The sequence below is a fragment of the Onychomys torridus genome, chromosome 11 (genome assembly GCF_903995425.1).
Source record: "Onychomys torridus chromosome 11, mOncTor1.1, whole genome shotgun sequence".
Classification (NCBI taxonomy): Eukaryota; Metazoa; Chordata; class Mammalia; order Rodentia; family Cricetidae; genus Onychomys; species Onychomys torridus.
In genome coordinates this window covers 90,504,452-90,576,540 of record NC_050453.1, presented here as the reverse complement: position 1 = coordinate 90,576,540, position 72,089 = coordinate 90,504,452, and positions in this window count along the sequence as shown.

Sequence of the window (72,089 nt, the reverse complement as noted above, 5' to 3'; positions counted from 1 at the left end):
GGGCTGGAGGGAAGGTGGTGTTGGGGGCAGGAGGGGGGTGGACGGGGAACCCATGGCTGATGTATAAAATTAAAACACATAATAATAATAATAATAATAATAATAATAATAATAATAATAATAAAGGTTTTTTTGAGCTGTTTACCGAACCTAGGGCCTTCAGCTTGCTACGCAAGTACTCTACCACTGAGCTAAATCCCCAACCCATTTTATAATTTTTTTTAAATTTTGAAGCCTTTCCTGGATCTCGCTCTGTAGACCAGGCTGGCCTTGAACTCACAGATATCTGCCTGGCTCTGCCTCCCGAGTGCTGGGATTAAAGGCGTGCACCACCAATGCCCAGCAATTGAATAGCTTGATCTGTTTGGGAGACACCCAGTCTGTGGGACCAGGACCTGTCCTTAGTGCATGAGCTGGCTGTTTGGAACCTTGGGCTTACACAGGGACACATGCTCAGCCTGAAAGGAGGGGACAGGTCTTACCTGTACTGAATCCACCAGGTTTAAATGAATCCCCAGGGGTGTCTTGGTCCTGGAGGACATGGGAATGGAGGGGAGGGGCTGGGGGGAAGGTGGGGGTGGGAGGGGGTAGGGGGGAGGACAGGGGAACCCATGGCTGATGTATAAAATTAAAACACATAATAAATAAAAAAGAAAAAAAAAGATTGTGTTGGGTAAACCTACAGAAACAACTAAACTAAGTAAGTGGGAACTAACGAACTTTTTAGACCAATAATAGCTAGGGAGCCTTCATGGGACTGGATAGGCCCTCTGTATAACTGAGACAGTTGTGTAGCTTGATCTGCTTAAGGGGACCTCTGGCAGTAGGATCAGGATCCATCCCTGGTGCATGAGCTGGCTTTTTTGAGCCTATTATCTATGGTGGGATACTTTGCACAGCCTTGATATAGGAGGGGCTTGGACCTATCTCAACTGAATGTACCATACTCTGCTGACTCCCAATGGGAGGCCTTACCATTTTTTAGGAGGGGATGTGGGGTGGTTTGAGCATGGAAGGCTTGGGGGGCAGGAAAAGGGAAGAGAGGGGGATCTGTGATTGGTATGTAAAATGAATAAAAATATCTTAAGAAAAAAAAAGAAAGAAAGCATTGGAATTAAATTTTAAAAAAAAGAAAGAAAGAAACCAGTAATAAGAAACTTTCACCCATTTTCATCTAATATAACATAATATACCCTTGGAAACATGTGTTCCTTGCCTCCTGTGGCAAGACTCAGGTTTGTTATATGGTTTGTGATCTTTTGTTTCTACTTCAAAGCCTGCCAACTTAATTGAATCAATGAATAAGAGCAGAGGGTGGGGGTGGGGAAGAAGTTCTGTATTTTCATCATCTTTGTCTCATGTCAATATTAGAGACCTTCAATATATAACTCATAACAATAGTTTGTGTAGAAAACTAGGCATCAAGAATTGGCATCTTGAAGTAAATCAAAGAGCATCATCACAAAAAATGGGATTATAAATAATAATCAAAAAAGCAATAATAAGATATGTAGAAAAATATACCTTCATTTTAAAATATACTTCCAAGAATAAATCATGTTATAATTGCATAATATTGAAAGTATGATAGTTTTACAGAGAGATTTAACTTTAGTTTGTGAAAATCAATGTAATAGAATACCTGTACAGGATGAATTACCAACTTGAATTAGGCACAATAACTTTTAATAGAGGCTGATCAAGGAGCAGAAAGAGCTAACAACCTGTGACTACAGGAGCAGTGTTTGAAGCTGAGGAGATAGCTCATCCATAAATTGCTTGCCATACAAGTAAATGATCACTGTTCAATCCCCAGCACCCATGTGCAAAGCCCGGCATGGTATTAAGTATTTGTAAACCTAGATCTGGGGAGCCAAAGACAGGAAGTTCTCTGGGGGGTCTTTAGTCAGGCAGTCTCACCTAATCACCTAATTTGTGAGTCCCAGGTCCTAGTGGGAGACCCTATATCAAGAAAGAAGATGGACAGCTCCTGAAAACAACACTCGATGTTGGCCTCTGAAGACGTACATGCTTGTGTACCCACATGCATAAACATCCAAACACATATGCATGCACATACACACTCCACACCTAGACTAAAAAAAAATATACATATCCAAAAACAATTTGATAAAGTGTTAACAAATCCTTAACCTGGGTTCCAGCTCATGTGTGCTTTAAACATAGTCTTGGTATCATGACATATGAGTAAATGTTTGTATGATTAAAATAGAAACTTAAAATTGTGCATGGTGACGAACATGTAAAATCCCATCACTGAGAGCCTAAGCAGAACTCCAAACTGCATGCCAGCCTAGGCCACTAACAAACTAAACCAACAAAAACTGACTGAAGAAACTTGCACATTTAGCCTTCAAGTACTTAATACTCAGAGTCCTGATGGACTGTTTTGGACTAGGCGAGTCATAAAGATGGAGGTAAGAACAGCTAAACTTGTAAGTAGTTAAATTCTTGTGCCAAATCAGATCATTAGGTTTACAGTGGAAGCAAAGAAATGATGGCTGTTTGAGTGATCCGATAATAAGGGTCTCTCGTGCAACTCAGTGATTGCCTTCTCCACTGTTACTGATATCAGATAAGTTCTTGAAGGTGTGTTTTGACAGGGAAATGAATGACATATGAGGCATTGTTTCCAGATGAAGAGAAGCTATGCGACAGAAACAACACAGAAGCCCAGATGCTAACCGGCCTGGGACGGAGCATCTACTCAGGCCACCTTTCTTACTTATCTTCTTGACCACTGAGGTCACCCTCTGGCATTGGCTGAGAAGAGCTGAGGTGTGAGTGAAAAGTAAGGTCTAGATGTGAAACCCGACGTGTCAACTGTGCTACACATCATAGAATCACTTAATTGCCAGATGAAAATCAAGGCCATGGACACATGCAAGACTCAGGTAGATTCTGCCCCATATTTCTACTCAAAGGTGAGGAATATATCTGCACCTTTGAGTGCAGACACCGTACACTTTTCTTAGATCATGTGCATGTGGCCTTAGCCCATTGATTTCATTCTATTGTCATAAAACTTATAGTTGTTATTACAAAAGATTATTTATAGAAATGTTGTATAATGAATAAGAGCATGTGTTTTGGGCATTGTGCTGACTTTCTAATATAAACATGTGAAATTTGCCCAGCAGATAAGTAGAGAATGGAGTCCATAGAGGAATCAACCGTGTTCTGCCTTCTGACTAAAAGTCTCAGTCAATGGATTATCTGCTCGCAATTGCTTTGGGCATATTAGATCCAATATACTCTTTTAGAAATATCTTTCTCCTGCAGCAGGCTTTCTTGGACTGCCATCCCCTAAATCATGACACAAGACTTATTAATTATGAATGCTTGGTGTCTGCTTAGGCTTGTTTCTAGCTAGCTTTTATTTTTTAATTTAAGATAACCAATTTCTATTCTTCTATGTGCTGACCCAGGCTTATTTACTTCATCTACATACTGTCTATCATGCTTTTCTGTGTCCTCCATGTCTGTCTGTCTGGCCCCTTGCTGGCTGATACTGGCTGGCTAGCTGGTTCCCCTTTCCTCTCTTCCACCAATCCTGCCTATGCCTCCTCTGCCCTCTGCCTAGCTATTTGGGATTCACCCTTTTATTATTGTAATTAGATGTCTTAGGCAGGCAAGGTAAAACAGCAACATATCTTTACATAGTTAAACAAATGCAGCAAAAACCAATGCAGCATTTTTACATGGTTAAACAAATATTCTATTCCACAATATTTTCCTGTGTGTGTGTGTGTGTGTGTGTGTGTGTGTAGGGGGACGACCAAACTCCACTCCTCTATAAGAGCAGCACATTCCCTTAATGTAGGAGCCATCTCTCCAGCTCCATACTAGACTCTACGACAATGCTTCTTAACCTGTGGATTGTAATCACCCATTGGGGATCAAAGGACCCTTTGACAGCCATCACATACCAGATATATACATTGTAATTTATAACTTTAGCAAAATTACAGTTATGAAGTAGCAACAAGAATAATCTTATGGCTGGAGGTCACAACATGAGGAACTGCATAAAAGAGTCACAGCATTAGGAAGGTTGAGAACCACTGCTCTAATGAGTTCTTGGTTACAGAAGAGGCCTAGAAGGAGATGGTAAAAAACAAAACAAAACAAAAAAAAACATTATTTCAATAATGAAGAGGAAACATTTTTGGGAATGTTTTTATTTACCTTCTTTCTAGAATACTGAAGAGCATCACTACCTACCTGTGCATTTTGCATTGCAAGAAGGCATGCATACACACAGCTTGCCTGATTAGGCTCACTGAATTTCTGAAGCTGCTCATTTTCCTTTGTACAGACATCAGTTCCCTTGGTAGGTGCAGACTTTTCATGCCTGGATAATTACTAAAAATGCATTTATGGGAATGAACAAAAATGAGTGCATTCAGCAGCCCACAGGCACACAGGACACCCCAGGCTGCACTAGGTCATAGCAGAACCATTAGGAACTGACACAGGAGAAGAACGGAGAAGCAGGAATTAGGAAATTGTCATTTATATATAAAAATCAGGAAAGAGAAGAACCCAAGCCTGGGGCCCCAAATAAATTAGAGTGGGCCTAATGAAAGGCAGGCAGTTGAACGCAAGGGAAATGTATCTCACTTCCCTGCCTGCTCCTGTTTGTGTGCTTCTCTGGTAACTGACCATTTAGGAGCTGATTTGAGTTTTACAGCTGTCATAATGGCCAAGTGCAAGGCAATCCATCACCCTCTTTCCATTGAACTTCGACAGAGCCCCTTTGGATGCTTGTGACTTGGTGCCCATTCTGAACCTCCTGTACAGTTCCTCCTGATGGCATTGCTTTCTTTTTAAGGTGTTCTTTCACAGAAAAAAACAAAACAAAACAAAACAAAAAAAACACTAGAGTCCAAAAAGCAGAGAGAAAGGACTCCAGAAAAGTTTGGGACTGGCAGTGTGGGTCTGGGAGATGAATCAGTAATACAAGGTCTTACTGTTCTCCTAGAAGACTAGAGGCCAGTTCCATGTGACGTAGTTCAAATCCCCTTGTAATTCCACTTCCAGGATATCTGGTGCCTTCTTTTGGCCTTCGTGGACACCTTTACTTATATGCACATATCTATCCTCACACAATGCACACACACACACACAAACAAGACATATGAATAAAAATTAAATAAGCAACTCTTTTGAAGACTATCAGCATTTTGTCATGCTAGAGATAGGAGGCACACTCTCCACTGCCACCTTCCCCAGTATGAGTTTTAGCCTTTGATGGCTCTCAAATTAGACTAATCCGAGATTTGTGGCTTTATTGCAGAGAATCATTCATAATCAGGATGTTTATGAAACACAGTTGGGCTTTACTAAAGAAACAATAATGTGGGAAAGAGGGAAGGAGAGGCTCATCAGAAGCAATGACACCAAAGACCACTGGTGTGTGCTTCTCAGAGGCACTGTGCATTGAGTTTCACATTTCTACAAGGCATGCATATGGGCTTGCTAGAATTTGAGGTTACCATCTTCAGGAGGTTGCTAAGAAATCTGAAGAGGATCACTAGATGTTTCCTGCAGGGTACTTGACAAGAGCAGAACAGATAAGGAAAACTAAATCACAGCAACACTGGGAAGGAAAATAGCTTTGCTGTAAACAACTATGATGCCTGCAATTCCCAGGGGTGTATGGAGAAAGGAGTGAGAGCCTCCTGGGGTTCCCGTGCATTCAGGAATACACCTGGGTCACTGTGGTTTAATACAAAAGATCTGTGCTTATGAAAGGAAGGTAAATTGTTAGTCAGTGATCTTTACAGCAAATGTTCTCACCTGATGAGAGGTTTCAGTCAGATTCTGGTCTGAGGGGATCTTTTCCCTTCCATGCCCATGTAACGTTTCTTTCTCTCTATCATCAAGAGTCATCCGTAACCAGAATCTGAGGGCATTCGTGTCCTTGTGGTACAGAGAAACCATTTTACCCCATGTTGCATTATCATAATGTCCATTTCAATGCCTTTTTTCCTTTCCTTTTGTTATTTTCTTGAGGTAGTCTCTCACTATGCAGATCACACTATTCTCAAACTCGTGATCCTCCTGACTGAACTTTCTGAGTAGAGCTGTGTGTGTGTGTGTGTGTGTGTGTGTGTGTGTGTGTGTGTGTGTGGTGGTGGTGGTCTGTTCATTGGGTGTATGTTTGTGTAGGTGAACATGCATGTAAGGGGTGCATATGTGCCTATCTGTATGAGGATACCAAAGGTCTTAAGTGTCTTTCTTCAGGAGACTTCTAATCAGGGATTTGAGACAGGACCTCTCCATCACCTGGACTGATCAAGTCACCAAGGCTGCTGGCCAGTAACCCAGGATTTATCTGTCTCCATCTTCCGGCTTGTATAAACCTCACAAAGGAAGAGTTTTTCAAATTTGTTTTCAGGCACTTCTAGAATTAGCAAACTATATAACAGATTTCAATGTGCTTTAATTTCTGGAGTTCCTATATAGTACTTTCTCTTATTCTTTCTTGCCTGACAAGCCCTATGCTACAGTTCTAACACCTTTGTTTGGATATATATGTGCATGTGTCCATATGCAGTACATACATACATACCTGTGCCTGAATTTTGTCTGCATGGGGGTCAGAAGAAAGCATCAGGTGCTGTTCAAATGAACACCCTTCACCTTATTTTGAGAAAAGTTCCATCACTGGCCTGCAGTTCACCAGATGGGTTAAATTGGCTGGCCAGTGAGCCCCAAGGAGCTACCTGGCTTTGCCCACTAAGAGCTTGTCTGCCAGTATACACATGGTGTAATGGTTTCTGGGAAATGAGCTCAGGTATTTAGGGTTTCAAAGCAAATATTTTACCAACTGTTATATCTGTCCACACTCTCTCTATTCCTATACTTTGGAAAACTTTGCCTAAAATACACACTTCCATTTCTTTTCTGACCTAATAACCCCTTCCCCATGCTAGGTCTCAGTTTAAAGGTCACAGTTAGAAGTTATCCAGGATGCCTGCACTGATTACTACAAATACAGATTTGGATAAGTTTGCCTCCGCCTTGAACCCAGCACTTTTTTCCTTCCTGTGAGAGGGCCAGTTGTTTTGTATCATCAACTGCTGTAAACAGGAGGAAAAACAGACATACCAGGGTCTAAGGCAGTGGATATGGCTGTCACCATATTCATTCCCAAGTGTCTACAATATATTATGTCTATTATACCAAAGTCTTTAGTTAGGAGAGTTAGGAAATACCCAGGATCAATCCAGTACTCATTAAGGGGCCAAGCCAGTATTTAAATATTTAAATTGATCTCTCTACTCTCTCTCTCTCTCTCTCTCTCTCTCTCTCTCTCTCTCTCTCTCTCTCTGTGTGTGTGTGTGTGTGTGTGTGTGTGTGTGTGTGGTCAAGTATTGAATCCAGGGACATATGCTACATCCTGCCTGCTAAAATACCAGTATGGTACTAGGTACTAGTTCAGCCTTGGCTCTTGAATTCTACAATTCTAAAGGCAAACTGCATCTTGGATACTCTAATAAACACTTTTTCTAATTCATCAGTTGGTGTTTAGTAAATGATGTGTAGATCATGCAGGATGACAGCATCTCGGATCTGTTTATATTTCAGCCCTGGAACTTGTGAATGCTCACTTACATGAGAGTGAATTTGCTCATGTGATCATTTGTTTGTTTGTTTGTTTGTTTTTCGAGACAGGGTTTCTCTTTGTAGCTTTGCACCTTTTTCCTGTAAATCACTTAGTAGCCCAGGCTGGCTTCGAACTCACAGAGATCCACCTGCCTCTACCTCCTGAGTGCTGGGATTAAATGCGTGTGCTACCACCGCCCAGCTCGTGTGATCATTTTAAGGATGTTTGGAACATAGGGATAATCCTGGGTTGTCTGATTGAACTCTAAATTAGACATCTTTGTCATTATAAGGAAAAGTCAAAATCATCCTTCCTGTGACTTGACAGGAAGCTGTGTGTGTGTGTGTGTGTGTGTGTGTGTGTGTGTGTGTGTGTTGCAGATGTGTATACACAGGTGCAAAGCTCTAATTCTCATCACAGTAACTAAGTCTTCCATTCCAATGTTTAAAAATAACTTTTAAAAGGAAACATTCTTATTTTTATCCTGATATTAGTGATTGAGTCTCTAACTACCCACCACTAAACTGATCTTAGCTGTAGACTTTTATAATCTTATTGATGTTTATTATTTAAAATTTTCACATAGTATATTTTGATCATATTCTTTCCTCACCAACCCTTTCCAGGTCCTTGCTACCTTTCTACTCATGCAAGTTCATGTTCTTTCTCCCTTCCAAAAAGAAAAAAATGAAGAAAACAAAATAAAACAAAAAAGAAAAACACCAAACCATAACAAAATAACCACAACAAAACCCCACACACAAAATCAACCATGGAGTTCATTTTGTTTTAACCAACTATTCCTAACCTGAACATGAGGTCTGTCCTGGAGGATGGTTGACAAACTCCATGCCAATCAATTCAAGAAAAGTGATTTGCCTTTTTCAAACTGGTATAAATTGCAAATGTTTTTTGTTTGTTTGTTTGTTTGTGGTGATGGGCGAAAATGTATGCTCACTTATTCTCCAGGCTGAGATTTCTGTCTGCTTGAACTTACGCAGATATTGTGCAGGCTGTAACAGTCTCTGTGAGTTCATATGTGCATTGATACTACTGTAACTGGAAGATGCTATTTCCTTGGAATCATCCACCACCTCTAGTTCTGACATACTTTCCTCCTCTTTTTCCACATACATCTCTGAGACTTGAAGAGGCAGAATTTGATAAAAGCGTCCCATTTAGGGATGAATGCTTCAAAGTATTACACTGTCTTCACAATGACCAGTTATATCTCTGTGTTAATTATCATATCCTACAAGAAGAAGTTTTTCTACATGGAGCTGCACAGAATTCCATTCATACATTCAAAGACAAACTAACACAAAAACTCTTCAAATTATTCTACTAAAATATAAACTAAAGGATCATTTCCAAATTCTTTACAAAATCATGCAAAAGCTCCACAAAAAAGAAAATTGTATCCTGCATCTCTTATAAAAACAGATACAAAAATCATCAATAAAATACTTGCAAACCAAATTCAAGAACACACACACACACACACACACACACACACACACACACACACAATACACTATCATTTGAGAAAAGCCACAACCTGAGGAACAGGAATGAAATCTTTACCAATTATATATCTGACAGAAGGTGAGTACCTCAAATATATAAACAATTAAACAATATGAACATCATGAAGACAAAAAAACCCAATTTGAAAAATGGGGTATATAACTGAATAGAGAGTTATCAGAAGGTAAAAAACAAATGACTGAGAAACACTTAAATGTTCAGCATCCTTAGACATCAGGGAAATGCAAATTAAAACTGCTATCAGGTTTTGTCTTACCCCAATCAGAATGGCCAAATCAATAAAACAAAACAAATGTCAGCACATACTGACAAGGATGTAGGGAAAGAGAAACACTTATTCATTGCTGAGTACAAAGTGCTTAATATTCTTACAAAGCATTGGAGTTTGGTTCTCAGCACCAACATCAGGTGACTCAAAACCACCTGTAACTCCAGTTCCAGAGAATCAGATCTGGCCCTTGTGGGTGACTGCACACTCATACACATATGCATGCACATATGCACATATACTCACACACAAAAATAAAAGTAAAACAATTTTGTAAAATGTAAAGGAAACAAATCATAGAGTTCCTAAAAGTAAACAGATACTATTTCACTAATTGATTTTTTCAAATATTTATAACCAGATATTGAGCTTGTCTTAAAGGTAGACTTACATAATAACCAAATATCTGAATTAAAAAAAATCTCACTGCGTAGTAAGAATGCCAGATTGATATGAATTGAGCCTCCGGTGTGTTATTGCTGACACTATGTCTCAAAACAAACACGTCTCCCATAGACGGTGGTAGATGTGAAAGAGTCTCATGCTCTACTATTCATGAGGTGCTCTGCGTGACTCCTCTGTGGAAAGCAAACCACAACATAAAACCCTAGAATTTCATTTCAACCCTGAGCATCACTGAAATATCAACATTGGCTCTTCATGCTGCTCAGTCAAATGAGAATGCTGGGGAGCCAGAGGGTCCCCAGTGTCCCCAGTCACCAGGATCTCCTCACGTGCTCTGTGTGGCAGCCCATATGTCACATCAATCTACTTTTCTCATAACAGTTAAGACGTTTTGCTTTTGTTAAGGAATATAAGGAACTATAGAGCATGAGTATTTCTTGAACCACAGTCTCAATCTGAAAATCTATAATAATGCTGTGCCCACACACATATACAGTGGGTTTCAGAGCAGATTAAAGAAATTGGGTGCTTACCAGGAGCCATGGTGGAGCATTTGCTCCTGGAAGATAAAGGAACTTTGTCATGGGGGTGTGGAAACATGGGAACATAAATAACTTCAGGAGCTTGTGTAGGATGAACTGGTAGCAACTGTAGCCGGCTTAAAATCCTATCATTCCCTCTTCTGATGTTTGTGATCACAAGCAGTTGCCCTATTGTGTAATGAGTGTACAGGACACACACATACACACACACACACACACACACACACACACACACACACACACACATACACACACACCACATACCTTTATGCAGGTAGTGACTTTTGAGAAGGTTCTGCCACATCATAAACACTTGGCATAAATTTCTAATTTAATATTGCTTTCTGCTGTTTTCATAACAATCAATACTAAAACATATAACTTAAAATGTTATAAATTATGCTGTTTGTTGGTTTCTAAATATAAAATATATACATTTTTCTAATATTAGAGATATATATGCCTATGTATGTGTGTGTTTTTAAGAGAAGTTCTTCTGTTTCTTTTTTTCTTTTTTTATTATTATTATATTTGTGTTTTAATTTTACACATCAGCCATGGGTTCCCATGTCCTCCCCCCTCCCGCCTCCACCCTCACCTTTCCCCCAGCCCCTCCCTTCCATTCCCATCTCCTCCAGGGCCAAGACTCCCCTGGGGATTCATTTAAACCTGGTGGATTCAGTACAGGCAGGTCCAGTCCCCTCCTTCCAGGCTGAGCATGTGTACCAAGCCCAAGGTTCCAAACAGCCAGCTCATGCACTAAGGACAGGTCCTGGTCTCACTGCCTGGATGCCTCCCAAACAGTTCAAGCTATTCAATTATCTCACTTATCCAGAGGGCCTGCTCCAGCTGGGGGCTCCACAGCCATTGACAGCCGTTGGTTCATAATTCATGTGCTTCCATTCGTTTGGCTATCTCTCCCTGTGCTTTTTGCAATCTTGCAGAGATCCTCAGCCAGGCCCCAGGTAGAGCTCCAGGTGTTCAACTGTCGAGAAAGAGGAGGGACTGTAAGAGCGTGAATTGTTGAGACCAAGATTCTTCTGTTTCTTTATGCAACTCTGTCTATTCAAGTGCATCCTTCACATTTAGTTATTGGAATGCCCAATTTCACTTTGAAGAGGTGATGACGGGCTAAGGAGATGGCTGTTGGCAATGTACTGGCTGAACAGGCCTGAAGATCTAAGTTCAAGTGCCAGAAATAGTGTAAAAAGATGGACACGGTAGTACACACACCTGACATACCAATGCAGGGGTATGGTGGTTCGAGGCAAGAGGTATCCCCCAGTGTTTCAGCTCAGTGAATTGACAAGCTCCAGGTTCATTGAAAGACCTGTCACAGAGAATAAGGTGAAAAGCTAGTGAGGAGGCAATTGATACTGACCTCTGGCCTTTACATGTACACCCACATGCCTGCGTGTCTGTACACTCATTTACATGCACAAAAGTGGAAAATTGCTAGTATTCATGACCAACGATGAAAAGACACACTCCTCTAACAGAGGAAGAGATGAGCTGGTCAGAATCCTTCAGATCAAGCACTGGGGATCCCTATAGAGACTTTAGCTCAAAGATGCTAAAGCTCACGTTCTTCACTAGAAGGCTCTCACCTGCCAGAGCTCCTCTTCCAAGCATCCTTCACATGTCTTCACACTGTGGTAGAGAAATGCTGAGCATTTCTCATAAGCAAATTGCATTCTTAAATATTTGACAGAGTGTTGGAATGTAGACGATGGTGAGTTTTTATTACATTGTATTGAAAAACTATTTCAATCACCACCATTTTCTAGGTTTTATAACTTGCTCTGAAGAATCAAGAGGACTAACTGAGAGTGAGCACGTCAGGATTCTTTTTCCAAAAGGAATTCTTGTCTCAGGAGCATGGCTTGTGGGACCGTAGATTGTGTAAGCATATGTTATAGTGAATGCTACGGACTCAACATCAGGTATCATCACATACTGTCATTATTGAGCCCCTCACTGTACTCAGTCCAAGTCTTAAAATAACTTTCAGGAAGTTAGGAAGATGCCTCAGTGGGAGTGCTTACCCGACACACATGTGGGCCTGATTTCTGACAAACTGAAAAGTTTGGTGTGGCAGCACAAGCCTGCAATTCCCAGTGGTGGTGACATTGGGGGCAGACACAGCTGGATTCCTGGAGCCTACTTGGTGAAATTCCAGGCCCTCAAGACACCTTGTGTCAAGCAAACGTGGGACTGTGCTGAAGTTGTGCTCTGACCTCCACATGTGTGTGGGCACATGTAAACACACATTCATGTTCACACACATAAATGAAATAACAGCTTCCAAACATGTTGACTCCTTATGAAAATCCTCACAGGGTTCATATATGAGAGATGTAATACTACCTAGTGAGTGGGTGAGTCCAGATTTCATGACATGTGTCATTCTCTCTTATGATTTAGGATAATACAAAAATCCTTTACTAAGACTATTTTAATCCAGAACACTAGGATTAAGATTAAAAGCAAGCAATAATAATAAAACAAAACAGACAAAAATGGGAAGCCAGAGGCTAAGGAGTCAGCCCAGTTGGTAAGGCACTTGCTGTGAGACTTGAGTTTGAGCCTCAGAATCCACATTTACAAAACCCAGAGTGGTGTTGCCCATTTCTGGTCCCAGAGCTGGGGTGCAGGGACAGGTTGATTCCTGTAGCTTGTTCCAAGAGTGACAGTCTGCCGGCGGTGGTGGCAAATGCCTTTAATCCCAGCACTCAGGAGGCAGAGCCAGGGGGATCTCTGTGAGTTCGAGGCCAGCCTGGTCTACAGAGTGAGTTCCATGAAAGGCACAAAGCTACACAGAGAAACCCTGTCTCGAAAAACAAAACAAGCAAACAAACAAACAAAAAAGTGACAGTATGTGAGGCTGAGGGTGGTACTTAATCTTCCAGATTTGTAGAACCTTGGGACAAGCACTGGGTTTGCCTTCTCTCTGGGAGCGCCTGAGTCCCCCACCTTGATGCTGGTCTTGTAACATCCCAGGAAGCACACTGTGAGGGTTTTCTTCACTGAGGATGGCCCTCTGCTTTGCTTGCCTGCTCAACTTCCTGGTGGGCACTGGATGCCTTAGTGGTGTCCCCCATAGTCTCTGAGTTATTATTATAATTCAAATCCCCCTGAAACTGTCCACCAAGCGGTCTTGCCTAGGTCTCAGTGTCTGGCTCTACCCAGCTGCCAGCAGAGAGATCTTTGTTGTTTCTTCTTCCCTCTCTTAGGTGGAGTGCCTTAGGTGTAAGGGGAGTAATAGGGAATAGTCTATTCATAAGTGGATGTGATAGTTCTTTTTACTGACTAATCTACCGGTATGCTAGATGGCAGTCAGTTAGGCACTCACAACAGACAGGTTAGAGTTCTTTGGAGTATACTGCTGGGACACTTTTCACTGTGATAGAACACAAGGTTCAGTTCCTGACTCGCCTACACATTACTTCTTACATTCTTTCCCCCTATCCCATCCTGGACACTAGCCATCCTGATGAGATGACATGCCCAGGCAGCTTTGACACTGTCCACTAAAGCACTGGAAAATTCAGGCTGCACATCATAGAGCTAGGCTACATTAGTTATTACAGCAGCTCTGCTTCCTAGCCCAGATCTATTTACCTTCTCTGTAGAGTACAGATGTTCAGGGTCACTACAGTAGAAGCATCTAAGAATCCTCAGAGCTAGAATAAGCCCAAATACCAAACTTTCCCAGAGTCAAGGGTAACTGAGAAGTTTGGACTATAGGGAATACCATATGGGATACTTAGTCAGGAATCTGATTTCCAAGTATGCAAAAATCATGCCTAACTTTCTAGAGAAAGAGTCAGACAGAGGTGGGGGAGGAGCTGAATGGCAAAACCTAGTATATCCACCGCTCTGTACAGACTGAAAGCAATAAGCAAAGACAGGCAGTTGTGACATCACTTGCTTTGTTAAGCTGAGTCAATCATCAGACACTGCTGGGCATGGTGGCTCATGCCTGTAGTCCCAGACTTCAGGAAGCAGTGGCAGGAAAGTTGCTGTGAGTTCCAGCCTGATCTATATAGGAAGTTCCAGGCCAGCCAGGGCTCTAAACAGATCTTATGGTGAGTGAGTGGTTAGCTGGGAGACAAAGGAAGGAAAAAGAAACAATTAGATACAATTTTAATAAATTTTCTTTAAGTGTAAAGCGAATTCATACCCATACTATCACTTGGGCATTGACAGTGTTGCACCCGAGCTGGTCAATCCTTCATCCCTCTAAAATAATTATCATTTAAAGTATGTGTGTGTGTGGGGGGGGTCATGTAGCTGGAAGATGGAGGGAGATTTCAAGGGTTAAGAGAGTTTGCTGCTCTTGCAGAGGAGTGGAGCTCAGTTCCCAGACCCCATATTGAATGGATCACAACCTCCTACAATAGCAACTCTAGGAGATCCAACACCAAAGTCTTCCACAGACACTCATACTCACATCTACACACACACACACACACACACACACACACTCACATCTACACACACATACACACACACTCATACTCACATCTACACACACATACACATCTACACACACACACACTCACATCTACACACACATACACACACACTCACACTCACATCTACACACACATACACACACACACACACACACACACACACACACACACCACACACACTTTAAAACTTTAAATCTTCAAGAAAATTAAAAATAGGGCTGAAGAGATAGCTCAGTGTTTAAGAGTACTTTGTGCTCTTGCAGAGGACTTAGATCCAGTCCATAACTCCTACATGATGGTTCAAAACCATTCCATAAGCTCAGTTGCAGGGGATCCAATTCCCTCCTCTGGCCTCCCTGGGAACCAAGCATATATATGATGTACATGTAAGCAAACACTCCTAAGCATAAAATAAGTAAATATTAATAAGTTAAAACAAGATAATCATAAAATGTGAATTAATTAACAGAGGCTTTTAGGTCAATATTACTTTGATAATAACATTTTTTTAGGCAGACTAAAGTCAAGAATTAAGAACAACAGAAACATATATATATATATTTATTTGCAAGACAGATGACTGCTCTATCTTCCCTGGCTCAGGAGTTTCAGTCATAGAAGAGCACAGGTAAGCTCTCACTGAGGCTTTGAGCAAAAGGCAGGGATAATGGCATAATGAAATTGCTCTCCTTGTGAGGAGCTATAATGGTACCTTCAGAAGGCTGTACTGAGCAGATAGCTCAGTAGAGGCAAAGCAGAGTAAATCCCAGGTCCGAGATGCCCCTGCTGATACCAGAGTCAGTGAGGAACAAGGGAGTGAGAATGGAGTGGGTGTGTCCCTCTACCAGGAACAACAGAACAGAAACATCTCATGGTTCCCTCAACCCAGGGCGTAAGCTGCTGTTCTGAGAGCAAGCAGCAAGAGACAAATGGATAATTACGGCTTGACTCACTCCCCTACTTTTCCATTTTCATGAGATGCCACCATTCATTATTTGCATTGGTATGTACAGAAGGATGGGGATGCCTTGTTGGTATTCATTTATTCAGCCCTCTGTAATCTGTATTTAATGGAGTACCAGACTGTGGCATAATAAACCGTTTAGAAAGATAGTGGCTGCATACACAGGGGTTACTGCTTGCATAACCTGTACTTATTTTTCATTACAAATCTAAAAGAACCAAGCATAATTCAAACAAGCAAATGAAGTTTACAGTTAACCCCTTGAAAAATGATAGTATGAGTTTGCACTGTGCTAGGTCCTGAGTGGCTGTAAAACAAAGAAAAGGAGTCCACCCAACACTCCCCAATTGCTAAATAAAGTTCTTTTAAGTGCACTGTGAAATATGGATGCCAAAGCAAACTATGATATTCTGCTTTGCTGAGTCTAACTAGTTCTTTAATTGTATTGACTTGCCTGCCGTGAAAGGAATTCTTGCCCCAGGGCAGTCTCTCTGCTCAGGAGTCTGGAAAATAATCTTCTCTGTGCTGCTGAATGTGCACCAGTGTCCTGTGAGTGTGCAAAGACAGGAGCAGAAGTTAATGTGACAAAAAGTCACCTTGCCCCACAGCATCATGTGACACATGGTTCTCCAGTAGTGCCCTGAGCGCAACACAGCACTGCCAAAACTTATACAGGGAAACCAAAGATGAGGGCAGCATTGTAAGGTCTGCAAGTGAATACATTTATTCAATTCAAAACTCTGTCCTTTTTCCTGAAACTGTTTTTTCTAAATTCATTGTGTCATCATTCTTACTGTGAGATACTGATGATAATGCCTGAGAGACTTGGGGCTGGGGACATGGCTAGGAGGATCAGAGCAGTTGCTGCATGAGAATGAGGACTTGAGTTTACATCTTCAGAATCAAACACAAAGCCACTTGCAGGTCCACACCATACCTATAACCTCAGCCATTCAGAGACAAGATTGCTGCATCAAAGCAAGAATGCAGAAGGTGGTACAGCAGGACATTTGATGGCCTCCTCCAGTCTCTGTCTGCATGCATAGGAACATGCCCACATAACACACTCACATGTTCACAATCTCTTCCCCATCCTCAAATAAAAACAAAAGCAAACAGATTAGAGATTCAGGGTGTTCCTTGTATTACAGAGGTGGTGCAGTGCTGTGTACTGTGATCTCTGTACTCCAGCAGCAGAAGCAGGATCAGGGGTTCTGGGTCACGTCGGCTCATAAAGTGAGTTTAGCAGCCAACCTGGACTACATGAGAGCATGTTTCAGAAGATAAAAGATAAGTAACTCCAAGAAAATGATTATCATCTGTTCAAATAAAATAATATTCATGTCAATTTTCAAGGAATCCAAAATTCTTTGAAAAGCCTGCCCTGGAAATTCTCATTCTCAAGAATGATATGAAATAAAATCACAAAAGTGATGTTGTATCATAGCATTAATGACATTTATACTTTTTGACCTTTATGTCCAACTTTGTCTATAAGGTTCCTGCCATTTTTATGTCACCGCTGTCATTGATTGGTTTTCCATTTCCAAGAATTTAGTAGGTAGTGGAACATTTTCCTGGAGCCATTCTCTGACCTCCCATTTCCTCTGTGCAACACCAGTGTCTTTCGACATGACCTGTAAATAATGCATATTATTGTCTCACATACAATAGCCTTTATTTGGGTAGCAACAACACTAGCAATAAATTATGGATTTGATTTCTATGACAGTGAATTTTTTCATCTTATAATCTGAGGAATAAGATACAAATGATTAATAAGCAAATTTATTAGCAGATGCTGGGGATTTCCACTCAGATATTGGCAATGAAAGAACTGTCCACAGTTATATATGACTGAAGATAACTCATAATAGTCAAAATAAAGTCTACAGATGACTCTAAGTCAATGATAATTTTTAACCAACATTTTTAGTTTCTTTTGTATATAACTTACATATCATTTAGTTTTATTACATATTATTTATTACATATCATTTATTTTTATGTTATATTTATATACAATTTTATATAACATATAACAATATATAATATACCAAATATAAAATATAAATATATGTTTATATTACTTAATATTTGCATATTACTTTTACATATAACCTCAATGTGCTATGCCATTCTTTGAAAATAGGAATATAATACTTTCTGGTGACCCCACAGGTAACAGGCAGAGATAGGATAGGCAAAGCCTGACTTTTCCAGCAGAAGACAAAAGGTTCAGTATGAAGACACTTGATTGCAGAAAGAAAAATGACAAAATCTAGTCTGGAACAGACCTGGGGAAAGAATGAACAAATGAATGCCTTCCTGTTAAGCACAGGGGCCATAGGGACAACTGGTCATGCAACTGAATGTGTGTCCGTTACCAGGACATTTGAGGTTCCCCTTGGTCAGTGCTTAGTCTCAATGACAGCAAATAAAAATGGACTCAGAAGGAAGCTCAGGGACCATTTTGTTGGAGTTTGAGTGACAAACAGCAGAGCTGGCAAGCTGTAATCTTGGCAGCTGCTTGGAGGAGAAAGGTAGAAAAGGCAAGAAAATCATACCTTCTGTGCTAGGATCGGGCAAAGCAGGCGGGTTTAGCAGTGGGGGTTAGCAAGCAACCACAAGGCAGAGGGAGCTTCAAAAAAAGATTAAAAACACCTAGGAAGTCATGGAAAGGGAGCTTATTAAGATGGAGAAAAGCCCTCTCAATGATAGGAGTGATCCAGTGAGCTGTGGGGAAAAATTCAGAAAGTGCTGGGCCGTGAGGGTGTGGTCATTAAAAGACATTTAAATGAGCACTCTACCCACCTCCCTCCTTGCACATGCTGTTTCTTAGGTGAAGCCAAAATGAGGAGGGGCTTGCAGTCTTTCTCTGCAAACTGCCTTCTTTCATGGTGATCTTGATGCTGTAGCCTCCACCACACTCTCCTGTCACACTTGGTTGTGTTTGTACACAGAAGCTTTACATCTGTCATGAGCACAATCTTCACAAGCCTTTCTCGGTCAGTACTGAGGTGAGATAACAACACAAGTGCTTATGTTGATCCTAAAATAAGGAGCTTCTGGAGTAATTTCTTCTTCTTCTTCTCTTCTCCTTCTTCCTTTCCTTCTTTCTCTCCTCTTCCTCCTCCTTACTCCCTCTTCCTCCTTTTAGTGGGTGTGTTAAAGGACTTTATGTAGTGTGGGTGTGTGGAGAACAGAAGTTGACATTAACCTTTCTTCCTCATTTGCTTCTCTATCTTATTTCTAGTTAACTAGTTCTCTTACTGAGACCAGACCTCACCATGTGATTAGCAGTGATTCCTTAAGATCTACCTGTCTCCACCCCAATCCAAGATTTATATGTGGGTTCTGGGGACCTGAACTCTGGTCCTCATACTTGCATAGCAAAAACTTTATCCAATGAGCCGTTATCCTAGTTCAGTGAAATGTTTATTTGTACTACAAACAGAGAAGTAGTTATTCATTTAATCCTTACAAAAATATGTGTGAGCCATTTTCTGTTATTTATTCCTATTTTACAGAAAATAAAGCCAAGATAATGAGAGACTATGTGACTAGCACAAGTTCTGTTTGTGGTCCAAATGTGCTTGACATTTGAAGGCAAGCAAGTCACTATCTAATCTATTCCTGCAGCCACTGGAATTTTCTGCAGTTTTGAGAGATGGCCTGTTATGAATGATGATAGTTAAGCTTAATTTTACACTTTTATTACTGGAAATATTAGTAACATATGTGATATTATAACCTTTAATATATTTTTAGTTCCCTGTTGTCAAGGTGTTTGTGGTCTCTGAATGCATTGCTTTGAGACTATTGTTCCTTCATGTTCAATAAGAACTAATAAACCTAACACAGATTCAGTTCTTTATTGTTTATATAAAAAAGTCTTTTGTAATATTTTCCTATCAATAACACTTTCAAATTAAAAAATATTGGATTAGTTTATAAATCTTTGGGCTTAAAGTCCCCTGTAAATTACTTTAATTTTTACAGAAAATGGAGTGTTGAGTAATGTGCTTTACCTCATACACTGGTTGACAGTTAAACACACAGTAATATCTGAGACATCTCAGCCTCTGCCTTTGGTGCCACTAGCAAATGGAAATACATTGTCCACTGGCAGACTTCACCATGGCTTTCTGCACAAGGAAGATTGGCTTGGGTTGCATCTGATACCAAGTAATCTGAGGCATTGATTGACACATCATGCATGGTGAGAAAGGGAAACAACTAAAGCCTTCTTCCACACAGACTTAAACAATGCTTTACTACTAACATGAAAGGCAAGATGGGCCCCTGAAGAAGTAGAGCTATGACTGTCCTGGTGGTAACCAACCATTTTCTGATTCTGTTGAAGGTCCCCACCTTCACAAAACAGAATTCACATCTGGTACAATAAGCCTGGTCAAAGGACTGTGTCTGCAAGTTGGAAGGGAAGTTAATCAACACAAAACAGAAAGTGATACTGAGTGTTAGACTTCTCCACAGAAAGCCAACAGACACCATCTCTCTGCATGAATTCCCAGGGTGCTCTCTAATGTTATTCTGAATTTACCTTCCATGAGCTCTAAACACAGCCAGCATCACAGTCCTTCACTGGGACCATTAGCTCTGTAGCAATTTCTTGTTTTGAAGATGGAGAGGGCAAAGTGTGTAGCACATTCTCCACCCACACTGTTAGCAAATAGGTGATCAAATGTCAGGCGCAAACTGGACCAACTAAAGATTTTCTTTGTGCAGAAACAATGTAATCAGTGGGAAATAGAAACAATGTTCTTTTTTTCTACTCCCTGTCTAGCAGAGAGTACAGGGTTGACTGAGGACACTTTATAATTCAGCAGCACAATTATCACAAATGCTGGGCAAGGCAAATCTTCAAAGCCAGAAAATGAGAAACTCAGACAGTAATGACTAAATCAATAGTACCTGTAAGCTGGGTTGGGGAAACGCCTTATTGGTGGTATTGATAGCTCACTGTGACACATGGAGTCTTACTCAGTGCTTAGGCACAGATAGGCACACACACCTTACCCAGCTAAACTGATTTAGAAATATGACAGGATGGGAAGAAAAACCACTCTTAATTCTGTACTTGGGAGAAGGCCTACAGTTATAGATGTTCTTGATTTGAGAAGGCTGTATAGACAAGATTTGTGTAGCCATATCTAACCTCTTGAGAATACTGTGCTGATGATGTAGAGAAGACGTTCCTTTTCATTCCTTGTTGGCCCAGAGACTGGGCAGGGTGAGTGAGACTACAGATAGAATTTACCATGGCTGTAAGTGTGAACAGAAAGATGAGGACTGAAAAATGGCTGAATAATATGTCTTATGTAGTAAGTTCGGCCAAGAAATAGTTTGCAATGCAAGTATGGAGACCTGAGTTTGATTCCCAGAGCCCACATGAAGTTCCAGAGTGGCATGTGCTGAATAATCCCAGTGCTGCAGAGTTCTAGACCAGTGAGAGAGAGTATTCAAGAAACAAGGTAGACAACATCCTGAGGGAAGATACACCAGATTTTCCTCTGGTCTCCACACATGTGCATTTGCACGTGCCTGAGACTTGCATACACATAAACACACACACAAAGATGGGTGCTGAAAACAGGGGAGATAACTTAAAAACTCTATACATGGTAACAAGGCAAAAAATGGGACCCTTTGCTAAATTGTTGACACTTAATTTTGTTTGGTTAACACATGTTAAATTGTGGTGTGATGCCTCGTTCTAAGGGAATTTTAATCCTTTTGTTTTTATTCATGCATATGTGTATATTTATGGAAATGTGCATTGGGGGTGTCTATAAAGGCCAAAAGAGGGTCATGTCCCTAGAAGCTGGAGTTTTGAGTGCTCTGGGCTGGACTTCCAACCTCTGCAATAACAGCAAGTATTTTTAACCTAACTGCTGAGCCATCTTTCCAGTCCTCTCCTTTTTTTTGTATTTTTGTAGAAAAAAATAAAGAAAACCATCATAATGTATAAATAAATGACACACTAGGTTTATGACTAAAATGTGAAAATTGTCTGTGCCAAACCTCAAATGAACCTAGACAGGTGTAGATTTTGTGATCCTTCCCACTCGGTTTGGCATTTAGCTTACTGAAGCGGAGGGCACCCAGCTAAGCACCTCTGTGAAGGAAAACAGAAGCAAACACAGGAAGGGATGGCGCTTTCCCTAATTAGCATGTTCACAGGTATAATGCCTCTCCACATTGTGCACAACCAAGCCGGGCTGCTTTGAGGTGTTGGAATGTGGGAAGACCTGGGTCTCTCTCAGTAGGAGTGGGTTAAGGGTGCATGGTATTGAATGACAAATGAAGGGCCACAGCAGCAGACTTTTAGCATTTAAGGCAACTGTACCTCTGGCAACAATGAGTTTCCAGGCAGAGCAAGATGGTTGCAAATGTTTCTGAGGAAATATGAACAAAATGTGTGTTCATCCCTGATAGGGCACCACCAGCAGGACAAAGAAGAGATTCCACTCAAGTCAGCTTGTAACAATTTCAATTAGAGTCCTTACAGGTGGTTGGTGAGAGGTCACTTATGGTTGGTGAGAGGTCACTTATGGTTGGTGAGAGGTCACTCATGGTTGGTGAGGGGTCACTTATAGGAACATGGTTTCTTTATGCCTAGCTTCATCATGAAAGAACATAAAATCTCCAATTAACTGTTAACTGATTATAATTCTTACAAAGAGGCAGGCTCTGGAGAGCCAGTCCCAATAGTAACTATGCACTGTCTAAATCCATGGGGAGGGGGAGGCCTCATGAGATGGGCCTCCTGCATGACACTTTATAGGCCAAATCAAACTAAGCTCCTGACAGGTGAAGTGGTCAACAGCCATGTCACCCCTGGAAGACACCATTTTATAAGAGAGACACTGATTTAAAAAAAAAAAAAAAAAAGTGGATAACAGGCATAACATGAGAGAGCAGAGAACTGACTGACCAGAAATTACAGGGAAAATAAATATATGTTTATATCAAAGGAGAGATGCCATATGAGGAAGCAAGAGCATTCCTAAACAGGCTACTGTCAGATTCTCCAATCACCAATACTCTCTTGCAAACTCACCCTTCTCACATGATACACTAACTTCCAGGACACATCTTCCATTTCCCTGAGTCTGTCAACAGCTATGAAGGGTGTCTTGGGCTAGGAATACTCCAGCAGAGTCAAAGTAATTTCTGACTTTCAAGGAACTCCAGAGGACAGCAATGGATTCCCAGAGTGTATTTTGGAAATGGGATGTGCTTTTCTGTGTATAGTCTCTTCCCATCTTCCCCAGTCCTGATTTGAATGAAACTGTCTTCCACCAATTACTGTTCCCTACTCTGTTTCAGTAGAAGACATCGGTAGTAGGTCCTCCAGGCACTGGTAGCAATGGAATCAGCCTGGCCAGGCCCTAAGAAGCAGGTGGCTGGCCGCTGAGGCTGACTGATGAATTCACCGTCCTGAGCTCACTGCTGTAGTAGGTGTGGAGGGCTGCCTAGAAAAAGCTTTCATGTGGAGGACAAGGGTGCCTCTGTTCGGGAGGTTCACATGGCAGTGAGTACCATGTGAGTACTGGGTACCATGTGACTGTAGACAGGTGCTGTTCTGGAACTGGACAAATTTAATCCACAATGTTCATCTTGAATGTTGTGAATCAGTAAGTAAGCATTTCTATACTGATGGTTGTCAAGTGATTCAGTGCTTTAAATTTTAATGTGATCTCCTTCTCCACCCCCTTTTCAATTAATCCTAGTCGGAGGTAATGTATAGTACAAACTTCTAGAGTTAGTGCTGTCAATCAAACAAATACCCAAACTGGGATAGTGATTATAAATCCAGAGGGCAGTGGCTCCTAGTTTAGAGAGTGACAGCTGAGGAACAAGAAGCAGAGAAGTTGAGCAGATGGAGACAGCAGAGCCAAGGACCTCCAAACCCTGGGGTCCTAACTACAGTGAGGAGATAAAACATGACAACACTCAGTTTGGGTTATTTTCCAGTAGAGTTTAGTATAAAATAATATAGTAGACTTTAAAATGGCCTTGAAACTTGAGATTCAGTAAATAAGTACCCAGGATATCTGCAGTGGAAATTTGGAGATTCCAACAATTATTGAGTGACCCACAGTTCTTACCTGGTCCCAAAGCTGAAACACAGGCCCTTCTGGTTTCTCTTTCTCCTGGGCTGCCTGGCCCCAATCGATGTATGAAGAAATTATGTCCTTTTTCCTCTCAGACACATTATGTCCTATTTGTGAACACACTATCTTCTTTGCCTTCTCATAACTGTGAAAGCAATAACAAAACTAAAGGCCAGCTGAGCAGTGAGGGAAAGTGTATTCTTTGGTCAGATCATCCAGAGAAGCTTAGAAAATAACACAGATCAGCATACTCCATCTGTGAAGTCTGAGAAACATTTGAAAAATAAAGTGAAAGGGGCCAGTGAGATGGCTAATTAGTTGAAGGTATGTGCTTCTAAGTCTGAACAAGTGAATTCCATCCCCAGGACCCACCTGCTGGAAGGAGAAAGCCTTCTCACAAGTTATCCTTTGACCTTTATACATATGCCTTAGCACACATGCAAACACACACACACACACACACACACACACACACACACGCACACACACACATGCACACACACACACACACACACACACACACAGAGATGATGATGATGATGATAAAAAATCTCTAGACAAAGAATACACAGAGAAAATGAAGGTATTCAGTGAACATAAAGAGATTATTAATGATTTTTTTAAAAGGCAGAAGTTGGATATACCATGGATATGAAAAGCACCTTCCTTTAATCTTTATATATAACAAGGGATCAGTCTGGGCCAGAACTAGGCACTAACACCAGCGTGTAAGAATTTTTCTGAAGAAATTTTAGTTTTCAGTCTCAAGGTCGAAATCCTAATAGTCTACAATGAAGGTTTCCTCCTTCCTAACTTCAATAGACCATTAACCCAAAAAGTAAGAGTGAGAGCAGAAGAAGGAGGTTTATTTAATGTTGCTGTTTTCAGAAGAGAAACAAAGAGAGTTAGTATCCAGATTATGTTTAAATTAAAAGTCAAAGGCATGCATAGCTAAGCAGTCTTGGTCAGGGTGTGGCCCTGCCCATTGCCATTGTCTCAGCTCCAGGCTCTCCTGTAACGTGTTCTGACAAGTTCTAAAAGAGGTGACATCTTTCTGGGAAACACGTTCCTCCTCTGGTTAGATGCAAGCCATGAGATTTTTCATTGTCTCAGCATGAGAATCCTAGGAAAGTTCTGATTTTTTGAGCTCCCGTGTTCAATAGAATGATTGTTAGAGTAAATAAATACTCTTGGTCATTTGGGCCAGGGCATTCAATGGGCCAAGGGGCCATCTTTAGGAAGGCAGGCTCTCTTAAGACGTACTAAAGCAATGGATGGGATAATCAGTCTTCTGATGATTTTTGATTAGTTTTTTGATTCTTTTCCTCTCCAGAATTCTGACCCTAATGTGAAGCTCAGGAGCCCAGTGAAGTACTTTGTGAATCTGATTGCTTTCTGAATCACTGAGCAAATCCTCAGTTCCCCTTGTCTTCTGCCCTTTCTAGCATGCTTTCTTTCACATTGTTTCTCTAGACATTTCAAGCTTCCTCACTCTCTCTCTAAGGCCTCCCTTTCCACCATGTGGCTGCTTGTCACCACCACGTGTCTGACCCACATGGCAGCTTAATGAATTTTCACTTCTCTCCCAAACTCCTCTTTTTTCAACAATTGATGAAATTTTTGGCTCTCCCAGCATGTTTGTTTTTCTTTTAAACTCTAATAGAATTGTCCTTGAACTTTGGATTACATTCATTCTTAAATTATTATAATGACTAAGAAATCCAAGAGGAGACCCCGGTTAACTCTGTATCCTGATTGCCAAAGGGAGGGCACAAATATCTCTTTAGAATATCCATATTCCTCTCAAGATTGTTATAAAATTGATTTTAGAGGATTGAAATAAGCTGAAGTGAGTAGCTAGTCAATGTGTTATGTTTATTGCTCAAATAAGTGTCCCCAATTCCACCATGTATGTGTTTTGCAACAGTAGATTCTATCTAGGGTGCCTGTGCACCTGGATAGGAAGATGTATTTATGAAACTGTACACTGGGTAGCGAAACAAACTGTTCCTCGGGTGTAGAGAGGGTGTTTGCCTCTGTGTGCAAACTCTGTTGGTTCTGCCTGTGAAACATGCTGAGAGTAGACATTCATCCCTCAATCTCATCTCACATCAACAGAGAGGAGTGAGTTAACTGTATCTGAAACATAAATGGACATATCTGAGTATTTCACAATGTCAAGATTTATTGAATATCAATAAATTCATAAACTAAGTTAATTTTTTGGCTTCAGTTCATCAATACTTCCTGATTATGGAGTCTTAGCCAATGAACATTCTATTTCAATCTTAATCACTAATATTGATTCTTGGAAGCTCTCCAATACAGGGTGTAAGCAGGACATCAGCATGGACTGTTGGGAATAAAAAGTTAATTTAGAAAAGTAATTAATGTGGTGGACATTCAGACAGACAGACAAACAGCACGGCAGACATTCAGAGGAGAGTCAGCCCACAGAAAGATGGCATGCTGTGCGCTCTGAAAAGGAATCAAAGCAGAGTCCAGATCCCAGCTTATAGGTTTCTGAGGACTGGAGAACATTTCAATAGGACCTGAAGCCCAGCTGTCTGATTCCCCAACAGGTATCAGGGAAGGGGATCAATGCCTACCAATAGCCAAGGGAGATCCTTGGATTCATCTGGGTTGCAAATTCACTTTGATAAGTGGGAAATTGAGGCACCTGAAAGTCTGTTAGATAGAGATTCTCCAATAGTGCTCTCTTAGCTTACCAATCAGTATCTATAGTGATGATGAAAGGGAACTGCAAGTATTATGACCTGAGCAATAATCTTGTGTGGAGTATAACAGCTATTAGCTCACTCATTACACTTCATGCAGTAATGTAGGTAAGCTATAGGTAGTTATGAAAGTGTTCAAGGTGCCAAACTGAGAGTCAGAGCAGAGAGGTAATATAGCTGCAAGAGAGTCTCTGCAGATGGCTAGGTAACGCATTAGCATGAGGAACCGCTCACAGCACTGATAGGAAATTTGGGAAGATCATTTCATGGTTGCTAAATAATATAGGCTAAATTGGTTCCCCTCTTAGGATTCTTAGACCTGAGATAAAATAATTTCAGAATGGATTCAAAAAGAAGTTCAAGAACATTTTTATTAGAGTTTAAGAGACAAACCCCAGGGCAGGCAAGTTGTATATCATGGGAGCTTCCTGAAGGAGGAGAATGGAGGAGGAAAGGGTGTGGGGTTGGGGAAGCCACACCATTTAACTTAAGTAGGCATCGGGTCTAGTAACTTGATGCCAAATAGCCACATGGTGGGTATGGGGCCTTCAACACAGGGTAAGGTATTGGAAAAAGTAGGTTTAGAGCAGAGATAGGAAGAAGCAAAGGGTAAGATTTGCTTAACAATTCAGAAGCAGAAGATTTATAGAGATGCATTATTGTGTCCCTGTAACCCATTCTAGGTGGCAGGAAGTCTGGGAATGAAAATTATATTATTTCATTGAAAGGATAATTAGTTTACTCACTCTTTTACGTGGCTTGAGATGACTCCACCTTCCTAGGAGGGGTCCCTAGAATGTTAAGTCTCTACCTAGGCCAAAAAAATCATCCCACTGACTAGAAGGTAATCAGAGAATCATTCACTAACAGTCCTTTAATGTTTCTGATCATCAAAACTCTCTAGATTCAGGGCTGCCAATGCAGTGAGCTGGTGGAAGATGCAGGGTTGGTCCAGGCTAACTGTGCCAAATCGAACAGGAATAGTGTTAAGATAAAGTCTGAGGACACAGGCACGTGTTGCTTCTCACCTGCTGTGCTGATTAGGGTTTTTTGTTTGTTTGCTTTTGTCAATTTGGCATAAACTTGAGTCATTTGGGAAGAGGAAACCTTAATTGAGGAGATGCTTCCATCAAACTGACACGTGGGCAAGTTCATTGGGCATTTTCTTGATAAATGATTGATTTGGGTGAGTCCAACCCTCTGTGGGAGGTGCCACCATTGGGTAGATGGTCCTGGGTTTTGTAAAAGATAGGCTGGGTGCAGCATTCCTCAATGATCTCTGTTTCAGTCCCTGCCTCCAGGTTTTTATCCTGACATACCGCAATGACAGACTGTGACTAGGAGGCATAAGCCAAGTGAACTCTTTCCTCTTAAGCTGCATATGTCACGATGTTTATCACAGCAACAGAAAGCAGACTAGTACAGCTGTCAATCCCATGGCACATGAATAGAGTGGTGTGATGATTGCTGGCAGGTACCACTATTCACTGGTGTGAGGGGCCTTTTTTTCTTATTCAAAATTTTTGGATTTTTGAGAAATGGTCTCATCTAGCCTGGGTGTCCTCCATCTCTCTATGAAGCAAAGGATAACCTCTGACTTTCGAGCCTTTACTTTCTCAAGTGCTGGAATTGGAAGTATGCATGACCACATCCAGCTTAAGTGGTACTTGAGTTCAAATCCAGGGCCTCTTACATACTAGGCAGGCAGCCACCAACTGCTCTGGCTGGAGTCAGTGTGCCTTTTTACACTATTTGTTGTTCTGATATATCTGATATGCTCATAGGCCTGGTTGTGGTGCAGGCATGTGCCCAAGTGTTCCTGACCACACCCAATGAGTCCATAGGTCATTATGAGCAAGCTCATGCTGGATAGGGAACAGTAGTTCACTTGCTCAGATACATTCTGCCTTAGCATTTGCCGGAAAAAAGAGTGCCAGCTGTCTTAAGGAGGCAAGGCCCACAATGTGAGGGTCAGACCAGTTCCCACAGAGTTCATAGCAGCTACCTCATTCTCATGCCGCCCTGTCTGTGGTGCTTGACTCTTCCATCTTCCCAGCACAGGAAGTGCAATAGTCAGGTGTGTGTCAGCAATTAAATCAGAGGTCCACATTTCAAACAGAGCCATATTAATGAGTTAGTGCTAATGTTGAGGATAAAATTGAACTACAATTTCACACACATGAGGCTTGGAAACCGGCCCTGGCTTCATAACCTGTGACTCTGTAATGTGGGAAATGTCAATAAATTTTGAGGGCTTCTTGGATTTCTCTAGCAGTTGTATGATAGAGGCCATGTCTTCTAAGTGGCTGCAGTGGCTGTCACCTGGATGTTACATGTCTGCTTCTGATTCTGCCTTCTCTAATTGAGTGGTTATAGAATGTACCATTCAAGTACTTTGGAGATTGTCTGTCAATTGGTTGTTTGCGGACCCATGATTATGTGAAAACAAGGCAGTGTGGTGATATGTACTGGAAAGCTTAGGGCTGAGGAGGTGGAGGTATGTGCAGCCCTTAAGTCCCTTCCCAGCCAGGCTCACCTACATGGTGAGTCCCACTTCCCTGTTAATCACACCTGAGAAAGGGCAGTGAATATTGTCCTCTAGGCTTGATGAGCACATGCACACAGATGCAAGAGCATGTACCCCCAAGCATGTAAACACAAACATACATGCACATCAATTTAAAAAAATGGACTATTCAAATCTTCACATGAGTGAAGTGCTGCATCAGTAACTTCACAACCATACACATAAATGTGCCATCTCTGCTATAAAGCAGGATAGATGGACACCTTGCTAAAGATGACCTCATCACTCTCCTGATTGAGGCATCTGTAACATCTCAAAGCACACTGGATTCTACAAGACTTTTCTGTTCTCATAATTCCTTCCATCTTCAACTCCAGAAATGTGAAGACCTACTGTGCCCTGAGGCCCCTACACATACTGACACCTGCTTGTGGCCTTTTTCCCTCCCTCTCTGCACAGAGGACATGTCAATTTTCACATTAATGTTTGACCATGAATAATTTCCTCTAAGAAGCCTTTCTTGGACTTGGCTCAGTTGGCAAAGAACTTTCCTCACAAGAAATGGCTCACTTGGTAAAGTGCTTGTCATGCAGGCATGAATCCCTGAGTCTGATCCCCTAAGGCCTACATTTGAAACAAAACCAGGGTTAAGTGGCATACTTTTAAAATGTCAGCACTGGAGAGACAGACAAGCAGATCTCTGCAGCTCATTAGGCAGCTAACCCAGCCTACACAGTGAGGTACAAGCCAAGGAAAGACCTTGTCCCACAAAGCAAGGTAGACATCACAGGAGAAATGACAGCTGAAGCTGTCCTCTGGCCTACTCATGGATCTGCACAGTTGTGCATGCACACACACATACACACACACACACACACACACACACACACACACACACACACACACCCCTACATGCACATGAACAAGCAAAACCTGCTATCATGTCACTTCACGTCATCCTAGAACCAAGCCCACCGGTATTCCTAACCAGTCCTTTCCTTACTGCCTCTTGTCTATAAATTAAACTCTAAGGAGCCTCCTTTTACCCTCAGCACTTGAGTCAGTCCTGATATAGACACTGTGCTTTACTCGAGAATGAATAAAGAAAAAATAAACCACAATCAATGACACAATCTTTATAATGAGCAAATACTACAAAATGTTCTAACCCTCCTATAAATAGAGCTATTTCCCTCTATTCATGTGAATGGATGGATGGATGAATAGATAGGTAGATGTAGAGAGATTGTTAGGTACAGATAGATAGATAGATAGATAGATAGATAGATAGATACATACATACATACATACATACATACATACATACATACATACATAGGTGATAGATATTTGATAGACAGATAGATGGAAAGAGATAACGTCTTTTAAAAAGAAGGCCTACATTTAATGTCAGCGTGCTACCCTCTGTGATTATCCAATTAACAAAGCATAGTAATAAAGAAATTGAATCTGCTGAGTTCATTAGAAAATTGGAAAGCTGCTGGGGAGATAGCTTAGATGACAAAGTACTAGCTTCACCAGCACGAGGACCTGAGATCAATGCTTCAGAATCCACATAAACAGCTGGGTGCTGTTGCACATTCATATAATTTCTGCACTGTGGAGGCAAAGATGGGGATTCCTGTGGCATGTTGGCCAGCCTAATCTAATCAGTGAGCTCCAAGCTTGTATCAAGCAATAAAGTGGGTGGCTTCTCAGTAACAACAGGTAAGAGTGACCTCTGGCCATTGGATGTGCTTGTACGTACCTGCATACACACCGTATGTATACTACCACAGGAACACACAGATGTGTATACAAATCAGTGTGTACACAAGCACACACATCTGTACCACCCACAAGAACACACAGACATGTGTACCCACCTGCATTCATAGCAGCACACACACACTCCCACAAGGACACACACATACACAAACAGTAGTTAAAGCTAGAAAGCAACAGAACGCTATATAAAATCAGTCACCTAGTCTCTGGGCAGCCTGGGTGTCCACTGAGATGAGAGACAAGATACAGATAATTGTATTCTATGTGTCGCTGCACCTAGAGACAGCACTGCTTTCTCTCCAGAACTCGTAGGCTGCATACATAGCCCACAGACACTGAGTAGGCCTGAGTGGGAAGACGTGAATCACTCCCGTTTGACAGTCCAGTTCTGCGGTGACGGCCAGACCAAAATGTAGCCTTCAGGCCTCTTTTTCATTAGAGGGAAACTGCCTGGTTTTAAAATACTTGATCCATTGAATTAATCTCCTGCCTGTCTCTCACACAGGGCAGACACGGCTCTCTGCATCCAGCTTCTCTTTCTGAAACACTCTGATTTTTATTTGTATGCATTCTGTTTAATGAATAATGATCTTCTGCGCTTTGAGAATGGCATTCTCCCAAGCAGCTCCTAGCATTTTGTAAATGTTAACTCATTAGACCACAGAGCATCCAGGGTCATCTCACTCTGAGTTAGGTCAAAAGCAGCATATTTCACATTTCACACATGGAGAAATTTTAGGGACTTCAACCCAAGGTCACTCCTACTCAACAGCCAAACAAGAGAGGACAAGGAGCAGAACTATCACCGCAGAGGCAGGCAAGCCTGACTTTGCCCTCTGACTGAGGCGTGCTGGGCCCTGGGACAGACAAAGACAGTGATGCCTGAGAAATGCTCTCCATTAAGATCCAGATGGGGCTGAAGGATTTGAGGGCAGTCACTGACTTTCTCCCCAGGAAAATGTGATTAAACTGCTTTGTTCCTTCCATTATGTCAAAAGCAGCTCGATTCAGTCCCATTTAAACTGAATGTCTGGGCACTTTGTGAGGCTCCTGGTGATTCTCATGTTTACCAAATCTGGACATGCTTCAGATGCAGTTGACCTGATCTGTCCACTCAGAATAGTGAACTGCTTTGTGTGAACCCTAGTCCCCTTTTGATTATCTAATGACATCAAGGGCGCATCACGCATCTGTTAGCTCTCTGGTTTTCTTGTCCCCATCCCTTCCTGATATACTCTTCTGGTTGGAATATGAAACTCTCCCTTAGGCTCACATGTCTGAACATGTGGTACCCAGGTGATGGTGTTGTTGGAAGGCTGTGGAAATTTCAGGAGGTAGTGTCTGAGTGGAGGAAGTTCTTCACTGGAGGCTGGCTTCTGGGCTTATGGCCTGGCCCATTCACCCTCAGCCTCCAAACTGCCGATGCAATGGGATGAGCTGCTGCTCCTGCTGCCATGCCCTTCCCACCATAATAGACAGTACCCCTCTTGAACCATGAGGCAAATCAACCCCTCTCCCCCTAAGTCGATATGCTCAGGATCTTATTGCACAGCAACAGAAAAGAAACTAGGACCTAAAAATTCACAATCCCAGGTGTGCACCTTGCAAAGTCCACACTTTAACCTCTCCTTTCAGAGGATCCACATTAACTGATGGGAATGTCTAAGATCCGTGAAAGGTGTCTCCATACCTTCTCTGGGCCCAGTATCTTCTGTTGGGTGCACAGCTGCATGCAGCAGGACTTAGGGTTCAAATCCAGTGATGCACAAATGGCACATAACCAGGAACTCCCCCTTGTATACATTAAATCATTGTTAGACCAATTAAAATACTAATAAAGGGACCAGGTGGCGGTGGCACATGCCTTTACTCCTAGCACTCTAGAGGCAGAGGTAAGTGGATCTCTGTGACTTCAAGGCTAGCCTGGTCTACAGAGTGAGGTCCAAGACAGGCACCAAAACTACACAGAAAAATTCTGTCTCAAACAACAACTCCCTCCTTCCTTCATCTGTCTTTTCCTCCTCATTCCATTCTCCCTCCCTTTCTCGTTCAATCTCTCTCTCCTCTTTCTTTCACAAGTCATGTGTTCCCTAAAGTATCATTTGTTAAATGCACGTGTTCTAAGTTCCCTTTGCCAGCCATGTCAAAGGAATTTTTATTCTATTGAAATAATCAGGGGATCTTTACATTATTATTACATTGAAATGCCTGCTTTTATTCATTTCATAATAAAGTCATTCACTTGGACATTTTCAAGTTGTCTGCCTATTCACAAAAGACAAAGTCATAGTTTGAATTTAAGCACCTCACAATAGTTGCCATTTCTGTTATAGACAAAAAAGTTTGTTGTTTTGTGTTTTCAAGTCTCATTAGTAGACCTCAACCCATTAGTGCAAACTTTGTTCTGGGGAGCTTGCTGCCAACCTCTCCCTGTCTTACCAAACAGTATCTATAATGATCACATGATACTTTTAAGATTTTCAAGGAGCCAATAGTTTTCTTAAGAGTTTTAAAAGTTTTGCTTCCTTATTCAAACATCATCTAGAGAGTCCAAATAATGTACTAGGCACAGTTGTTTCTCAGAGATAATAGAAGAAGTTGATAAGGACGTCAAAGTGATGCGAATCACAAGTGTTGCTATCATCATTTCAGACTAGGAACCAAATGTGCAGGGTAGTTTTGTAAGGTAATGGAGAGCCCATGGGGAAAAGGAAAGTGGATCTGAGGTGGGAAAAGTTCTGGGAACCAAGTAGGGAAGGCTTGAAATCCAGGTTTTGCTGTCCTTGCTAATGAAATAAAAAAGTTCCCCCAGATACTATGATGTAGCTAAAATTGTTTACAGAGAACAAATACAGTTTCACAAAATCGCCTTGTCAAGAACAGTAAGCAAATACCTTCATAGGGCCAAAGTAACTTATACCTCAACTGCCTCACATTTCTCCTCTTAGATAACTCTAACCAGTGCCCCTTTCAACCCTCCTTATATATTTCCTTAAGAAGGGTACACTTTGGTGTTGGGGATTTAGCTCAGTGGTAGAGTGCTCGCCTAGCAAGCATAAGGCCCTGGGTTCAATCCTCAGCTCAAATAAAATAATGTCCTCAAAGAAGGCTTTGAGGGAAGTTATAGGAAAGACACACAAAATACCTGAGTCCATGATAATCTTGAAGACACACTGAAGCGATTTTGGTTCTCAACAGATGATTCTAGAAAGTAAGTTGTGGCTTGACTAAGCTTATTTGTGAAGTTTTCTACCAGTTTTGTTTTGTTTTGTTTTGTTTTTTCATATAGTCTTAGTTGGGGTTTAATTTTGATCCTGTTTAGTTTGTTCCTTTAATGTCAACAATTCAGTACTTTCAGGACATTCACAAATTTCTGTAGCTATCACACCGGGACTCACTGTGATGTGGTCTCCTGCACAGGATCCAGGAAGAAATAAAGGAGGTTAGGATGTCCAAGTGTGAGATACAATAATAAAACATTGGTATTTGTGCTGGTTAACTCTGTCAACTTGACCCAGCCTAGAATCACCTGGGAAGAGTGTCTTAATGAGGAATTCTCTATGATTAGATTGGCTTATGGGCATCTCTGTGGGGGATTGTCTCAGGTCTTAATTGATGGCAGAAGACACAGCCCATTGTAGACAGATGGGCAGCACTATCCCCTAGACAGGAATCCTGGCTAGTAAAAGAGAAGATAAAGCTAGCTAAAGCAAGCAAATAAGCAAGGATCCATTCATTAATTCTCTTTCTGCTCTTTACTATGGATGTGATACCTGAAGCTCTTGCTTTAACTTACCCACAATAGCACACCAGATTGTTTTCTTCACTATGTTGCTTTCTGTCAGGGTATGTTACTACTAGTGTTATTATTGTTATTCGTTTCAATCCTGTGCAGCAGACATGAAAGGAACACAGCATTGCCACATTTACTGTGTCAAGTGCACCATGCTGACATCTGATCTCATCAGTGGGGAGGGGCTAAAAGTGGGATGCGATACAGAAACCTGTACCGTTGTATAACTTTCATGTAAATTTGAAATTCCTCTAACATTTTAATGCTTTAAAAGTTCCAACAACCCTAAGTGCTTGTTTGTGATGAATTGGAATTCTCAATTTTGATATGACTAAGTTCATGACTAATTTCTCTGATCACTAACATTTTTCTTTCTCCTTTTTAATACACTTGTAAGCTTGCTGCTTTTGATACCATAAAGATACCTGCATGTCTCCAAAACCTTTATTCTTTAGACTGTTGTGTTGAGATTGATTTCAACTAGAATTAATCTTAGTGCACCACATAAAATATGGAGTAATCTTAGATTATTTTTTATATTCAACACTTATTGGACTTTGCCAATTCTCACTTCATACAGTGTCAGAAAACTCTTCCAGATGACATTGATTTGGATATCTAAAGAAGTAAGGGAATGACTCTCACATGGCCATCTTATCACCCTCCCCAGTCACAAAGCTGACCAGATTAACATTGTGAAGAACTCCATTCTTTCTATTTATGTATTTATATATGTATATATGTCTCTGTGTGTGTGTGTGTGTGTGTGTGTATGTGTGTGTGTGTGTGTGTGTGTGTGTGTGTGTGCTTGTGTCTTAACAGTAAACACACTGACAAAGGAAACAAAGTTTGGGGTGTTATTCTGCTCACTTTAAGGTTCCAATACTCTGACAACCATGTTCTGATGCTAGGAAAGCAGGAGACTTTTGAGAAGCCTGGAAGGTGAGATTTCAGGGACACACAGTGCAGGGATAAAATGCACTCTGATCACCTTGGGATAAGGCCTCTGGACAGGAAGCCTTAGGCAGACACAGGAATACACACAGACTGGCACACAGGCCTCCACATAAACACAAGGAGGATGTCAAATGCAGATGCAAAAGCTCATGCTTCTGACCTGGAGGCCATATTTAAACAGAATAACACAAAAGTGGTATTATGCCAAATTCCTTAATTGTGATTATTTATTTATCTACTTGTTAACTTATTGGATATACATATACAACAGAGTGTATGCATATGCACTACTAGCATTCAGGAGCGTAAGATGATTGAAGAGAGAATCAGATCCCCGGGAACTGTTGTTATTGGTTGTTATTGGTTTTTATCTACTCTGTGGATATTGAGAACCAAACCTGTGGCTTCTGAAAGAACATTAAATGCTCTTTACTAATGGGCAAATAATTCTCCAACCCACGGTTATAAATTGTGTTGACAATTAGCACTAATGACCATAGTGAAAGGGCATGATCATGTGTTCAAGTGAATATTAGGGCTGCCAGAAGTCTTCCTCAATTACTCTCCATTTTATTTTTGGAGTCTGTGGCTCTTGCTGAACCTTGAGCTTGCCCACTTTCCCTGAGGGAACTTGTTTCTTCCTACTGAGTGTTGGGATTATAGGAAGCTGGCTGCAATATGAATTCCAGTCCTTAAACTTGTGCACTTAGTATTTTACCCACTGAGGCCTCATCCCTTTGAGTCCACTGACAGAGTGCCTACCTAGTCTGCCCCTGATTTTGGAAAGGTGTTTGAGCCAATACAATTGTCCAGGCCCCTATTTAATACTCTCTTTTCTCTTAAAAAACAAACCAAAAATATCTAAAGCTTAAAAGGTAACATCCACATATAAGAAAGAATATGGAATACTTCTCTTTTGGGTGTCTGGGATTTCCCATTCAGGATGATTTTTCTCTAGGTCCATTCATTTACCAGCACATTTCACAATTTCATTTTTCTTAACAGATGAATAACATTTCATTGTATTAAATGTACCACATTTTAATTATCCCTCCAGTTGATGGACATCAAGGCTCTTTCTAGATTTTAAGCTATGAAAAATATGGTTGAGCAAGTATCTCTGTAATAAAATACAGAGTCCTTTGGGTATATGCCCAAGAGTGACATAGCTAAATCTTGATGTAGATTGATATAGATGGCTCCCAAATTCCTGAGGAACCATCACTCTGATATCCATAGTGGTTGTACTTGTTTGTGTTCCCAGCAGCAACTAATAAGCGTTCCCTTTTTCTTACATCCTTACATGTACATGCTGTCATTTGTTTTGTTTTGTTTTTTGTTTTTTGTTTTATTTTGGCCTTCTGACTGGGTAAGGTGAAATTTCAAAATAGTTTTAATTTAGATTTTGAAGATGGTTAAGAATTTCACCCTTATCTAGATAAGGAACACAAATATTGCAATAAATATCACAGCCTTATATTTCTGACTTGTTGAAGATAGACATGAATGAAGCATCACTTTAGATAAAAAATAATAGCTAATGTTAAAATTTTCAGCTAAAACATAAATTTATGCACAAATGTTAAATATTTCCAAATCAACATAAAATTCGGTGGTGTGTGGTATTTCTGGAAGAGCTGCAAGTCTTTGAACTATTTGTTTGATAGTCTTCATGTTCTTGTGATATAACTCTATCAAAATGAATACTTTTTTATTTCTGGTAGTGGATATGAGAATTGTGTTCATCACTGCTGGTCAGGGAAATCATTCTGTGCTTCAAGACTCCAGGACTGCCTGGGGTAACTTGCAGAGAGACAACAGCACAAGTAGCTCAGATGTACTTCAGAAATCTAATGATACAACTGAACCGACCTTTCCCAGAATATTCTTGGACAAGAAGGCTGGTAAACTGCATGTCCAGTGAATCCAAGATTAACTAACCTAGAATCCTAGCACAGATGATGAATGTTTAGCAAATTGTGATGGTAGACTTAAAAGCATTTCTCTAATTGTTCGCCAGTTTCCTGTCACCTTGTAATGGACATATACATGATGATGAAGAAACTGTTTCTTTTATTCAAGTGTTGTAAATAAACCAAAGGATGTGTTCTTCATAGCCAGGCTTCATTGGGAATGTTTATGACTGTTTGATTATAAACTGTGAACTGATTACTCATGCTTCACTAGGAAATGAGAGGATTCCTTTGTTTGTGGTGATATTGTGTTCCCCCAAAATACTGTGCACCCTAATAAATTTATCTGGGGTCAGAGAACAGAAAGCCACTAGATACAGAACCAAAAATGGTGGCTAGAAAATGGGTCAGAGGAAGCTATAGCAGAAGCTAGGTGGTGGTGGTATATGCCTTTAATCTCAGCACTTGGGAGGCAGAGCCAGGTGGATCTCTGTGTGTTCAAGGATACAGCCAGCATGGTGACTCACACCTTTAATCTCAGAAAGTGAGCCTTTAATCCCAGGGAGTGGGGGCAGAAAGAGAAAGATTATATAAGGCATGAAGACCAGAAACTAGAAGTATTTGGCTGGTTAAGCTTTAAGGCTTCTAGCAGTAGTTCAGCTGAGACCCATTCTGGATGAGAACTCAGAAGCTTGCAGTCTGAGGAAACAAGACCAGCTGAGGAACTGGTGAGGTGAGGAAACTGTGGCTTGTTCTGTGTCTCTGATCTTCCAGCATTCACCCCAATAAAAAAAAAAAGAATTTCACCCTTACTGTCTAGCATTCATAATGCTGGAAGGTACTCTGAATGCTACTGGAGGAGAAAAGTCATAATTAATATCACCCAAGTATAAGTCCTGTGACCTACAACAGTGGTCTGAGTGTTATATATGCTTGTATAATAGGGAAACAAATGCTATGGGAATAACCATCCACTTTTTACTGTATTTAAGACCTGCACCCTGAGCCAGAATCCACGCCTGACACTACTACAGCTTCCAGGAACTAGAGACTAGGTGGGTCATGGAGCCTAAGCAGAACCTGTTACTATTATTCCGCTAAAGGAACACAGTCATAAATTCTTGCCATGGCAGACTGATACAGCTATAGATCAGGTATCATGTAACCCTCACCTGAAAAGCTTCTTGTTGTAGATGGCAATTAACACAGAAACCCAAACTTAACAATGTATAGTGAGAGAATTCAGATGAAATAGATGTCTTTATCAAATTCCTCCCCTCAAAGCTCAGAGGAAACCAAAAAGATTGTAAGAGCCAGGAGTAGGAGACTACTTCTAGAAAACTCTGTCTTCCAGACACAAGAACTCTCAGATATATGAACTCCCAGATACTGTGAGAGTGTACACAAGACTGGAAAGGTTCAAATCATGCCAGAGGCCAGCCCCAGCAGTTGACAGGTCCCAAGGGGATGTAAGGAGTAACCATGAGGAAGTATGAGCCAGAAATGATGGTTGGAAAGATCTTGCAGCCTGACAGACTGGCAGCCAGGGTGTTTCATTATTTATACAGAATGCAGTAACCAGGGATAGATTCATGTTGTTCCCAAACATAGATAATATCGTTTTTGGTTTTGGACATGTGTTTCATTTTCTCTTGCATATCTTTTAGTCATCATTGATAAACCATGACAGAACAGAGTTATCTTTTCTAATAAGTTTCCCTTAAATTTAATCATCATGGATAACCAGTTATCTTTTATAACCATTTTTACTAATTAACCCCATAACCCAATTTTCAAGATTCTAGAGACATATGACAGCCTGTTCTCAGAATAGGAGGTTTTGTGACCACAAGAACACTAGACCAAAACAAAATCTCCAAGCCAGTCTGGGAAGACTGTCATATCCCAAGCAGTGTGTTATTAACACTTAGTGGTTAGAATGGCCAAGAAAAAAATCTCAGGTCAAAGCTGCTGCAGTTATTATTCAGAGTATCTCATAATACAATATTTACATTTTATATAGTTATAGAATTTGCTTATATATCTAATCCTGGTGTTCTTTTGTTTTTTGGTCATATGCCATCACAGTGACTCTGGATGTGCTCTGCATTTTCTAAGAAGAGGAAGTCCTTCTGCATAGGCAAGACAGTTGTGTAGCTTGACCTGCTTAAGGGACCCCTGGCAGTGGGATCAGGATCAGTCCCTGGTGCATGTTCAGGCTTTTTGAAGCCCAGTGCCTATGGTGGGACATCTTACACAGCTTTGTCACAGGGGGTGGGGCTTGGACCTTCCTCAACTTAATGTACTAGGCTCTACTGACTCGCCATGGGAGGCTTTGCCTTGGAGAAGATGGGAACAGGGGTGGATTGTGGGAAAGGCTGGGGGTGGGAGGAAGGAGGAGAGGGAGATCTGTGGTTGGTATAAAAAATTAATAGAAAATTTCTTAATTAAAAAAAGAAAAAAGATTCAGAACAGGGAAAAAAGAATTCATTCATTATCAAACACATGAACATTCAAGGATTTACTATTCTATAACATTCACAGTTCACACTGTGCATGTCATCATGCTGTGTGGTACCAATGAACCTGCCTGAAATACCCAGTCTCAGAATAAAGACAGTTTTGCATTATCAAGAAGAAAGAAAAAAAGAGGGATGGGGAGAGAGAGGGAGAGAAAAGGAGAGAGAGAGAGAGAGAGAGAGAGAGAGAGAGAGAGAGAGAACAAGCAAGAGAGGCACTGACATCTCATTCTTGTATCATCTTTCTACATCATTCTTCATTCATCAATATACGTCTCTGTTTAGGGCAAAAGTAACTTCAGCTAATCTAACTTTGTTGCTGTATATACCACATAATTGCTTAACTGTCTAGTAGGAAGAGGCTTATAATCTAATCAGTGGGCAACTCCTCTAGCCCACCAAATCTTGTTGACCTATTTTAGTTTACTTTGTTTTGATTATATTGTTCCTGAGTGAATACAGGGCAAATGTTTCAAGAATATCTCATAGCCTCAAAAGAAGCCTCTGGCTTGGAGGTGTCACAACCTCCAAGGCATAAGGAAGACCTTCAAATAGATAAGGATATCTCCCTAAAAGCAGGAGGGGTCATATGCTCAGGACTTCTCTGGAGAAGCTTAGAAGCAGTACTTGTGGGAGAAGGCATACATGATTCATAAGAAATTTTCCATTAACCCAATATCCCCAAACTGTACAAATATTAAAAATTCTCCAAGTATATAACAGGCAGAAATCAAAACTGCCATGGCGACTATCATGTTCCTTATCTTTGCTAGATCTTTCTCAAGAATCTGGGCTGGCTTTATGACTTTTGCCATTCCCATCAGATATGGCTGTGCCCAAACCAGACAAAATCCCATCACTGAGAAAGAAAGTGGACAAAAAGCCCCAGCACTAACCAAGAAGCTATTTGCAATTCGTAACATTCTTGGAATGAGAAAAGCAGTTTTCTTCAAAGGATTGTCACTGGGTGTGTCAACCATACTCCAGGACAGGCTTCATACCCCGAAGTAATTGACCAACACAAAATGGACTCCATGTTTTCTTTTATTTTGTCATGTTTTGGTTTTTAGTTTTTGTATAGATTTTTATTTTATTTCTTGTGGCATTCCATTTATAGTGTTTTTATTTGAAGGAGATAGAGGAAGAACATGAAGTTGGATGGGTTGGGTAGTGGGAGGATCTGGGGACAGTTGGGGGAGGGGAAAGAATGTCATCATAATACATTGTATGAAAAAATAATTTAAAATAGAAAAAGAATTTCAACTCCACACCTTGTTAAACCTCTGTGTAAACCCCCCAGGCCCATAACATTTCCTTCCCTAGTTCTTAGTGCCCACTCAACTGGCCTCTACCTGGTCCTCACAGGTAGCACTTTAGTAACTTCAAATGTAGCATTGCTTCTAGTAGGAAATCACACATTTCTGTGCACTACCCTTTCCAGGATATTTCCCATCCGATACTACCCTAGATAACTTACTCATATTCCGAATGCCACACGAAGAGTTCTTACATAGGAAAGACTCCCCCGGTCCATTGCAGTAAGTATACGTACCTATGGTAATTGTCACTGGTCCCATTGATCAGTGGCCGTTTCCTCCATATTAGAACAATTCCTCCTGGAAGGAGAAGGGGACTCCTGAGACTCAGGAGTGAATGGACCTCCCGAGGGCAGAAGGGCTAAGAGCAACACGACTCCCAAGAGCACTTCCCGAGCTAACAGACTCTTAGATTGCTGCAGGGGCAGAAGGACAACTGCTGCTGCTGCTGGGCCCTCTGCAACCTGAGGAGCAGTCTAGGAAGAGACCCCCAACTTGCCTGGCTGCCTGACCATCATGCGGAGTACTTCAGGACTGTATCTTCTGTGAGCCATCAGCCAGACTTTTGGGTAGCACAGCTGCCTTTGAGACATCCTTGTTCCTGTAAGGACCCCACACATATAGTCCTGGTACGGCACCACGCTGGCTCAGCACACTGCACTTTGGTAGAGTCATTCCTTCTGCCATCATCTATTCCCCACCGGGGTTAGAAGAAATCTGTGTCGAGTTTCCCGAGGAAAAATCTCATACTACACTCTCTTACAACAATCTCTCCTATTTGCCATCTTGGATTAACCACTTGAAGTTTTTCTCTGGTTAGTCTACGTTCCTCCATAAACAGATAGTTTTATGAAATGTCAATGTCAATGTCAATGTTTCCAGACTCTTCCACAGGATAAGATGCAGTGTAGATTCTTTGAAAATGTTTGATTAGTGAAAAAGGGAAAAGGAAATGAATCTACCAGTCTGGTCCTGGGCCATTGGAGTTACTTCATCCACACAGAAGGAACCAAAGACAGCATGCTTGTGTTCTCCAGCCTCTCTGTTTCTCCTTTCTCCTCTTGGTCTGTTCCACTTTCTAAAACACAAATACAGATTTTCTAAAGAGATGACTACCACCCTTTAATCATTGTTCCTTGAACAACCAGCCTTGCATGGGATGGTGGAGTACATGTGTAGAGGTTTTACCCACTGGGAATCTCAGTACTCTTCTTTTTGTTTTGAAAAATGAATTGAGAAAGACACAGAACAGTTGCAGCAGCAGTGTGCTTGCTGCCCTTGTTGGTTTCCAAAACTCATATTGGGAGGACTCACGTTCACAGCCGCTGAAACTCCACCCTGAGGAGATCCAACACTCTCTGACCTCTACAGCTGCCTGGAAGCACGTGTGTGCACACACACAAATGAATTTTTTAAAAATAAATAAATCTCATTGTGGATATCTGGGAACCTCTCCAGCACTCTGCCTATTCCTGTTCTCATGTGGTCTTCATTTATCATGGTCTGTTATTCCTCATTCTCCCTTTCTGTTCTTGATCCAGCTGGGATCTCCTGCTCCCCTAAGCTTTCTTTCCCTCAAATCTTGCCCTTCATTACTCCCACTGTTGTCCAGGTTGTTCATGTAGATTTCATCCATTTCTCTGTCATTGGGTGATCCTTGGGTCTTTCCTAGGGTCCTGTTTTCTCGGTAGCCTCCCTGGAGTTGTGTAGCAGTCTAGTCATCTTTGTTTTACATCTAGCATCCTCATATGAGTGAGTACATACCGTGTTTGTCCTTCTGAGTCTGGGTTACCTCACTCATGATGATTTTTTCTAGATCCTTCCATTTGCCTGCAAACCTCATGATGTCATTGTTTTTCTCTGCTGAGTAGTACTCCATTGTGTATATGTACCATATTTTCTTTATCCATTCTTCAGTTGAAGGGCATCTAGGTTATTTCCAGGTTCTGGCTATTACAAACAAAGCTAATACGAACATAGCTGAGCAAATGCCCTTGTGGTATGACTGAGAATTCCTTCGGTATATGCCCAAGAGTGCTATAGCTGGGTCTTGTGGGAGATGGATTCCCAGTTTTCTAAGGAAGCGCCATATTGATTTCCAAAGTAGCTGTACAAGCTGTAGACTGCTGGCAATGGTCGAGAGAAAGCCTGATCTGACCTCATCTGGTGATCAAATGACTAAACACCCTAAAAGTCGTCTTGGACCTCTCATCCAATAACTGATGGAAGTGGATGCAGAGATCCTCAGCCAGGACCCAGGTGGAGCTCCAGGTGTCCAAATGTCAAGAAAGAAGAGGGTCTGCAAGAGCATGAATTGTTGAATCAAAGATTGCAAAGAGCACAGGGACAAATAGCCAAACGAATGGAAGCACATGAATTATGAACCAAAGGCTGTGGAGCCCCCAGCTGGATCAGGCCCTCTGGATAAGTGAGACAATTGAATATCTTGAACTGTTTGGGAGGCATCCAGTCTGTGGGACCAGGGTCTGTCCTTAGTGCATGAGCTGGCTGTTTGAAACCTTGGGCTTATACAGGGACACTTTGCTCAGTCTGGAAGGAGGTGACAGGACCTGCCTATACTGAATCCACCAGGTTTAAATGAATCCCCAGGGGTGTCTTGGTCCTGGAGGACATGGGAATGGAGTGGAGGGGCTGGGGGGGAAGGTGGGAGGGGGGTGGGGGGGGGGGAGGACAGGGGAACCCATGGCTAATGTTTAAAATTTGAAACACATAATAATAAAGAAAAATAAATAAATAAATAAATAAATAAATAAATAAATAAATCTTAAAAGTGAAAGCAAAAGCCAAAAACATATATTTTGCAGGATGAGAGCAGGGAGGAAAAAGAACAAGAGTCCCCTTGAGTCAGGGTTCAGGGACTTTTAATCACAAAAGGAAAGGAATTTATTTTCTAGAGAGGTAGCCATTTCTTTGACTCGTATGGATGATTGGCATCCCTAGGTTATATAAAGTTTACTCACAATTCACATGCTATACTATGATTCTCTTTGTTAGAATCATGTGTATGAGATGTCAGCCCTTAAGTGGCTTCTCACTTCCTTGAAGTAACCTTGGAGATTCCCCTACTGTGTTCATTTTCCAAGTATGTTTGTAATGCTTTTCTCTTTGTTGTAGAGTATTTGTACATCGAAGAAGAGGGTCAAGAAGAGTCCAAAAGGTATTTGTTGGTTGCTAGGTCCTAGCATTAATGTTCTATGATTCATAGTCACATGTATCTAACATATTGTGTGTGTACATGTGTGCCCATATTTTTGTACAGCTGTGTGAGTGTATAATATAGCAGTCAAACTGTTTATAAGAAGGTTTTTGCATATCACTGGAGTCTACTCTAGTTCTCCATGGAAATCCCCATGGCTTGTAAGCAGTGCTGCATGTATGGGTCTCACAGGCTGAAGAGCTGCTGATGAAATTCAATTTATCAGTGCTCATATAGTACTATGTGGGTGGAAGCACTAGAGGAATGATGTTCTTTTAGAGTTGGAAAATGTTTCATCAGAAAGATTTCCTACAGATGTCACTGTCCTGGTGGCATTAACAACTCCTCTGTCAGCCATAAATATGTATGAATGAGCTTTGAAGACGGTAAAAGAAAAATTATGCTTATTTTTTTGCAACATTTTTAAAAGAACATTGCCTTTCAGTTGTGATATTGTATAAAAGGCTTTACTCTTTTATTTACAGTACTGTTAAAAACTTTAATTAAGGAAAACTTTAATTAAGACAGGAAAATGGTGTTAAAATGTTTTGATAGAGCTGTGATGTTTTATAAACAACAAAATATGTATGTCAATAAAAACATTACATTAAGCTTACTTCTCAGTTTTTTATTTTTAATTTAAAAACTATGAAGGAGAAATGAGAGAAAAAATGGAGTTTGTCAATATTTTAAGCATTTCAACTTGTTACATTATACTTCCATTTAACATTATAACTCAAAGAAAGTGTTTTTAAATGTATAATATTTTAATGTAATAGTTATCGTGTTGTATTATTCTAAATACTATATTACTTTAATATCAATGAACATCTGATTTAAAAATAACATCCAGGAGAGGGAGAGATGGCTCAGTAATAAAGAGCACCAGTCTTATAGAGGACTTGGTTCAATCCCAGAATCCATGTGGTGGCTTACAGGCACCTATAACTCCAGTTCCAAATACTCTGATGTTGTCTTCTGGTCTCTGCAGCTACCAGCCACAGACATACATAAGTAAAAAATAAAACAATATAAAAATTAAAATTTAAAAAGGTAACTTCAGGAGCTGGAGAAATGGCTTAGTGATTAAGAGCATGTACTGCTCTTGCCAATGACTGGAATTCAGTTCCCAGGAGCCATCTCAGCAGGCAAATCTGCCTGAAACTCAAGCACCAGGGTGTCTGATTCTTCTGGTCTCTGCAGGCACTGGCTTATATGTACACAAACCAATACCCACAGCTACAAACACAATACACACACATATAATTAAAAATAATGAAATATATTTTTTAAAAGATGGCTTAAGGAGTTTTTTATTCTATTACAATAATATATAATATCCATTCATTTTTATGAAACAAAAAATGTGGGTCTGAAGGACACTGTGAATGAAAATTCCTGAAAAGAAGCTGTGTCTGTGTCTGGCTGTGAACACAAAACTCCTTGAAGGAGCCTGTGTCTGCAGAGAATACGTGACCTACAGGAACTTTAGCAATGTAGAGAAATTGAAAGTTTGTAAGTTCAGATGCTAATTACTTTATACTGGGATAATTTTAGCCTTCTGGGACAGCCATTACTTGTCAAACTCTGTATCATAACTAAGATAATAATAAAACAAAACAAAACAAACAAACAAACAAAATAAAACCTTGGAAATCTCTCTGCTCCTCCAGAGACCATTCCAGGTCCCAGAACCTCAGGTAAGTGTCCTGACCACAGAAGATCACCACTCCCTCAGTGCCCACCCAGCCTACCTCCAAATCATTCTCCTCTTCACTATATCCCAGTCCACAACTCCCAAGACAACAACAACAAAAAGCATTGATTCTTTGAGAAAATCAACAAGTAAGGTAAACACTTATCTGAACCAACTAAAAGACAGAGAGACTATAAAAATTAACAAAATTAGAAATGAAAGGAGGGGATATAACAACAGACATGGAGGAAATCCAAAGAATAATTAGGTCATACTTTAAAAACCTGTACTGTATAAAATTTGAGAATCTAAAATAAATGGATAATTTTCTCAATAGATATCACTTACCAACATTAAATCAATATCAGATAAACAGTTTAAATAGACCCATAGCCCCTGAGGAAATAGACGCAGTCATTAAAAACCTCCCAACCAGTAAATAAATAAATAAGCCAAGAACCAGAAAGTTTTAGTGCAAAGTTCTACTGGACTTTCAATGAAGAGCTTATACCAATACTTCTCAAAATATTCCAAAAAATAGAAACAGAGGAACATTATCAAATTCATTCTTAGAGATTACTGTGATGCTGATGCCCAAACCACATAACGTTTCAACCAAGAAAGAAAATTACAGGCCAATTCTCATGAACATAGATAAAAAATACTTAATAAGATACAAACAGAATCCAAAACCATATAAAAAAGATCAAAGTAGGCTTCATCCCGGAGATACAGGGATGATTCAGAATATGAAAATTAGTCAATATAATCCATCACATAAACAAACTGAAAGAAAAAACCTATATGATCATCTCATTAGATGCTGAAAAAGCTTCTAAAAAAATCCAATAACCTCTCATAACAAAAGTCTTGTAGAGATTAGAGATAAAATGAATGTACCTAAACATTATAGATGCAATTTACAGCATGCCTATAGCCAATATCAAATTAAATGGAGAAAAACTCAAAGCAATTTCACTAAAATCAGAAATAAGACAAAATAATCCAATCTCTATATATGTATTCAATATAGTACTTGAAGATATAGCTAGAGCAATAAGACAACTAAAGCAGATATAATTTGGAAAGGAAGAATTCCAAGTATCTTTATTTGCAGGTGATATGATAGTATACCTAAGGGACCCCAAAAATTCAGGCAGGAAACTCCTACAGCTGATAAACACCTTTAATGGAGTAGGTGGATATAAGAAAGAGAGAGAGAGAGAGAGAGAGAGAGAGAGAGAGAGAGAGAGAGAGAAAGAAAGAAAGAAAGAAAGAAAGAAAGAAAGAAAGAAAGAAAGAAAGAAAGAAAGAAAGAAAGAAAGAAAGAAAGAAAGAATCAGTACCTTTCCATACATAAATGACAAATGGTCTGAGAAAGAAATCAGGGAAATAACACCCTTCAAAATAGCCTGGGATAATATATAATGCCTTGAGGTAACTCTAAGAAAATATGTGAAAGACTTGTATAAAACAAACAAACAAACAAACCAAAAAAACCTTCCCACAGCCAAACACTATGTGGAGCCAGGGAAATCCCACAGAAGAAGGGAAGGAAGAACAGTAGGAGCCAGAGGGGTCGAGGAGACCAGGAAAATATGGCCCACAGAATGAACTAAGCAGGGCTCCTAGGAGCTAACAGAGACTGAAGCAACAATCATGGACCATGTATGGTTCTGAGCTCCTTTGCATATACCTTATGATTGTGTAGCTTGCTGTTCTTGTGGGATTCCTAACAGTGGACGCAAGAGTCTGTGACTCTTTTGCCTTATCATGAGATTTTTCCTCGTTTTTGGTTGCTTCCTTTAGCCTTGATGTGAGAATTTGTGCCTAGTCTTATTGGTTGATAACCCTGGGACGACTGCTCTTTGAAGGAAAACATAGAAGGAATGAATTGGGGGGGTAGGGGAGGTGGAAGGAGGAACTTGGGGAGTAAAGTGAGAAGAAACTATGGTCAGGATATAATAAATAATAGGATAACAATAAATAAATATATAAATGAGGCCTCTTAGAAGCTGTTAACTGTGTAGAACACTAGTTTCCATCAATCCAAGAGCAAAGAATGTCACAATATAGAACTTTAGAAGCTCTTTCCCAATCCTATCTCAATGTATCTGCCTTTCTGGTATAAACATTAGTGTATTCTAAACTTGTTCTGATTTATCATTTTCTTTGTTCTGTAAAGTTTAAAAAAATAAAACTTCTCAAAACTGCTTACATGTTGGAACATGGAAATTTAGACAAGCTAAATTTGTGTTCCCAGGCCATGGTCATTCAAGATGAAAGTTGTGATTTTTATGTTGACAATATAAATCAATGAAAAAATGTGTCACAGAGGCTACCAAACTTCTCAAACTTCTACACAGAGAAGGAAAACTAGTAAGAAAAAATAAAAGATTAAAATAAACAGTTCAGGACATATGACAAACTAAATTTGTGAAAAAATCTTACTAAATATAGAATACTCAAGGAAAACTGTTCAGAACGTTAGGCAGTAACCTACAGTATGGAAGCTAGCACACATGGCTAGCTTTCCACTAGGATGAGAGAGAAGCACTCTGGGCTTCATCAACCACATTCATACCCAGTCTCTGCAGCAACTGTTTTCTCTGCTATCCAAGCAACCCATGAGTAAAGAATCCACTTGTTCTGATTAAGTTTGCTTGATAACAATGAAACTTGAATTTATTACCATTTTCTATGTGTTCATTTGTACACATGTGAGTATGTGATGTGTGGCCATACACATGTGTTACTATGTGCACATGAATACTTGTAATCCTAAGGATGGTGGGAATTTTCTCTCTGCCTTCATTTGATTTTTACAGAAACTATCATTGAAATCCTTACCATGGCTTACCTGAGCTGTAGTGTTTAGTTTGAAATGCTTTTCTGACATAACTACTTTGACTTCTTTTACTGGAATGTTGATGTCCCTTTGGCATCTTTTTAAATTTTGAATCTACATAAAGTAAACGTAAAACAAAGCCAATGCATACCAACTTCTATTTTATAGGGTACAAAACAAGATACTGGTGAAATGGACACTTGATCTCTGGAGACTACAAGGGTGGAAGAAATTGCATGTGTCCAAGGCTCATAAAGAGAGGAAAGACATTGAGAAGACAAGAGCAGGCAGAAGCTGGATTAGAACCAGTTGATTAAGGAAGGCAGTCACACTCACTTTTGGCTACAGGGCTCTCTCTGCTCTGGACTCTTTTGAATGCCTCTGGCTGTTCTATCTCTCATGTACAATTAAAAAAATAACTTGCCCTAAACGATGCTATGAAACAGTTAAATCATTAGTTTGTACAGAGGTGTTGCATTAACTTGCACATGGAAGAGGCAAAAAAAAAAAAAAAAAAATCCTATTCACCTAAAATTGGCACCAACAATAGACCCAAGTATGATTTCACCCAAATTCCCCTTGGTGAGACCATTGAGTTGATTGGGCTTACAAGAACAAGAACATTCCCAAAGCAGCAACTTTATCTCCACAAAGTTCTTCCTCATCATGGATGGTGAAATCATGGAAGTTGAATCATGGATTCAATTCAACTTCCTCATGTTTTCTCTCTCTCTCCTCTCTCCTCTCTCCTCTCTTCTCTCTTCTCTCTCTCTCTCTCTCTCTCTCTCTCTCTCTCTCTCTCTCTCTCTCTCTGTGTGTGTGTGTGTGTGTGTGTGTGTGTGTTGTGCAAGCTGTGCATATTGGGTCGTTCCTCTATCACTCTCTACTTACTTTTATTTTTTTAAAACAGTGTGTCTCTAAACTTAACATTCAGTGATTGGCCAGGCTGGATGGTCAATAAATCCTGGGGATCCTCCTGACTCTGCCTCATGGCACTGGGATCCTCAGTGTCTGCTCAGCCTTTTCCTAGGCTAGGCATCCAAACTCGAGTTGCTAGGCTTTTGCAGCAAGCACTCAGTAGGTGGAGTCATCTACCCAACCTTCTCTAGTCATCTTATATCCTGAATTTTCAAATGCATATTAATGAGAAGGAATGAGCTAGAGCTTGTATGTCTCCTGAGCATATAGATAGGAAGGACAAGTGAGCTTGCACAACAAGTGCTCAGCATGTTGGAGAAGTTCCGATTAGAAAAGGAAACCCATGAATGACAACAGTGTCTAAATGACAGTAACAGAAATCAAGCCTTTAAGAAGGAAAACAGATTCATTCCCATCCTCAAGTTAAGGGCCCAGGTACTCATTGTCTGAGCTCTATGCCTCGTTCCCCCGGGAAACAGTCTGCAAATATATCCAGCCCAGAGTTTGGAACAGAATCTAAACTGGAACAACAAACAATTCCAGGAGCAGAGTGAAAATTTAAGTTTTTTTGTTTGTTTGTTTGTTTGTCTGTTTTATCAATCATTGAACTAATTCCAACTGGTCATTCAGCCAACAAGGCTTTGTTCTTTTAACAACAAAGCAGGAACTGGGGAAAGCTTTTTTTTCTTTTTTTTTAATTCTCACAGCAATGAACAATTCAAGGCTTGATATGGAGTCCTGGCCCCGTCATCTGTTCACTATGGAAATGAACAGTCCCTGGTTTTCTGAAGTACTATTTCTGCAGCAGCCTTCCTGCCACTGTCTGGCTTTTTGAAAATCAACAACTGGCAGTCCTATGTCAAAAGAAAGTAGCATCCTATGGGAGTTGGATAAGAATGCCCAAAGGGAAGCATCTTACTGGGGCTACTTTTTCTTCTAAAGCCACGTGCTTGCATTTACAAAGTAGGAGAGGTTGGGCGTTTATCTCAGGTTTTGTGGAGTTTCCCTGTGGTCAAGTGCTTAGAGAAAGCTCCACTCAGCACCTCTACATTTTTACTGTTTGTTTCTAGTTTGGTTCCTCCCTGGTACTTAGACTGTCCCCAACTTGTCCTCACATTTTCCCCACTTGGACCCCAGAGAATGAACACACAATCAACCACCATTAGTTTACAGCAAAGCACATGTGTCATTCTGTACTCTTTTGTGGACCTTAAAGAGACAGCCCTAACTGCTAACTCCAATAAGATCTTCCAAGAAAAAGGAACAGTCAAAAGAGAAAAGTTCCAGCTTATCTACGTTCACAAACTCTGCTGACCCAAATGCCCACATGTGCAAATTCTCACCTTTTAAAATGGAGAAGAGATGCAAACTTCCTCATATTAGAAAAGCTCTATTTCTATTTGTAGACTTTGATGTTTGTGAAAGATCACTTACTATATACACAGCCTATTGATTTTTTGTTTTGTTTTGTTTGTTTTATTTTTTGTTTTTTCAGGAAAGAATGGAGAATATAAGATGCCATTGCATTAGAAAGTGGTTGATTAATTTGATGCCTATTATTTTCATGAAGTTGGGGTTGTTTTATTCATAGTGCTTTCCTTGAAGCTTTGATAGACAGATACCTACTCTACAGCTAGATGCTCATGAAGGTATATAGGGTAGCTCAAGAAGCCTGAAACTGGCCCTGCAACACCAGCTGTAAATGAAACTTGGTGGAATTCAGATTCTGGGTCCCCTCCATATGTGCTGACTGAAAAGTGCTGCTGACCTGACAGCCAGGGGTCTACAGTGTGTGTGTGTGTGTGTGTGTGTGTGTGTGTGTGTGTGTGTGTGTGTGTGTATAAAAAGATGGATGTCAGATGTCTTGTTCCTCAAGTGCACTGTGTCTTATGTTTTGAGACAGGAACTCTCACTGAGGCTGGAGCTCATTGATTTGGATATACTAGCCGGACAATGAGTTTCCAGGATCCTCTTGTCTCTGACTTCCCAACACCAGGGTTATAGGCATGCACTCCACATCTGCCTTCCTAATACAGGTCCTGAGAATGGAACTTGGGTCTTCACGCTTGTCAAACAATCACTTTACTGACTGAGACATCTCCCATACCCTAGACATCTGTATTTGAACAAACATTCCAATTGAGATTGACTATTTCTCTGATACCAGAGATACTAGGCTGCTCAGAAGAAAAGGTAACAAGATTGAAAGGGTGTGTCAAAGAGCTAAGCTGAATTTTGAGATGCATTCATCCATACTTCTCTGTGGTAACAGCACTTCTGGAATATTCTTCCTAGTTCTAGTGCCTGAGTCTAGTCTGGCTTAGCTGTACAGTGATTGGGCTCCCATAACCCTTATTATGTTAACTATTCTAGATCTTAACCCTAAATATATGGACTCTTTGTATGCATGTCTGTCTTCCATAAAATGAAATCCTGACAATGCCATTAGTGTTGATAGTCTCATCACTAGTACAACCGACAGAGAAGAGTTGATTTAAAGAATGAAAGGGAACTGGATGAAAATGAGTTAGCAATTTCTCCCCTTTTCAATATCAATGACCTAAATTGCATTTCTTAGTTTAAGTTTTAGCAGTATGAATACAAATGAGGGAAAAAAGAGGCTTGCCTTTTGTGGGGGTCTCCCATGGAAAATACAAAAATTTGACAAAAATATAATCTTAAATTGAGACTTTTTTATAGAGACAAAAAAGCCATTGACAAACTCAGTAGGTGCAACACTTGCCATGCAAGTGTAAGGGTCTGAGTTCAGTGTCCAGCAGCCAGGTGAGAAACCAACTGGCCAGAGTTTCAGCCACACTTACATGTAGCTACCAGGCAGCAGTTGAAAGGCAGAGGGATGCAGATCTTTGTGAATTTGAGTCCAACACTAATTTATACAGCAAGGTCCAGGAGAGCCAGGGCTGTATACAGATACCCTATCTCAAAAAACAGGAAGAAAGAAAGAGGGGAGAAAGAAAGGTAGAGGAGAGAGAGAAAAAAGGAGGGAGAGAGAAAGGAAGGAAGGAAGGAGGGAGGAAGGAAAGAAGACAGGCAGGTAAGCAGGAAAGGAGGAAGGAGGGAAGGAAGGAAAGGAGGAAGGAAGGAAGGAAGGAAGGAAGGAAGGAAGGAAGGAAGGAAGGAAGGAAGGAAGGAAGAAAGGAAGGAAGGAAGGAAAAAGAGGAAGGGAAAAGAAAAGTCAAACTCCCTTCTGATTCCTACCAAGAAGGAACCAGGGACACTTTCAACTCCTAACCAACTGCTGCTCACATGAGCAGTTTCCACTCTTGGCTGCCTGATCCTTATCTCTTTAGTGCAGTCATGTCTCTTTGAGCCTGTGCCCTCTGTTACAAGCAGCCTCTGGTTCCTTGGAAAATTCACATCTGAGTCTTGATCCACAAAATGAACAATCCACTTCCCTCACTGTCTTTACTGTATCAGTCTCTAACTCTGTCCAGGGAACAACAGCCACTGCTTAAGAGATGCTTTCATTGACAGCTGCTTTACCCTTGCCATGTGCCTCTTCTGATCAGTGTTTCCTTTGTTTGCAGTAATACAATGGCAACCTTTAAAACCAACTTATAGGTACATAATAAGTATTCTTTGCCTATCGCTTTATGGTTTTAAAGATGTCCTAAAACACTGACTGGTAACCTGAGGAAGCCTAATGAACCTAACATGCATCTAATTCAGTCAGTCTCTGTAGAGTGTGTATGGAGATGAATAAGGGTTAGCCAAAGACAGCATGTTGCATTTATTGAGTTATTCAATGGTGATGAAACCTATCATGTAGACTGTCATTTGCCATCCCTAGTATCCATGGCATGCATCACTAATTGATCAGGGAGCTTTCAGTGCTGGCCAGATGCAGGCTTCTGTACAATATAGCACACAGACAGTGACCACCCCTCTATTAATAGTGTTATGCATAGTGAAATCCATCTGACATCCCTGTCTCACCCTGAGGTTTTAAAAATGAAGAGTGCATAGAAATTAGCAGGGGCCTCTGGACAGAGGAGGAAGGCCAAAGAGAATGGTGGCAAAGGGGTCCCCCATGTGGCCATAGTATAAATGATCTCTTACTTCAGCTACTATAATATCAGCCCTGGTTTTGATTATCACACCAATGCAAGAGAAGGTGGGGATTTATTGTGACATTTTCCCAGGGCTCTTAGTCTGTGGTGCTCTGACCTTTAGGTGTTTCATCATCTGATGGGTTTAACAGATGTCTCTGCTTAGCCTCTACCCAGACCCCTTAGTTTGCTCAGTTTAATAGAAATCCCATAGGAACTGAGTTATTGTCTTTCTCTGCAAAGTTTCCAGGTTACTTAAAGGGTGGTTAGGGAGTTAAGCAAGTATCAGTGTATTGTGTTGCTCAAAAATGTCACTGCTAAGGAACAGCCCCATCCAGCTTCTTCTAGTACTCTTACGGAGAAGATATGGACACACATAAATACTTAGGAAGCTTTCACAAAGATGAATAGCCTAAAATGAAAGATGGATAAATAGTAGATAGATAAATAGACATAGATGATAGATAGATAGATAGATAGATAGATAGATAGATAGATAGATAGATAGATATAGACAGCAGGCAGACACACAGATAGATAGATGTAGTGATATTTGTGTTCTAATAAATAAAACTTATCTGGGGATCACAGAATAGAGCCAGTCACTGGATTAGACATAGAGGCCAGGCAGATACACCCTTAATCCTATTACTCAGGAGATGGATCTCTGTGAGTTCAAGGACACACTAGGAACAGAGCCAGGCAGTAGTGGCACACACCTTTAATCCCAACACTTAAGATCACAGGCAGGACACACATCTTTAATGCCAGAAAGTGATGGCAGGAAGGCAAAAGGTATGTAAGGTGTGAGGACCAGGAACTAGAGGCTTTTTAGCAGGGGTTCAGTGGAGACACTTTCAGGTGAGGACTCAGCAGCTTTCCGTCCGAGGAAACAAGATCAGGAAAAGAGTTGGCAAGGTGAGGTAGCTGTGACTTGTTCTGTTTCTCTGATCTTTCAGCATTCACCCCAATATCTGGATCCAGGTATTTTATTAATAAGACCATCTAACAATTTGTGTTACAAATAGGTAGATAGATAGATAGATAGATAGATAGATAGATGATAGATAAATAGATAGATACATACACATACATATGTAGATTCATAGATAGATATATACATACATACATATGTAGATTCATAGATACATACATACACACATACATACATATATACATACATACATACATACACACACACACATACATACATACATACATACATACATACATACACACATACATAGGTAAGTAGATGATATTGAAGGTTGATATCACCAAGTCCCATATTCCTCCCTGGGCTAAGCACAGGAGAGACTAGCCTGTGGTGATCATGCTGATTTCATACCATACCTGTCACATGCAAACTTGTGCTCTTGTGACCTACCCCATACTTGGTGGGTCTTTGTTTGACATAGCTGTCTTTGAATCATTTCTGCTTCTGGACGTAACCTCCCACCATAACCCAATAGATCTCCTTGGTTGACCATGGGGGTGGTATCTGTACTTTGGTCAATTGCTGGTCAACTATATTGAGCAAGAAGAATTAAAAAAAAAAATGCCTCACCAGGAACAGGGTCATACAATGGGCACACTGGAAGCCACAGGGCCCTGAGTCCCTCGGGTCTCTATGACTACTTATGGGTTCTGTGATTTGCAGGCTCTTGGCCTGCTTGCTCTTTCCTTCCAGCATGTGTAAGGGGCTTTACAGGAGGAAAGCCTTCTCAGGCCCAGGGGATCGTGTCTAGCAGCCTGTACCACTCCTAAGTCACTTTGCCTGGCCGAAATGCTCAGGGCCTGTGAGAGGACTCAGATGTCTAAACCAGCACACACATGTTCTGAATGGCCTGGGAGGAAAAGGGCAGGTACTCCACAGGAGGAGCACAGCTTACCCTGAGCACTGAGAATGGCCTTTTAGAGAAGGAGAATACCTATAGTCTCACAGGAGCAGGAAAGTGGGCAGTGTCATCTGAGAAACCCACACTTCCCACACAGAGACCCAAAGACAGTTTTGCTTTAGTATGAGAGATGGATGCCAGAGGAGAGTTGCTGCGTTAGACTCTCAACAGGATAGTGCAGTTCTTTGTCTCAACATGTGAAAGTAGGAAGAATTTAATACTTTATAGAAAATGCCCCCAGAAGTCAGGTCAGCTCCAATGCTTACAGTGACAATGAGCAGGAAAAGGCATTTTTTAACATAATGTCATTTGATAATTGCCTCTGCTCATGTATGTATATATATATATATATATATATATATATATATATATATATATATATATATATATATATATATATAAAAGGGTTCATGGACCACAGAGCTCAGCTGTGTTCTGCAGTTATATTTACTGAAGCTGGCATTGCTGGCTACAAGATCTGAGCATATGGGGAATTTTAAGCGTTATAGAATGTTTCTTGTAGATGGTAAAGGTCTAGTATTAGTTACTTTTCCTGCTGCTGTGATGAACTACACTAAAAAATAAAATAACATAAAATCTTAAGGAAGGAAGGAAATGTTTATTCTGGCTCATAGCTTGAGGCCCTGTCCATAATGGTGGAGAATTCATGGCTTCAGGAGAGAGAGGGACCTCTTCATGTGGTCATATTGTTTCTGCAGTCAGGAGTCAGAGAGAGATGACAGCTGGTCTTCAATGCCTTTCTCTTTTCATGTTATCAAGGACACCAGCCCAGGGAATGGTACCACCCACAGAGTACATATCATTCAATTTCAGTTATTATCAACATAGCTCCCAGAGACATGCCCACAGGCCCATCTCCCAGGTGAGTCTAGATCTCATCAAGTTGGGAATTAAGGATCAACCATCATAACTGTATTCTAGTTCAAGCCATTGTGGCTTAAGCACAGAGAAAAGTAGGCATTAAACCCACTTGAGGCAAGGTAGCCTGTGATGTGTTAACCTTCCACTAAAGCATAACCTCAACCTAACCAAGTCACAAAGACCATGCTGGTTCTCTTCCCACCACACCATTTCTCTTTCTGTCACATACTCTCTCTCAATCTATGTCTGTCTCTATCTCTCTATGTTTGTTTGTTTAAGTGTGTGTTTGTGTGTGCGAATGTGTGCATATGTATGCATGTTGCACATGTAAAAGCCAGAAGTTGGCACTGGGTGTTTTTCTCAGTTGTTCCTCACATTATTTTTGTTAGTATTTAATTCATTTGACATCCCAACTGCAGCCTCCCCTCCCTCATCTTCTCCCACTCTCTCCACCACCTCCCCTCTGCCTTCCAATCCCTCCTCCTCCATATTTGCATAGAAAGGGGCAGACCTTCCATGGGCATTAGCAAAGTATAACTTATCAAACTGCCCTAAAATCAAGCCTCTTCCACTGTGTTCAGGCTATGCAAGGCAATCCAGAGTGTGGAATAGGTTTCCAAGAGCCATCCAAAGCATCAGGGACAGACCCTGCTCCCATTTCCAGGAGGCCCACAAATAGACCAAGCTACACAACCATCTCATATGTGCAGAGGGCCTAGGTTGGTCCCATGCAGGCCCCATGGTTGTTGGTTCAGACTTTGTGAGTTCCTATGAGCCCAGCTATCAATTTCTATGGGATTTACTGTGATGTCACTGATCCCCCATGCCCCTGCAATTTCTCCTCCCTCTCCTTAGCAGGACTCCCTGAGCTGTGCTCTGAGCTTTGGTTTTACCTTGGGTCTCTGAATCTGCCTCCATCAGTCACTGGACGAAGCTCTCAGGTGAAAACAGGGGTAGTCACCAATCACAGGGGATGTCAGTTCAGCCTATGTATCCACTGCTACCAGAAGTGTTAGCAGAGGCCATCCTTGTAGGCTCATGGGAGAACATCATCTTTCTCTGAACCTGCAGCCCAACAAAGTGACTAGAATGGCTAGTCAGTGAGCACATAGGATACTTCTGTCACCCGACACCCATCCTCCAACCCAGTTCTGGGATCACAGGCACATGATAATAAGACAATTTTTATTTTATACAGGTTGTGGGAATTGAACTCATGTCCTTGTGCTTCAATGGCAAGCACTTTACTTGAGGGAATTCAGACCCAAATCACTTTCTTTTAGAAACCTATTCTTCACCCTTATGTCTCTTGAGGCATTTATCAAAATGCTTTATTTAACCAAACATACATATATACCCACCAAAAGTCCCTTACAACATCAAAGGTTCATATATATTGCAATCTTTTTTTATTTTTTATTTGTGTATATATGTATGTGTATGCGGTTATACTTGTATGCATGTTCAAGTGTGTACCCCTATGCATGCAGAGACAAGAGGAAGTCTTGGAGTATCCTGATTTATTACTTTTCATCTTATTTCCCTGAGACAGGATCTCTCACTGAACTAGGAGCTAGTCTAATAGCCAGAATGCCCTAACCATCTTCCTACTCCAGCCCCACAGCTACTCTATTTTCACATGGGTGCTGGGCATCCAAACCGAGTCGTGCTTGCAGGACAGATGCTTTTACCCACTGAACATTCTCCCCAGCCTTTCACTGGGTTAATGCTTATTTGTCTCTCTGGGTTGGACACCAAGTGAGACTTATGAATTGACAGTTGATACAAGATGATGTCTACTACACAAACCCTTAGATCTCTAATTCTTTTTCTGTTGTTCAAAACTCAGCATAGATGCAATACATAGGATGAGGGTGAGGAGGAAGGAAGAAGTGGATCCTGATAAAGGCAGCAGGAGAAAAATGGGGGAGTCCATGCTGGTCAGAAATGTAGAGTAGAGCTGTCTTCATTCTGAAGCTTGTACATGGGAACCAGATGCCCAACGAGCTGGTACAGAATTTTCTTTTGAAAGGTTAGAGTAGGATGTGGGTCCTCCATTGAGGCCAACTTATCATCATCTTGCAGAGCTATTGGTTCAAAATACAAGAAAATGTTTTCTCGAAAGTTTGGAATAGTGAATTCTATGGAGTGTTTTTAGAGATAACAGCTGTCCCTTATTATACTCACCTTAATTTGGAAACACAATATTACTCTCTGTCACCATTATAGCTTGGTTTAGACATGAAATCATATTCCCTAAAGAAACATGAGCATGGGGCTAGGAAAGTAGTTAAATTGGTAAAGTGACTACCTAACATGGAAAAAGTCTAGGATTCAGTCTCCAGCAACATATAAACTAGGTGTGGTGGCAGTAGGTGGATTCAGAAGAATCAGAAGCTACAGAGTGAGTTCAAGACTAATTGGAATGAGACCCTGTTCACAAAAAGGAAGGGGGAAAAGATGAAGAGATGATGGGGGAGAGAGTGAGGGAGAAAGAGAGAGAGAGAGAGAGAGAGAGAGAGAGAGAGAGAGAGAGAGAGAGAGAGAGAGAAATTGGAGCTTTCATGACACTTGCTAGTTCCAGGTCTTTGAGGAACTGTCCAAGCAATTGCTCCAAGCTTTTCTTTCTGATGGTGGGACCCCATAAAGGCCACATCCCAGAATAAAATGCAGTCATCAGCTACAAAGTCCTGAGTTTCTAGGTCACTGAATGGAGTAGATACACCTATTAAACATACACAGCCACTCAGAATGACTTTTAGGGCTTCTATTATGCTCAGGAACTCATGCATGATGCCAGTTTCTTTTCACAGGGACCTTATTGTGCCATGATATTTGGTGGTCCCTCATATGTACATTTGGGCCTCCTCTGCTTTGCTTTTTGCCCTGAGAGACAGGCCATGCAGTTCTTCTCAAGGAAAGGTTGTCCTCTGGTTCTGAGTACTGTGAGAAAATAAGACAGGTTAGTATGTGAGATGAACAGTTAGAGAGGAGAGGGAAAAAATACTTACCCAAATATTCCTCCTTGGTAGTGTTCATCACAAATACTCTGACAAAGGCACATCTGTCACCAGTATCAACTTTTCCTTTCTCTTTTGGATGTGAATTATAAGCGCTTTTCACTGCATGCCTTTAATCCCAGCACTCACAGAGCAGAGCCAGGAGGATCTCTGTGAGTTGGAGGCCAGCCTGGTCTACAGAGCAATATCCAGGACAGGCACCAAAACTACACAGAGAAACCCTGTCTTGAAAAACAACAACAAAAAAATTCTTTGTGGTTAAAACCATGTTGGTCATATCCTGTATTTGTTATTGTGATCAAACAATCAATTAATTAAGTGTGTGTGTGTGTGTGTGTGTGTGTGTGTGTGTGTGTGTCCGTCCGTCCAGATCAGACAGACAACAACTTGCAGAAGAAATTTGTCTCCTTCCACCATGAAGAATCCTGGGCTGGAACTTGAGTCTTGGCAGTAAGTACATTTATCATTGAACTATTTTTCTGCCCATCATCTATTCTGTTTGAGGCCTCCCTCAAAAAGCAAGTAATATAACTGAATTCCCAGACAACTCCTTTAAATTTCAAACTCTTTAGCCAACTTCCAAGAAACAGAATAAGAATATTTTACAACTGTTCCTATCTTCACCACAGACAATATGGAAGTAAAGTTCCATGGAAGGGAATGTCTTTCTCAAAGACTCAGCTTGTCTACAGAACAAGTACTCTGACGGAGAAAGAGGGTGTCAAGAGGCCCAGCTGGAAAGAAGAATAATGAGTTTGGGAAAATGGGGAGATGGCTCAGCCAGTAAACTGCACAGAATATAAGCATAAGGGCTTGAGTTTGAACCCAGAATTCTAAGGTAGGTATGGGGGACACACATGTAAACCATTTTCAAGGAGGTGTAGATGAGTAGATCTGGATTCATAGGGCTCATTGGCCACCCAGCCCTACTGAATTGGCAAGATCCTGTCTACTGAGAAACCCTGTTTTAAAGAGAAATGAGCATCACTCAAGGAACAGCACCTGGGGCTGCTCTCTGTCTTCCACATGTACACACACACACACACACACACACACACACACACACACACACACACAAGCACATACCAAAAATAGTAAAATAGTGTGGGAACCACCAATCTCATAGATCCTTTCCCACTGCCCAGGAGAATCATCCATTAAAATGTGCCTTGAATTTTTTCCATAGACAGGAACTGGAAAAGGTGTATTCTCATTCAAGACACTTGAATCTGAGCATTCTGTTCTGAGCCTTGTTTAACCTCAACAATACCCATACTTGAGAAGACTTCTCTTTCACATTTGAGGGACTAGACACATGCGTATTCTCATGATAGCAAACCTCACAGGCTAGATTTAGCTTGCTTTGGGAAAAATTTCTGATCTCCAGAAGGGATTTGCCTTAGCCAGGAGAGAAAGGGATTGGGGATTCTGGATCCTAGCTCATAGCTCTGAAAAGAGGCAAAGGACTTCCTCTAGTTCCCATAGTAGCTGGCTTGTTTTCCCCTCTGTCCGTCATTAGCCTCTGTGTCAGTGTCAGATCCTGATCCCTGCAAGCCCTAACAAGCCAGAACTGGTCCATTGTCTGTAAACAATGTATAGTAAAAAGCAAAGAAAAGAAACTTACTCAGTGTGGTCACATTGAGAAGAGGATCTAAGAGGTTGAATTCCACAACCTCTCATCCAACTCTGAGGTCCTGATTCGAGGGTGAGGTTTAAAAAGAAGGTAAAGTGTATGCATAGCTAAGAAGTCCTGGTCAAAAAGTGGTCCTGCCCATCAGTGACCCATTATTGTCTGACAACATGGTCTGACAGGATTTCAGTCTCTCCTACAAGGTGGTCTGACATGTCAGAAGTGTTAAACCTCTCTCCATGTAACAAATATAACCTTTGTCCAATCCTGAGGTTCAGCCATTTCCTTCTATAAGCATGGAATCTTGGAGGAAATTCCAATTTCTTGGGGTCTGTTGTTTCAATAATCTGCTGGCAAAGAGAGGGTCACAAATGTGTCTATGGAATGGCTGCAATCCTGCACGGCAGGTTACATGTATAGATCTCAGAGGCTCTAGAGAAAGTATAATGAAGCTCCTTAGAGAGGATGACACCAAAATTCCAGCTTCCTGTAGCTCTGATATAGAAGAAACTCCAAATAATAGTATTAATGTTATGGAGGACTTGCTAATAGATCTGCTTAGGTGACATTAAGTCACACAAGTAGGTTTTAGCTAAGGAAGTGATGATTTCAAAATATCCCAGAGATAAGTAATCCGCTAGCCAAGTCTCTTAGAGACCACCAGAATTTAGGATGCTAGGATATAAGTGTTTGTTCACCAAGATTTCCAGCTATTAGACCACAACTAAGTCCTGGACAGTCATAACATCCCTATTTATCTTCTTGAGGAAAGCATAATTTTGCCAGGCAGGAAAGATGATCCTGAGTAACAACTACTTGAAAACAATAACAGCAACAACAAAAGCAATCAGCACTGGTGTCCTTGAAATAACCCTGGCAATGTCTGTGCTGTTTAATTCTCCCATCAGCCTCAGTGGCCAGACTTGCAGTCTCATGACTCTGTTTAATTTTTCAAAGTATAACCTGGAGCTGGGACCTGAAAGAGTTTAAGGATGACATCATGTGAGGACTGCTTGAACTATGCCTGTACATAAGCTAGCACAATCTTCTATTCAAGGCCGGCTCCTCTTTTCGGCATTAGGCAGAGCTGGAGACTATGAAAGTGCTGTTATTAGAGAACTTTATCCTTTACTAATGTCCAAGTGCACTGAGTCATTTCTCACTGTGGAGGCATTATCACAATGTCTCTAACATTTCCAGTCGCTCTCTGCTGATGTCTTCTCAACACCAGCCTGACTTGGAGAAGGCTTTGCAGGCTGTTTGATGGTAGATCCAGTCACACCTGAAACTGGAGCCTCAGCAGCTTCTCGGGGCTGCGCAGGCCACCAGCGTTCCCGGACACTTGCACAGCTGCCACAGCCTCCGGGGGCAGGCACTCCACTGTCGCCACCTCGGTCCTCACATTCTAAGTTTGAATTTTTAGGATTTGGAGCTGGAATGGCACATCAGAGTTTAAGATCACTTGCTGCCCTTGCAGAGGCCCTGGGTCCAGTGCTCACTTCAGGTGGTTCTCGCCAGTTCTGTACATTAGCGCTTTATTTCCACCTGCTCCCCTCCCTAGATGCTCTGAAGTCCCTGTTTCTTTCACTAGTTGACTTTGGGGCAGCACTCCAGGCAGTGGGACTAACCATTGCCATCCTGAATGACTGGACCTGTAAGTAAAACTTTCTCTTGGCATCCTTCTGCCTTGCTTGCTCTACACTCCTTGGTTTCACAGTGACATTCCTTTTTTCAGCCCTGTTATGGTGCCCCTCCATCCCTAACTTTTCAAACTATGGGCTCCATTCTTATCTCTCCTGTGAAACTATGCTCAAGGGAGCTGGATGCCTCTCCTAAAGAGAAATTACCAGCTCTTAAAGGCAGCCAACTCCACTTACTCACCCAAGTACTGGGTCCTTCTGTTCACTAGGCTCCAGGGCTCCTGGGCTGCCCTTCTTATTGCTATGGATTCACACCTCTCTCAAGCTACAGCCTTGCACAATGGCTGACCCCTTCCCCCATCCCACATCTATAACAGACCCCCCCAAAATGCTCTGCTTTTTCGGGTCTCTTGTAATCCCCTATTCTTTGCACAATCCCAAATGCTGAGCTATTGCTGTCCTCCAACTTTTCAACTTATTTTCATCCTTCCCACTCTGATCCAAATACCCTCAGCCATTTTAGACAATATGGGACCCCCCCCCAATACAAGAGCTCTGTCTGTAGAGACTCACCTCCTTTCAGTCTCTCTTTTCTCTCTCCCACTTTCACTCTCGCCACCCCTACCTCCACCTACTGGATAGTCTCCTTTTCAATCTGTGACCAAATCACCCCTTTTCAGCTCCCTCACAATTCTTTTCAGAAGATTCTCTAGGACAACTTGATACGAATACCACAATCTACCACGGCTAATCAAGTTAATGCTGTTCTTTTGTTGTATGAAATCCATCCAACCTATACTCCCCAGATCCTGGGGACAAAGCCTAACCTCTCCTCCCTTCTGCAGGAAGTAGCCAATAAGAGGATGCATTTTCCCTTTCTTTTTAACTGTTCTCAGCATCTGGACTAAAGAGTTAGTTACCTAAATGCCTCAGGCGGACTGCGTAGCTCTGGACAGGAAGGTTGACTTGACTGACAACGCCTTTGGAACCTTTGCTCAGGAGATGCACATATCAAACCCACTGTTTTCTACTAGGTGATAAAAAATGGGGAAATGGGCCTGCAGATGGAATATTCCACCCCCCAGCTCCCCCTTTTTCATCCTATAAATCCCCCAAGCCCCAAGGCAACATGCGCAGAGTTTCACTTCTATGGAGAGAGAGCAGTCCTTCAGCCATTCTGATTAAAGAACAATTCTGCCCATCTTCTTCTGTTACTTCCACACTGTCTCCATCAATTCCCATCTAACACTTTGCACTAATAAGGCACAAAACAAGAGTAAGTGCTACAGTGAGTTGTCAAAAATATCATCTGCTAATTAAGTCACCTAGAGTCAGCCACATTCTCACAACCTTATTAACAATGAGATAAGTATGTAGGAATTTCCCTATATAACCAGCATGCCTGGAAGGAATGAGGTCTCATTCAATCTAGGTATCCGGATTGTCAACACAATTATTCTGCATTAATGTTAATTGTCCACACTTGACAGAATCTGGGGTCATTTGGGAGATGGGCCACTGGCTATCCCTGTGGGGGATTGTCTTGATACCATTAATTGATGTGGAAAGATCCTTCTTAATTGTGGGTGTGACCGTTCTCTGGACAGGGGGAACTCAGATCTAATAAAATGGAGAAAGCTCAGTTAGTTGAAACATGATATTTTATTGCAGCAATGGGGGAAGAAGTTAATATACACAGATTCCTGGGGAGTTGGAATATTCTCAGGATTCTCATTCTGGGAGAAGGAAAGGTTTCTGGTGCCAGTAGAAGGGTTTTGGGGGTGAGGGTTGTCTCTAAAAAAGGGAAATAGACTAGACACAATGTGGACATTCTGACAGTCCAGTTCTCTACAGAAAGGCTCCAGGCTTTGATGGGTCAATGATGGTCAGGACCACACCTTGACAAGGTGATAAGTTATCCATAACCCACCCCCTGTATTTAAGCCTTATGTCAGTTTCCCAAATATAGCCAGCTCTGGACCTCAATGTTCCTCCTCCTACTGTGACCACATTAAATTAACATCCTTTTTCTGTCTTTCACTATTAATATGACTTATTGGAGAATAACAGTTGAACCTGGCTTGTTACCTAGCTGTAGACAATACCTGTATACCCCTGCAGCCAGCAAATTGCTCATTTCTAAATCAACATAAGAATCCCAAGGCATATAAGATGCAGCCAAACATCAGAAGCCTAAAAATATCTTACAGCTCATCTTCCCTGACCCCTCAGCTCATTCCTGCACTTCAATCTAAACACAAATCAGACAACTGTCCCTCCCTATTAGCCCCATCTTCTGCTGTCATTCACCTGTTTATCTTCCCTTCCTTCTGGAATAGCCAAAGAAGTGTTCCAATCCAATCTCATCAGAAAGTTCAAATAATGTCATGTGGCTTTTTCTGCTGAATTTATAATAGGTGTCCCACTTTTCTAAGCACAAACTCAGAGAGGGAGGAGACAGAAAAAGGCATTTATTAAAGGAAATATGTTTTAGGACATACTTTTAGAAATGAAATAGCACTATAGGACCATACAGCCCAAGTTCTTGTTAGATAAACGAATCGACGCTCAGAGCAGTTAAGTGATTAAGAGCAGAATAAGCTCACAAAGCATGAAATTTTAAAGTTGAGATTAAACGAGGGCCTTACAACTTCCAATCTAGTTTCAATTATCTCTTACCAAAGTCCACTTACTTTATATTCCTCAGTAAGTACCATAGTTTAAAATAATGGTCTATAACTGGGAACACAAAGATATATTAAAGACCTTGCTTTAAAAATCTATACACTGTCTCACAAGTAATTAAGATAAAATATTAACTTGTTTTATTTATAAAGACTAATGTCAAAATTAAAATCTCTAACTGATTAAACAGATCTATGTTTTTCAAAATTCATAGATATGTAATCAGTAGCTTCATTTGAAGCCAAGGCTTCTTCTTTGAGTGTGCATACATGGTCACATGTGTGTCTGCATGTAGGAACTAGAGATCAACAGTAGATGTTCTTCTCCATCATTCTCACTTTATATTTTGAGATAGGATGTCTTAGTTACTATTCTGTTGCTGTGAAGAAATACCATGACCAAAGCAACTTATTAAACAAAGCATTTAATTGGGGACTTGCTTATGGTTTCAGAGGGTTAGTCCATGATTATCATTGTAGGACACATGCTTGCAGAGAGTTAGACCTGGTGGTCGAGCTTTAGCTGAGAGTTGCAATTTGATGCATAGGCAAGAGCCAGAGAGAGAATAAGCCTGGGTCTGATGTGTGCTTTGGACATTTCGAAGCTTACTCCCAAGTGACACACCTCCTTCAACAAGGCCACACCCACTCAAACAAGGCCACACTTATGAATCCTTCCTAAACCATCACAAACTGGGAACCAGGCACTCAAGTGTGTGAAACTATGGAAGCCATTCCCTTTTAGAGCAACCACACAGGGCCTCTCACCAAGCCTGGAGCTCACCAATTTGGGCAGTACAGCTAACCAGTGAGCCATAGCACTGGAATTATAAAGACATGTCAGAGCTGTTTCTTACATGTTTGAACCCAGGTCCTCATGCCAAACATTTTCCTAACTAATCTTCTAAACTTGGATGGTTTCCTGTGGCCTTATGGGGAGACTGTTTTATTTCACTCCTCTCTGAGGGAGTATTCTGTTCTCATCCACATCTTACAGCAGTGATACTACAGATAAGCAGAGAGGAGAATTCTGGGAAGAGGAAGGTTGAGTCAGGAGTCACCAGCCAGACAGAGGAAGCAAGATGTGAAGGCAGAACTGAGAAAAGGTACCAAGCCACATGGCTAAATATAAATAAGAATTATAGGTTAGTTTAAATGTAAGAGCTAGTCAGTGGTAGGCCTGAGCTAATGACTGAGCAGTTTTAATTAATATAAGCTTCTGAGGGACTATTTTATAAGCAGCTGCAGGACTGGGAAGTGGGAGAGATTTGTCCTGACCATGGGCCAGGTGGGACACAGGAAAATTTCAGCTATAGATGTCTGACAAGATTTGTGCCATTTTGTAGCCCTTATGCCGTTTACTCAACAATGGGTTAACCTGTATTCTTATCCTGAATCTTTCATGTCTCCCCCGGGACCCATAAATTCTACCCCATTTTATTAGATAGACAACAGTTCTCACCGTGGTCATCACTTAAGCAAGAGCTCCATTATTTGTGTAGTTGAGCAGATGGTAACGATGACATGACTCCTCTTGAGAACAGAAAGGACACCATGCCCACTCAGTTTCCATGCTTCCAGTCTTACTTTCAGTCCAGAGCAAAACTCCTCCACCTGAGGGTGAAGAACCCTGGGCCCCTTGGAGACTTCCACATTCACAGGATGATGGGTCTGATAATGAATGTGTCTAACTATTCCCCATGAAGCTGGTACTGCTTTTGGGGCCTGCATTTCAGCAAAACTAAGGAGATGTCCTTCTCCTGATCCTGCTTAGGACTCAGCTGTTATTCATGCCTAGGCCTGAACTTGGATATCTTGGTGTTTATACCAGTAGTCCAGAAAGTGATATGGGGAAGGCTCTTGACCCTCTCCAAGACCAGCAGGTCTTAAATGCAATTCCCAGGCCAATGGGCTTGGATCAGCATTAAGTGGAAAGGAGATAGAGACATGACTGGCTGCCCTGTACTCACCGCCCCCCATAGTCAGCACAGCTACTTCTAGAGAACACATGCGGAATACTCCTCTTTTCGTGTGTGTGTGTGTGTGTGTGTGTGTGTGTGTGTGTGTGTGTGTGTTATAGATGACAGAGGACAAATTCCAGTGTTGCCTCTCATTTGCTTTCAACCTTTTGTTTGAGACAGTGTCTTTCTTTGGCCTAGAATTTCATCTTTAAGTAGGCTGTGTGGCTAAATTCCATGGACCAACCTGTTTCCACATCCTAAGTTGCCATAGTTTGGATTGCTAGTGCACACCACTCCATCAGGATTGCTGTATAGATTCTATTGAGCTGAAATCAGGTTTTTGTCTTTGTAAGGTAAGTACTTTATTGGCTGAGCTATCTCAGCTAATAAATTCCATATCAAGAATTTCAATTGCTTATGACTCACATGTCCCAGAATTCCTGTGATAAAGTCAAGAGTTCTTGATGTAGTGGGTAGGGTTAAGTTAGGGTTGAGATCCACAGTTGCCAAATGTAGCCTTCATGGATTCTTTCTGTTTTTCTAACTACATGCCTACTCTGCCCTTCATGAGTTATGTTCTTATTGCCATGTCCACTAAAGTTGGTCAGCCTTGTGTGACTTGATGGATGTAACCTAGTAAGAACAACAATGAGCCAGTTTTGAGATTGACCTTCCAGAAACTCACAGAGTCTACTTTTGATGGGAAAGACAAAGAAAGATGGGAATTCTCTTGTATTTTGTATTCTAAGGACACTTTTGTAGTCCATATTGTAGAAAGGAATCCACACATACATGTTGTTGCTAACTTAGAACACATACACTGCTAATAGTTGGCTTGTTCTGAGTTACCCCTTCCAGTCCCAATCCCCTGAAATCAAGGGCTGATACCAGGGTAAACTGACTGTACTCAGAAGTTCAGACCACGCGTGAGAGCAGACATGCAGAGACAGAGGAAAGGGTGAAAGGGTGAGAGCTAAAGCAGGTATCGCAAGTCTCACAAACAGGACTGAGCACCCGACCAAGGGGCAAAGCTGGGCTACGGTGATCGGTGGCCTTTGTCTCTCCCCATTCTCCCTGTCCACTCTGCTGACTGACAATGGGACTGAAAACAGGTATTAATCCACTGCCTTTCAGAGTGCTACTCTCTGGATGAAATATAAGTTTTTGATTCAATTCCTCTCTGTTCACTGGTTGGCTCCTCTAAGTGATAGGCAGCACAACCCAAATTCCAGTTTCAGTTTCACACTAGGAGATTAGATGCTGTTTAAAAACTCTAATTGTACAGAATCTGACATGTATAAAGAAGTCCAAGACACCTGTTATGAGGTAGTGGGCAAGAGCACCAAGACTCCTGCCCTTACATGGCCATGTTAATGTTCTAGCTACCAACTTCATGTGTCCAAATAAATAACTATTTTTTGAGATGATCTGTCACAAGAAACTAATTTTTAAAAAAATACAATGTTTGAAATTTGGAGTAAATGCTCCATAAACACTACAAACACACACACACACACACACACACACACACACACACACACGCACACACGTGTGTGTGTGTGTGTATGTGTGTGTATACATGTATAACATAATATATATAATATATAATACAAATAGCATATATATAATTAATATAATGCATTGAAATTAATCAATATTATTCTCAATAGACTAACTTTATAATATAAAAGATTAGTAATATTTAAATTGGAATTGAATTGAAGATAAACAAATAATCCAAAAGATAACTTTCTGTACTATAACCTGAAGAAAACATTCATAGATATTCTTTATACAATGAGAGACAAAAAGTACAATATGTAATAGTTCAAAATGATGAGCATCAGTTATTGCACACATGATATGAATTAAGTATCAATTGATACTTTTATCCTTCAATTCTCATAAAATGTCATTGCATAAGAATTGTTATTCTTGGGCTTGGAGAAATGCTACTAAGACCCTGGCCTGAGACCCCAGCCACTTCCTGAGATGCAGAGACCAGCCCCCAGCTCCCATCTGCCCCTGAACTCCCATTTGGATCAGAGGTGAGTGCCTGGGGTTATAGTCAGAGAGGCAATTAATTGTCCCTGCCCCCCCTGGGCACCATCCTGGGAAGACCTGCCCAACTTGTCCCCAGTTTCCGGCCAAAGGGCAGGCCCTGGGAGAAGACTCCCCTTTTCCAAGACTGCAGGCAGACCCTGCAGTCTCCATATCCTGCCCCCACACCCATTTGCCCGAGACACCAGCCACTTCCTGAGACTATAAGACAACACAAAGAGATTAAGGGGATACAAATTGGAAAGGAAGAAGTCAAGCTCTCCCTATTTGCAGATGACATGATAGTATTCATGAGTGACCCCCAAAATGCAACCAAGGAACTGATACAGCTAATAAAAACCTTCAGCAACATAGCAGGATACAAGATCAACTCAAAAAGTCAGTAGCCCTCCTATATACAATAGACAAATAGGCTGAGAAGGAAATCAGAGATGTATCACCCTTTACAATAGCCACAAATGATATAAAATACCTTGGGGTTACTCTAAATAAGCATGTGAAGGACCTATATGACAAGACTTTAAGTCCCTAAAAAAAGAAATTGAAGAAGATGTCAGAAAATGGAAGTACCACCCATGCTCATGGATAGGCAGGATTAACATAGGAAAAATGACAATCTTACCAAAAGCAATCTACAGATTCAACACAATCCCCATCAAATTACCAACACAATTCTTCACAGATCTGGAAAGAATAGTACTCAACTTCATATGGAAAAACAAAAAACCCAGGATAGCCAAAAGAATCCTGTACAATAAAACAACCTCTGGAGGCATCACAACCCCTGACCTCAAGCTCTACTATAGAGCTACTTTAATAAAAATAGCTTGGTACTGGCATAAAAACCGACATGTGGACAAAAGGAATCGAATTGAAGACCCTGACATTAACCCGCACACCTATGAACATATAATTTTTGACAAAGAAGCCAAAAATGTACAATGGAAAAAAGAAAGCATTTTCAACAAATGGTGCTGGCATAACTGGATGTCAATGTGTACAAGGCTGCAAATAGATCCATATCTGTCACTGTGCACAAAACTTAAGTCCAAGTGGATCAAAGACCTCAGCATAAATCCAGTTACTCTGAACCAGATAGAAGAGAAAGTAGGAAGTACTCTTGAATGCACTGGCTCCAGAGATTACTTTCTAAATATAACACCAGTAGCACAGACACTGAGAGAAACAATCAATCAATGGGACCTGTTGAAACTGAGAAGCTTTTGTAGAGCGAAGGACATGGTCAACAAGACAAAGCAACAGCCTACAAAATGGAAAAAGGTAGTCACCAACCCTACATCTGACAGAGGGCTGATATCCAGAATATATAAAGAACTCAAGAAATTAGACATCAAAATGCCCAGCATTCCAATTAAGAAATGGACTATAGAAGTAAACAGAGAATTCCTAACAGAGGAAGCTCCAATGGCTGAAAGACACTTAAAGAATTGCACATCTCTAATTATCCAGGAAATGCAAATCAAAATGACTCTGAGATACCACCTTATACCTGTCAAAGTGGCTAAGATCAAAAACACAGAAGACAGCTTATGCTAGAGAGGATGTGGAGCAAGGGGAACTCTCCTCCACTGCTGGTGGGAATGCAAGCCACTTTGGGAATCAATATGGTGCTTCCTTAGAAAATTGGGAATCCATCTCCCCCAAGACCCAGCTATAGCACTCTTGGGCATATACCCAAGGAATGCTCTATCACACCACAAGGGCATTTGCTCAACTATGTTCATATAAGCATTGTTTGTAATAGCCAGAACCTGGAAACAACCTAGATGCCCTTCAACTGAAGAATGGATAAAGAAAATATGGTACATATACACAATGGAATACTACTCAGCAGATAAAATAATGACATCATGAGGTTTGCAGGTTAATTGATGGATCTAGAAAAAAATCATCCTGAGTGATGTAACCCAGACTCAGAAGGACAAACATGGTATGTACTCACTCATAGGAGGATATTAGATGTAAAACAAAGATGACTAGACTGCTACACAACTCCAGGGAGTCTACCGA